Raw genomic sequence first — 60,134 nt, forward strand, 5'->3', positions numbered from 1 at the left:
GTGTCGCAGAGCCCTCTGGAGTGAAGGGACATGCCATTTCAGAGACGTGCCTACTGGGAGATACTCGGAGTACTGGGGGTCTGCCGTCCCCCTCCCCCAGGAGCGTTTGCCAACAGGAACATCCTTGTTTCGGCTGCGTGGATCTTACTGGCCGAGATATGGAAAGAAGATAAAGTTCCTACCAGAGAAGAATGGCAGAAAAAGTTAATGCTGAAATGGCTAAAAATAACTGGAAGAGTCAGAAATCAGGAAGACCAAAATTTTAATAAGGAATGGGGAACATTTATAACTTACCTTAAAGACCACTGTCAACAGTTAAAGTCGTTAGTAGGATTGGAATAGCACTTGTAGTTTAAAGTTGGTTCTGGACATAATGGAAGAAGTAAAGGGTTTGGATTATCATAAAAGATGCGGGAGGAACTGATTAATAATAGAACCCACATAGGGGAGGATGGAATTCCAGGAGATTCCTTGGAATTTTGTTTTCATGATTTATGTTTGATATATCTCTGTAAAATTTTGTTTTTAAAAATTTAATAATAATAATAATAAACATCCTTGTTTCAAAAAGGCTGCACAGATGTGTAGAATGTTGACATTGTTTTAATCTGTATTTAACCTATCATTGGTTTTAATTGGTTTTTTAATGTTTTAAACAGCTGTTTTAACTATTTTTACTGATAAGCTCACTGTTTTATTCTTTTCGTAAGCCGCTTTGAGATTTGTTTGTCATTACAGTCAAGCAGCATAGAAACTTTACAAAGTAAAAATAAATAATCAGTGATAAAAGACCACAGACTCAAAATTGTAATTGAAGCAAATCAATCAATTTATTGGTGTGCAATGCTTCATTTAAGAAGCATTATTGTCTTCATAAAATTTGAAGAAAATAAAGCAACAAAGCAATGTAATATCACACTTTTATAATTTTTTTAAGATTGCATAAGTATAGCATTATACTTGCATTGACAAAGCGATCACAGGTTGTCATTTCTGATGCTAAATGAAGATTTGGCCTCCAGCTCATCAAATCATGAGGCAGAATTTCTAAGCTCCATGGCATATCCTAATTTCTGAATTTCCTAGCACACTTAGCACTTTTGAATAAAAATCATAGTTACCCAGTCATCGCTGTGGGCCAAGATTAGGTACTCTTCAGCTAATTGAAAGGAACTAGGAGTAGCAGAGTGGAATTCCCCATACATATTTTTGTTTCATTACTTACATTGCTTAACCCACATTAAGACCTAGACTATGTTTATCTGAGAGAAAAGCACAACTAGGACTCCTGCTTTTCCAGCACTTCTTTACTCAGGTCACTTGGAAAACATTCCAGCACATTCCATTTTCAATAATGTTATGATTCCACATTTGCCAAGACACCATTGTTTCTTCATCATCATCTTCATTATGTTGATGCTCTGATGTTTTCCAGGACGTTGAGGTCTCATCAGACTGTCAATGAGAGTCATCAAAAAGTTACAAAGTGACATGGAGTTTAATGTCATCCATTTTAGTCCATCTTGGTTGCTCTACTGTACACTGAAGCTGATAGTTCTAGTTATACATTTCCAGTCAAAAGTAATACAGTGGTACCTTAGGTTACATACGCTTCAGGTTACAGACTCCGCTAACCCAGAAATATTACCTAGGGTTAAGAACTTTGCTTCAGGATGAGAACAGAAATCGTGCTCTGGCGTCGCAGCAGCAGCAGCAGGCCCCATTAGCTAAAGTGGTGCTTCAGGCTAAGAACAGTTTCAGGTTAAGAACGGACCTCCAGAAAGAATTAAGTACTTACCCGAGGTACCACTGTATTCTTCCTGTTTTATGGGTTTTAATGCAGGGTAAGCACATATGGGATGGCAGCCTGGCTTTCATTTAGAATCGGTATTGGGGAAATGGGAATTTTGTTCTATCAACAGCTGTATAACAAGTGGGTTAAACTTTTTCTAGTCTTGCCCAGACTACTCTCTCTTATTTTGTGTTACGTCATGCCCCCCCCCCATAGCAGCCATTTTGTGACTAGCGCCCGCAGCACTCCCTCAATGTTCAAAATGTGTCCACCGGTCCAAACAGGTTGGTGACCCCTGCCCGAGACTTTCCATATAGCCAGCATCTGGCCCGGTCAATATTTTTATTTTATTATATTATTTCTGTGCTACCCCTCATCATGTGCATTCAGGAATCGCCACAATAATTTAAAACACTCAGCATAAGTAGCAAACAAAAGAAATGTAAATAAATGCAGGATAGCTTGGGATCGCAGATGGCCATCTAATCAAGCACTAGAAATACTATTAGTAATAGCAGTGGCAATGAAACGGTTAAAATGGAAACCATATAGGGTTCCCAAATGGTCTTTTTCTTTCTTGACTTCCCCTGCAAAATGAATGAATCATGCGCAATCATTTTGTTTGACACTGAGGAAGAAAGGGGAGTTACTGATTTACGATGAACTAAGGATTTTACAATGTTTTTCTATACCCTCCCCTTTCGACCAAGGCTGAACGGACTAAATTCAAACTATATTTGGGCTGGACCATGAGTGGAAGAGAGAGTATTCTGAAGAGATGAAGGACTGCTAATTATAACTGGCAGGAGTTTATTTGTGTGACTTTGCTTTTTAACTGCGGACTGAGGAAAATAATCCCCAGAGTTTTAATGGCGGAGCAGGCATCTTGTTGGGGAGTTATTTATAGCCCAGCAAATCATTGAACAACGGAAGGAATGTTTTCAAAGGAGTGGAATGTGAATGGACAAAGGACGATGGCAATAAACTGTCTCTTAAACACCAGGTCTGGGAACAGAGTGATGGATGGATTACACATGTGAAATGGACTCTTACGTGTTTGGGAAACAACAAAGCTGCTGATTGTAAGGAAACAAGAAGGCCAGCTATGAAAATAGATTAAAACAATTAAAAAGATGAGAAGGTGATTAAAGAAGACGAATTAAGTGCCATCATCAGGAAGCAAATGGACATATGTTTGTAACAGGAGCCGGAAACCTACCGTAATTATTTTTTTAAAAAAAAATGTATTAAATTTAAATAATTTGCATTGATTTGTTAAAAACTGGAAAACTAATACAAATTAATTAAAAAGAAAAAAGAAACGGTTAGCAATGTTGCTGCTAGTTGCTGTGGTGATAGTACTGATATTAAAATACGTGTGGTATGATTTCTCTGCTGCCATGGAAAGACTTACTGATTTAGATACATCTTGGATATACCCAGGGCCCAGCAACACATTGTTTCATAAAAGGTGGTGATGATGGATCCTTTCGAAATCCTGATTTGCACTCAAACAGCATCCAGTAGTCAGACGCTCTCATGGATGTGGATTTAGTTATCCACCTCAGTTTGATATTGTTACGTTCCATGTCAGCATCATCTGCTCGACAAGTTTCTGAAGAAAAGCACAGAAAGAAAGAAAATACCGCATTTTTCGCCCCATAAGACGCACCTGACCATAAGACACACCTAGTTTTTTGAGGGAGAATGCAAGAAAAAAAATTATTTAAAGGGAGCGCTGAGCAGAGCCCGTATGTATCCCAGGCTCTGCTCAGCGCTCCCTTTCAAGAGCCGCGTGGAACGTGTGTGTGCCGCTTGCAGGCTTTTCCCCGAGGAGGGAGAAGGGCAGCCTGTCAGTGTAGGGCTGCTCTTCTCCCTCCTCAGGGAAAAGCTCCAAAGAGCCGCACACATGCTCCGCACGGCTCTTTAAGGGGAACACGGCTCTTGGGGGCTTTTCCGGGAAGTGGGGGGAGCGACTGAGGGGCTAAGCCAGAAGCTAGAACAATTAGAGGGAGAGCAGGGATCCCTCTCGCTGTTCTGGCTTCTGGGATAGCTGTGCAGCATGCATTCGCTCCATAAGACGCATACACATTTCCCCTTACTTTTTAGGAGGGAAAAGGTGCGTCTTATAGAGCAAAAAATACGGTAATCATGTATATAGATGAATTCTTTTTAAACTGGGCTGGGTAGGAATAGCTTTGAGTGCAATGCAGAACTCACTTGAACAGTGGCATCAAGTTAAACTGTACTATCTGCCACTTACTGTAGCTTTTAGGTTACATCCACACATTGCAGAAGAGAGGTCCACTCTTTCCCTCTGCGTCTGACATTGGGAGGGCTAGCCAGAGGATGCCGTGTATCTCTGCCACACTGCCAAATCCATTAGAATGAGTCTAGGCTTGTTAATTTTGTTAATGGACACGGGTGGCACTGTGGGTAAAAGCCTCAGCGCCTAGGGCTTGCCGATCGAAAGGTCGGCGGTTCGAATCCCCACGGCAGGGTGCGCTCCCGTTGCTCGGTCCCAGCGCCTGCCAACCTAGCAGTTCGAAAGCACCCCCGGGTGCAAGTAGATAAATAGGGACCGCTTACTAGCGGGAAGGTAAACGGCGTTTCTGTGTGCGGCTCTGGCTCGCCAGAGCAGCGATGTCACGCTGGCCACGTGACCCAGAAGTGTCTCCGGACAGCGCTGGCCCCCGGCCTTTTGAGTGAGATGGGCGCACAACCCTAGAGTCTGTCAAGACTGGCCCGTACGGGCAGGGGTACCTTTAGGCTTGTTAATAGAACAAGAATGAACGATGATCAATTTTATACTTACGAAGGCATCTGGGCACGCCAACCCATTGACCACGTAAACATCTTGCACGTGGAGTGCCTTCCATTTCGTACATTCTGTAGCACTGATAAAAAACAACTGAACCATGTACAAATTCTCGTCTTTGGGAGGCCAGGGTCATTGCATTATCAACATCAGGCGGAGGACCACAATTTATTGGGGACTCTACAATGAAAATATTGAAGAAGTTGTTATAGCAGATGACACTATGGTAAATGCCAGACTGCAGATACTAATACACTGTACACCTAGAAAGGCAAAGCAAACAGAATGGGGAATTCATCTTAATTTAAAATGAAACAAAATGATGTAAGGCTTCTTCCTATAAACTCTTTGATTGGGTTCTAGAGTAGATACATCATCAATTAGCATCTTACCTGCCGTCATTCATCTCCCCCCAAACATCTATCTTGTTATGAATCCACAAGGTGCCACAGTACTCTTTTTGGTTGGCACATGTCTCTGGAGAAAGGCCATTGGTCAGTGGTAGGGCACATGCGTTGAAAGATCCCAGGTTCAGTCTTAGCATCTAAGGCATTAGAGGAGATCTGTCAATAGGTCTCCTGCTGCTTCTTTTTAATGAAAAAAAGAATTGGAGCTATGTGGAGGATTCAGATTGGTACTGTGATCTGTACTTTCTTTACAATTTGCGTGATGAATGTTGACTCCCTTTCTCTCACACTCATTGGTGCTATGAAAGATGATAAAAATTGTTCAGTTGTGGGTGAACATATCAGACGACACAGTGATTCTTCAAACAGCTCTTGTTTATTCACAGGCCAGAACAGAACTGAACTGAAGGGTTCAGCCAGCCTGCTTATATATAGCTCCACTACAACGCAACAGTAACCACTTTCCGTAATGATCCAATCACTGAACGTCACTTTCAATCCCTTATTTGCATTTGTGGACCTGAGTGAAAACTATCTACAGTATCCCCCTGCTGGCCCAGAGTGAGAGCTTCAGTACATAACAAGAATAGTTTGGGTGGGGGGTAGGCTGTATGCCTGAACCCCCTTCTAATGCCTGGATCCAGCATGGATTCAATTCCTGGAACAGCCAGGCTAGATTCTTGGTGAGGTAATGGCCTTCTAAGTATGGTATTAAGGTAGCAAAGAAAGGAGTTAGAAAGATAAATGCCAGAGTGCAGGATTGAGTTATATGAGCTAGAAGCTAGAAGCCAACAGGCTGCAGGCTTGGCAGTTGGGAGACGGAACCATGCCTGATTTCAATTGAAATCCAAGGCTATGGGAGAAGCAAAACCCTCTTGAGGTGTTACTACTGTGAACCCTTCCATTGTAGACTACGGTTGCATGTATGTATAAATAAACCATATATCATAAAGACACCACAGTCTCTGCTGTCCCTCATTCTGAGGAGACCGGACCCTGGAGATTGGGGTGGTGTGCAGCAATAACAATAGATTGTTCCTAGAAATTATCTGATAAAGACCGAATGTTCGGTGCCATGCAAGAGAAATGATTCTGAGGAGATATGGAGGGTGTTTGTAGAATCGGTACTGTTAAAACAGAAAGGGGTCAAACCATCACAAGAGGTGTTGAAATTTTAGGAGGCTGGATAGTTACCCTGGAATGGCCTAGGTGGTGGGGTGCACATTTTTTAATTCTTATTTATTTATGGTTATTACTTTGTCAAAATAAAATAAAAACATTTTTAAAAAAGAAGTACCTACCACCACCAAACATTTAAATGATTGGTGACAAATTAATGTTCACATTATTAATAGTCACATCCTAAAGCTATTTTGGGGAAAACAGTACACTTTCTTCTATTAAAAAAAGAAAAAGAATGCTCAGTGCCTGTGAAGATACATGACTTGTAAAAGGCACATCACCATTGCCATTTTTATCATCAATAAACTTTTTCATTGGAGGTGTGTTTCTTCCAACACATAATTTTCTAGAACATCTCCAAAGAGATATTTTGTACTGTCTGGAAGAATTGTCCTGCCCCACTTTTTTGCCCTAAGCATCCATTTAGACAAATTAAGGTCATAGTATTACTACAAGTGGAACCTTCATCCTGATGCTCCTACTCAGGATACTCCAGTCCGTGCCCCCTCCTATCTGGTTTTCCATTCCCCATTCCCCAACACTGAGCATGCATTCCATGGTTGCTGAACATGCCCAGTACTTGTTAAAGCTATTTTTGGATTTAATTTCCTGAAGTGTTTTAAAAAATATATACTTCTGCAAACTAAGGGCTTCCCCCCAGCCTGCTATGTCCTTCCTGCGTGTGAAGAAGAAGAAGAAGAAGAAGAAGAAGAAGAAGAAGAAGAAGAAGAAGAAGAAGAAGAAGAAGAAGAGGAGGAGGAGTAGTTTGGATTTGATATCCCGCTTTATCACTACCCAAAGGCATCTCAAAGTGGCTAACAATCTCCTTTCCCTTCCTCCCCCACAAGAAACACTCTGTGAGGTGAGTGGGGCTGAGAGACTTCAAAGAAGTGTGACTAGCCCAAGGTCACCCAGCAGCTGCATGTGGAGGAGCAGAGATACGAACCAGGTTCCCCCAGATTACAAGTCTACTGCTCTTAACCGCTACACCACACTGGCTGGCTGTGAATGATGCTATGTTTTGGACCATCATTCAGAGAACTGAAATCACAATTAGGACACTTGATTATGATTTGCTTTTGCAAAGAGGAGCATAGAATACCACTGGTGCTTGACTCTGGCTCTTCATACTTATTTAGCCCTGCTCTTTTCTAAGTAAGGAAATATATTAACATTTGATGTGCACATGTCAGGGACTGGACATTGGAGGAGGAATGGTGAAGACCTCTTCCCCCTCCTCCTGAACCTTCCAGAGAAGAGGAAGACTGGATAGATTTACAGCAGTGGTTTGCGGGAGGTCACATCTCAGAGGCTGAAGAGGGGAAAAGCTAGGAAGTAATGGGAGAGGAGCAGGAAGAAGCAGCACCAGGGGAGAGACAGCTGACAGACTCAGTGTCATTAGAAAGCATGCCAGACCCCCCCCCCCAGAACCCGGCAGGCACTGAAAGTAGGAGAACAGAGAGTTCAGAGGCAGAAGGCACAGATCAGCCACCGTAGGGATGGTGTATAATGGGAGAGACGGAGGGGGTGGGGTTTCACTCAGAGCAACACCATTACTCCAAGAGGCTGCATTTCTAAGCCTCTCTCTGTGAATATTGAATGCATAGCTGTCAAGCTTCCCTTTTTTTGCGGGAAATTCCCTTATTCCAGCGCTGTTTCCTGCTGCTTCCCGCTGCTATCCCGGATTGTTAGATATCCCGTAGACTGTCCCTGAGACAGGTGAGGCTGCTAATCCCTTATTTTCGAAGCTGCTGATCCCTTATTTTCAAATCTGAAAGTTGACAGCTATGATTGAATAAAAGACATTGGTGAGAGCTTTCCTTGTCTATTCCTGGAAGTCTACCGTGAGGGATCAGATTTCCTGACAGCACGTCAGTGTGGCAGCTCCAAATACAGTGGTACCTCAGGTTACATATGCTTCAGGTTACATACGCTTCAGGTTACAGACCCTGCTAACCCAGAAATATTACTTCGGGTTAAGAACCTTACTTCAGGATGAGAACAGAAATCGTGCAGCGCGGCGCAGTGGCAGCAGGAGACCCCATTAGCTAAAGTGGTGCTTCAGGTTAAGAACAGTTTCAGGTTAAGAACAGACCTCCAGAACGAATTATGTACTTAACCCGAGGTACCACTGTACAGTAAATGAAAAAATTGGTGAGAGCACTGCTTGTGATGTCTTGAGCTTGGGGCCATAGGAGACATTTTCTAGGTACATATCACTTCACTTCCTTAACCCTGGTGACAACCAACAATGCAGATTCTACGCTGAAAAGATTAGGGCCCTAACAGACGTTTGCATTGGTGCCGTTCTCCAGCTTACCAGAATCAGTCAAGGAGTCCACCAGGTGTTCGTAAGGAACTTGTCCCGGAAATACTGCAACTGAAAGAGAAAGAAATGGAATGTGAAAAAGAAGGTAGCAAGCTGTGGACTTGACCACCTTTTGTTGATGGAAGAACTCAGATTAATTCTGCAGTAATGCCAGTAGTAGAGGGACGCGGGTGGCGCTGTGGGTAAAAGCCTCAGCGCCTAGGGCTTGCCGATCGAAAGGTCGGGGGTTCGAATCCCCATGGCGGGGTGCGCTCCCGCTGCTCAGTCCCAGCGCCTGCCAACCTAGCAGTTCGAAAGCACCCCCAGGTGCAAGTAGATAAATAGGGACCGCTTACTAGCGGGAAGCTAAACAGCGTTTCCGTGTGCGGCTCTGGCTCGCCAGAGCAGCGATGTCACGCTGGCCACGTGACCCAGAAGTGTCTTCGGACAGCGCTGGCCCCCAGCCTCTTGAGTGAGATGGGCGCACAACCCCAGAGTCTGTCAAGACTGGCCTGTACGGGCAGGGGTACCTTTACCTTTAATGCCGGTAGTAAAGTATTCAGTTCTGAATTGGTACGCTCTGTCATTTATCAGGAGATTGAAACATTTATCCCTCTCATCTACTCATTCATCCAAAAAACAATATAATATCCAACTCACATTCTGTCGTGTTGAGAAAGATGTGCTTTTCATCAAGAGCTAAATCTGCTACAGTGGTACCTCTAGATATGAACGGGATCCGTTCCGGAGCCCCGTTTGCATCTAGAGGTAAACGTAACTAGCGACGGCACGTCTGCGCACACGCGCATCGGTTTTTGCCGCTTCTGTGCATGCACGTGACGTCATTTTGAGCGTCTGCGCAAGCGGCGAAACCCGGAAGAAACACGCTCCGTTACTTCTGGATTGCCGCGGAGTGCAACTCGAACGCGCTCAACGCGAAGCATATTCAACCCGAGGTATGACTGTATTTCTGGTGGAAAGGAAAAGGGAAGTAGGGATATTATACTCCAAAGCCACCTATAAAAGGTAAAGGTACCCCTGCCCGTACGGGCCAGTCTTGACAGACTCTAGGGTTGTGCGCTCATCTCACTCTAGAGGCCGGGAGCCAGTGCTGTCCACAGACACTTCCGGGTCACGTGGCCAGCATGACGAAGCTGCTCCGGCGACCAGCACCAGAGCAGCACACGGAAACGCTGTTTACCTTCCCGCTATAAAGCAGTACCTATTTATCTACTTGCACTTAAGGGTGCTTTCGAACTGCTAGGTGGGCAGGAGCTGGGACCGAACGACTGGAGCTCACCCCGCCACGGGGATTCGAACCGCCGACCACGCGATCAGCAAGTCCTAGGTGCTGAGGTTTTACCCACAGCGCCACCCGCGTCCCCTATAGCTACTTTTATATATACAAGGGAACAAACAGTGATCCAACAACAACTTGGCTCATAGTGCAGAAGTCTCTTGTCCATTTGGTTCAAGCATTTCATTCAGCAACCTGGTCTTATCAATTACTAAAGTTTTAAATGGAGGACAACCAGGACATCATTTATTTATTTATTTTTTAAAAAAATTATGAGTGCAGCATGTCAATGAATATCTTCCACAAGAAGCAGAGCTGCTTAATAGGTTCAGCAGCAGAACTTGGGGTCTCAAATTTCAGCTGCGCTATGTGCGATGCTAAAATTCAGAGGGGCCCCCCATTCTAAATAATAGTTGTGGCATCCCCTGAGGCTCTGTGCCCAATGTGACCGAACTGGTCTCGCCCCTCCCCCCCTAAAATCTGCCTCGGATGTGTTGCAAATCAGGTGGCTGAGTTCACAAAATTTGTAATCATTCAAAAAACAAAAAAAGGACACTAGGCGACCCATCCTCATAGGTAGGGACGGAAGAGCTCTTTGTTTCCAGACTGTCTCACCAGAGCGGTGCATGCTCTAGTTATCTCCCGCTTGGACTACTGCAATGCGCTCTATGTGGGGCTACCTTTGAACGTGACTTGGAAACTGCAACTAATCCAGAATGTGGCAGCTAGACTGGTGACTGGGAGTGGCCACCGAGACCATATAATACCGATTCTGAAAGACTTACATTGGCCCCCAGTACGTTTCCGAGCACAATTCAAAGTGTTAGTGCTGACCTTTCAAGCCCTAAACGGCCTCGGTCCTGTATACCTGAAGGAGCGTCTCCACCCCCATCGTTTAGAGCCAAGGGCCTTCTGGCAGTTCCCTCACTGTGAGAAGTGACGGTAGTGGCGCCTGCCCTGTGGAATGCCCTCCCATCAGATGTCAAGGAAATAAACAACTATCTGACTTTTAGAAGGCATCTGAAGGCAGTCCTGTTTAGGGAAGTTTTTAATGTTTGATGTTTTATCGTATTTTTTCATATTCTGTTGTGAGCCACCCAGAGTGGCAGGGGAAACCCAACCAGATGGGCAGGGTTTAAATAATAAAGTTGTAGTAGTATTTGTTTCCTCTCAAAACAATGTATGGCAGAGGGGGGAAATGAACACCGCACCAAAATTCAGGCTTGGATAACAACTGCGCAAATGAATGCTGTGGTCCTCTGCAGGCATGCACAGTGGATCTGGGATCTTCTGCATACTCCAAAATCCAATAAGCCCACTATGCTGGGGTTTCAGAAAACTAGCTTTGCCATAGGAAGGTCTTTTGGCCACTTGGCTACAAGACCTTCTTCAAATGTATTTCAGGATTATGGCGGGAGCAACAAGGTAGACCTCACTGGGTGTCTCTCCACCCAGTGAGACAAGAAGAACTGGGACTTCTACACTGAAGTTACCAGATTTTTTCCCCCAATGAATCCGGGGACACTTTTCAACTTCCTACTAAATAGATGGGTTTTGTCAGGGGAGGTTAGCTGTCAATCTCATTTACTCATCAAAGTATTATCTGAGAGTGGCTCACTGATGTTTTTTGTTCAGTTGTGGGTGAACACATCAGACGACACAGCAATTCTTCAAACAGCTCTTGTTTATTCACAGGCCAGAACAAAACTGAACTGAAGGGTTCAGTCAGCCTGCTTATATAAGGCTCCAGTACAACGTAACTGTAACAATTTTCTAAAACTATCCAATCACTGAATGCCACTTTCGATCCCTTATTTGCATAACTATCTACAGTATCCCCCTGCTGGCCCAGGGTGAGAACTTCAGTACATAACATTTTTAAAATATATATTTTTGCCACTAATCTTATAAGCAGTTTCTGTTATACTGTTTGTATTCTATTGTTTTTAGTTACTTTTTTTAAAAAAAATAAAAAATATGCATGTCTCTCTGGGGGGTAGAACTGATTTCAAGTGGAAGATTTAAAAAATGGATGTGGTTTATCATAGCTAAAATGAACTCTCTCCCCCTCACCCCCTTACTTAATGGATAGAGGAATGCTGCAAAGCAGAAACACTGATGGAACCTGCTCCTTCAGCTGATACCGATACATGTCTACACAAGGCAATTTCTTCTGAGTCAGCACAATTTCTGACCTACGCCCCTTAGCTCAAAGAGTTTGCTGTCATCCTGGCTCTTCCACAGTGCTTGCCACTGCACCGTCACTTTGGATTTGAACAGAATGGTAAAAAACCAAGAACCTCACACTAAACCTCTGTCTATGCCAGGTTCTGATGCCATCCAACATGTTCAAAACACCAAACAAAATAACACCACAGTAATCAACCGAGCAGAAGTCTTTAGTTAGGAAAGGGTGAGAGAAATTAATGGGTAAATCTGAACATGTCTAAGCCTAGTGAAGGATGAATAAAAACACAGTGGTACCCCGCAAGACGAACGCCTCGCGAGACGAAAAACTCGCAAAACGAAAGGTTTTTTCGTTTTCGAGTTGCCTCGCAAGACGAATTTCCCTATGGGCTTGCTTCGCAAAACGAAGCTTGCCCCGGGGACAGCGGGTCTTCTCTTTTGAAGCAAGGGGCGGCGGGGAGATCGCTTCTCCCCACCGCCCCTTGCTTCAAAAGAGGTCTGCCCCCGGACCTCTTTTGAAGCAAGGGGCTGCGGGGAGATCGCTTCTCCCGGTGCTCCGAAGCGGGGTGGGGGGGCGGGAACACCTGCCCCAGCCGCCGGGCTTCATAGCGCTGCTGCGAAGCCGGGCGGGGGGCGGGAACACCTGCCCCAGCCACCCTGCTTCGGAACGCTGCTCCGAAGCGGGGGGGGCGGGAACACCTGCCCCAGCCGCCGGGCTTCGTAGCGCTGCTGCGAAGCCGGGCGGGGGGCGGGAACACCTGCCCCAGCCACCCCGCTTCGGAACGCTGCTCCAAAGCGGGGTGGGGGGGCGGGAACACCTGCCCCAGCCGCCGGGCTTTGTAGCGCTGCTGCGAAGCCGGGTGGGGGGCGGGAACACCTGCCCCAGCCGCCGGGCTTTGTAGCGCTGCTGCGAAGCCGGGCGGGGGGGGGCGGGAACACCTTCTGAAGGCGGGCGGGGGGCGAAAGTCTTTGTCCCCCCTGCCTGCCTTCCCAGGGGCTTTTAAATCGCCCTGGACAGCGGAGAAGTCCTCCGCTGTCCCGGGGCGATTTTAAAATGCCGCCCGCCAGCATTTTAAGATCGCCCGGACAGCGGAGAAGTCCTCCGCTGTCCCAGGGTTTTTTTAAATGCTGGGGGTGGGAAGAAAAGCCCTTGTCCCCCCCCCCCAGCCTTCAGAAGAGGTCCGGGGACAGTCTGTCCCCGGACCTGGTCTGAAGGCGGTTTCCCTAGGAACGCATTAATTGATTTTCAATGCATTCCTATGGGAAACCGTGCATCGCAAGACGAAAAAACCGCAAGACGAAGAGACTTGCGGAACGAATTAATTTCGTCTTGCGAGGCACCACTGCATATGCCAGTGCATTCACAGCCTTTATTGTACTGAAATTAGAAGTTGATTAAGCATCATTAAGCAACAAACAAGCATTCATTGGCCAGTAGATAAGAGACGCAACATAAATCTTAAAGAAACTTTAAACTGGTAAGGGATGTAGCAAATCCCAACATTTTCACCAGATATGGTTTAGTTTTATATTTCTCTTGGAAGGGTGGCTATTAATTTATTAATTATGTACAAAATTTCTACATTACCTCTTGGGGGGGGGGACCTACTCCAAGGCCAATATCCCATCCCTCTGCTGCCTGAAAGAATTCTTATTTTGACTTGAATAACTTACACTGCTGGAAAATACAGCATCTCCACAGGAGGAGCAGAACAACGTAACTCAGACCGTTCATGTCCGTATTCCAGGCAGCTTGTATTCCAGTTTGGACTTTTTAGCAAATAGGTCGGGTGGCTGTCCTTGGAAAGGGCTTTCACCTTGTCTAGTTCCATCGAATTAATCATTGACTTGTTGCCACGCGGCAAAGTTCATCAGGCTTCTGCTGCAAAAATAATGGATTGTAAAAGGTAGCATTTGGAGGAAATAACCTGGAGGTGGGAAGGCCCAAAGGCAAAACCAGATGAAGCAACAAAATTATTTTTTTACATTTATACAGTAGGCTAGTTTGCATGTCTGTGGGAGCATGCACAAACACCCCTCTACCTTCTTCCAGATTATCAAGACCATCATCAGATTATCAAGACAGTGGAATTTGCTGCCAAGGAGTGTGGTGGAGTCTCCTTCTTTGGAGGTCTTTAAGCAGAGGCTTGACAACCATATGTCAGGAGTGCTCTGATGGTATTTCCTGCTTGCCAGGGGGTTGGACGCGATGGCCCTTGTGGTCTATTCCAACTCTATGATTCTATGATTCTATGATCATAGGATTTGAGGACAAATCCCAACTAGGCCGTAATTTTTGAGGTATAAAGTGAGGATCATAAAGGAGTGTCGCCTGGGAAGAGTTCTGAGAGCCAGATTGAGGGGTCTGGGGGGAAAGACAATTAGAAAACGGGTGGGTGGGCTTCATGAGCAGAGGCTGCAGCCCCTAGTACAGTCATACCTTGGAAGTCAAGCAGGATCTGTTCCGGAAGTCTGTTCAACTTCCAAAATGTTTGGAAACCAAAGCACGGCTTCTGATTGGCTGCAGAAAGCCAATCAGAAGCCGTGGAAGCCCCGTCAGACATTCGGCTTCCAAAGAAGGTTCGCAAACCGGAACAGTCACTACTTGGTTTGCGGCGTTCGGGAGCCAAAACGTTTGAGAACAAAGCTGTTTGAAAACCAAGGTATGACTGTACTAAATAAATATAATGGCAGACTTCTTGATTCCTGAAGTGAAGGGACCTTTCATACCCTCCAACATTTCTCTGATGAATATAGGGACGTCCTAAGGAAAAGCGGGACATTCTTCTCCCTTGAGGGTATTACCAGCCTTTTCTGCTTTTCCAGTGTTGAAGTATCAGCAATAATGCTAGGAAGGCAAAAGAAGAAATTGACATTTTTACCAAGAGTTCGGGCAACACATGATAGTATCTGACCAACCACCATCATTATTAGACAGGACAAGTGAGACTTGCAGCAAATATAGTGTGAAGTGCTTCTGGATTGTGCCAGGCAGCCCCTTTCTTTTCTTTTTTTCCCCAAGTGAATTTTTATTGTTTTCCTTACATATTCTTTTCCAACAAATTGTAATAGCACCATACATTCCCTTTGACTCTGCCGAGTCGCGACCCCCCTCCCTCCCCACAACTGGTATATTTATCCTCTTTCCATCACACACATCATTCTCATATTAGTATTATTATACATTGGAGGTATTATGTCAATCCCGCTAGTGTCTTGACCTCTTTACAATTCTTCTTTAAATATTCAATAAATTTACTCCAGTTAGTTTGGTATCTTTGATCTCCCTGGTCCCGGATCCTCCCTGACAGTTTGGCAAGTTCTGCATATTCTGTCAACTTCGCCTGCCACTCCTGAATAGTTGGTACTTTCCATCTTTGGGCCAGAAGGGTCCTCGCGGCAGTTGTAGCAAACATGAACAAATTTTGCTCTTCCATTTTAATTTCTGTTCCTATTAAGCCTAATAGACACGCTTCCGCTCTTTTGGGGAAAGTATATCTAAATATTTTTTTGAGTTCATTATAAATTGATTCCCAAAAATTTTTTACCTTATCGCAGGTCCACCACATATGGAAATAGTCCCCATCTGCCTTTTTACATTTCCAACATTTTCTTTCTTTTTTCCTATACATTTTAGCTAATTTTACTGGCGTCAAATGTCATCTATACATCATTTTTAGCAAGTTTTCCTTTAAAGCCATGCATCCTGTAAATCTCAAACCCTCCTTCCATAATAATTTCCATGCATCCAATTCAATGTTATGCCCAATATCAATTGCCCATTTTATCATTGATTCCTTTACTTCTTCGTCTTTTGTATACCATTCTAGCAATAAACTATACATTCTTGATAAAATTTTATCTTTACAGTCTATTAACTCGATTTGGAATTTCGATTTTTTATCTTTGAACCCATTTCTCTTTTTATCTTCCTTTAATAAGTCACTGATCTGGTGGTATTGCAGCCACCCTGTTAACATCTTTTCAATTTGGTCATATGATAGTCCCTTTCTTATTTCTTTCCAGGATACTCCATTCCATTTCAAAAAAGTTTTCTTATCTCAACAGCCAGTTAGCCTTCTGTCACCACTGAGCATTTTCAGTCTTCATTGGGCTTCCATTGAGGTGTTCCCCACACCCATCAAAGATTTTTTGAACGTTTGCAAATCTTGAGCTTTTCCCTGAGCCTGCTGGTCCATAAAGAGCCACAGCCAGTTTGCTATAAGCACACAGGATCTGATATGCCCAGTTATTATGTGGAACATTTTGTAGAAGCTTCATCAATTCATTTAGCTGTTAATTCATTTAGTGAAACAGATACGGAAGATGTGACTGTTCTGTTGGCTACAAGTACTCTACAATCTTTCTAGCACCAGGTTATGATTTATTATTTGCTAAGGGATTGTCACTCTTCTCCTCCAACTGTTGCACCTCAAACTTTTTTAGATTTGAAGGATAATACATTGTTTTCCTATATTGTATTTTTCAATGCCTGGACATTTCACTGGAATCCTTTGACTGAAGGGTGGTCTGGAAGGCTTTTTAATAAATAAATATAAAAGGCTTAGCCTGCTGAAGATTTCAAAAAATCTGTATTAAGAGAAATAATGACCATTTTTGAGTAGTGTTGCTTAAATGTTGATGACACATTCTCCATATGACTTTGAATGACTCCCTGCATGGAACTCTGGCTGGCGCAAGTGTTTGTGGGGAATAAGATGGAAGAGACAGGAAAATGGAGGGAGAGGTAGAGAGATATTTTAAAATGCAAGTAGGGTTTCTTAGTGATTTCTCTATTCTGGTTCTATTACTATAAATCAAGAGTTAGAACTCTAAAGGACCACTCCTTCTCAGTCATGGCTGGGTTATTCTGAAAAGGCTATGCTGAGAGCATTCATTGTTCCTTTTCCTTTCTGGGAATAATTACAAGGCCCTCTCCAAATTTTGGAGGGTGTTTTGACTAGATGGTGTTGCCGAGTCCTACTCCTTGCTGCTCCTGACAACAAATTAAAGTTAGGTCTGGAGGTGTGGGCTGCCCCAAGCTTACTGCAGTGATAGACCATGAAGACACAAGAGCCCAGTTTTTCAACTTCTGTCCTAGGCTGAAAATGCTGTGCAGCCTTATTGCAAGGTGCTGTAGGAACTGCAAAATCCATCCCCTGGTCTCCAAAAAGAAAGCCAAAATCTGCAGCTCTCAGAGGCCAGATGATGAGGGAATTGACAAAACTACATCTGAAAGTTCAGGTGAGGAAATATCCTTAGCTGAGGTGTTTGTTTGTTTGTTTGTTTGTTTGTTTGTTTGTTTGTTTGTTTGTTTGCAAGGCCAGTAAGAATCTCACAAATTCAGTTAGGCTGCCTTCTGATTCAAGAATACTTTAGAGGCATACTTTTCATGGAAGAAGGGAGATAAATATTTTGCTTTCCTCCTGACCTTTCCCAATGTTTAATCAAAAGAGTTCATCCCATGTTTGCTCTGCACTGCGGCAAAAAGATCAAGGAAGGCCACCATGCTGCATTGACAGGTATTTCTGGGTCATTTATTGCTAAATTATATTACTTAAAATGTGTATGATAATTATGATTAGCAGCGGTTGCATCAAAGGTGGAATTTGTATCTTTGCATCAATCTAAATTGATTTTTGTTGAAATGTAAACCACTTAGATTTTTTTAATACAGTTTTTATTTATTCTCATGGTACAGAAGATAAATTTTGAGAAAACAATTGTTACAACAATAAACAAGAAGTAACTTGTCCTGATAAAATTATAGGTGTCTTATGAACGTCTCCAAATGATGTTCTAAGTTGAGGTCAGCAGCTATCTCGATTAGTCTTGTGCAAATATACAGCAGATATACAAAGTTCATACTGGCAAGTAGTTTGCAACATGGAAAAGAGTCCACGAGCCAACCAAACATTTATTCAGCTCTCTTTTACCTAAAAAAAACCAACGAAACCAAAATACCCTGAAGTCACTCAAAATAGAGACATGGTAAACAACAACAGCTATTACCAACAAAACTTGATTTGAGGCATAAAGATGCAACAGGGAGAGCCATTTTGCTCCACTAACCCTTAAGAAAAAAAGGCTAGGGAAAATCTATAAGCAGCAATTCCATCCTCACAGATAGTACTCAAGCTAGGCGCTTGAAATGTCTTGAATGAACCCCCATATTGAATCCTTTCTACAAATGAAGATCTAGCACTTCAAGTACAAGGTTTCTAAGCTAACATACACTTTCCAAATATACTTTTCCAAATATATTTCCTGGTATAATAAGTTTGAAATATGCATGAATGAATTTCTTCAATGCTTCACAGGTAGTTTATCGAACAGTCCTAAGTAGGTGTACTCAAAAGTAAGTTTCACATAGTGGGGGCTTACTCAAAAGGCAGCGTTACACAATTGCGGCATCAATTGCTTACCCCCTAATCCGTACACATTGTGGATACAACAGTTGTCCATTCTGACACCGTGCTCTAAAATCAGATGCTGAACTTGAAGGTGAGCTGAAGTAGTACGCTTTGCACACAAACTCAACAAATTCTCCATGGAGGAAATACGGTCGATTGTCAAAACTCCATCTTAGATCCAAGTGATTCTTTGCCATCTCTTCTGCCGATAAGGTGCACGGCTCTTGGAAAATGAATGCAATGTTAATATTCTCATGGCATGACTTTAATTAGAAATGTTTGCTCTTTTTTCTGATCTATGTACTACAACATTCATTAGAGTCGTCAGTTGTGGTTTTAGTCAACAAGAGGGATGCGGGTGGCACTGTGGTCTAAACCACTGAGCCTCTTGGGCTTGCCAATCAGAAGGTTGGTGGTTCGAATCCCCGTGGAGTGAGCTCCCATTGCTCTGTCCTAGCTCCTGCCAACCTAGCAGTTCGAAATCATGCCACTGCAAGCAGATAAATAGGTACCGCTGTGGCAGGAAGGTAAATGGTGCCAGAAGTGGTTTAGTCCTGCTGGCCACATGACCCAGAAAGCTGTCTGTGGACAAACGCTGGCTCTCTCGGCCTGAAAGCGAGATGAGCACTGCAACCCCATAGTCACCTTTGACTGGACTTAACCATCCAGGGGTCCTTTACCTTTTACCTTTTTAGTCAACGGCAATCAATAATTACTTTCTGCATGCTCTCCTCCCTGAGCTATGAGCCGTCCTCTTCTGTAAAGCCTTACATCAAGTAATGCTGGCTTTTCCCAGCCTTTATTAGTTGAGCAACACCAGACAGAAGCAGCAGGCAATGAATCAAGTTAATAAGGCATTTTCCAAGTTGGGGGGGAAATAGCAACATTGCACAGTACCTATGCAAATTGGTGGGGTAGTCCAATGACCCATGGAACAGGACACTTTCCTCGAACCTTGCAAAAAATGGTATTCATGGCAAATATACTCTACTGATGAACCATGAGCATAGTCCGCTGTCAACAAGCCCATGACGACTCCATTGTTTATGGGAGGTGGAGAGCCACAGCTTTCATCTGGGTCTGCAAAATGAGAGCAATGTGTTTAAACAGAAGAGAGAAAATGACCCTAAGAAAATAGTTTGCAGGACCAACTTGTGGCACCAGCCTTCTCTTCACAAGACAGTTCTGAAGGAACACTCTTGGAGACATCTTGGAGTGTGTGTGTCCGATTGCTGTTCATAGAATCATAGAATCATAGAGGTGGAAGAGACCACAAGGGCCATCGAGTCCACCCCCCTGCCAAGTTCAGTGCTAAACAGCAGATTTTCCCAGCAGATTGTTCAGTGCTGAACAGCAGATTTTCCCAGGCAAAGCAGAAAGAAAATTCCTCTCTTGATCAGGTTTAATAAGAAACGAGGCAGAATCGTATCATAGAATGTTGCTAAACTTTTGTAGTCAAGGGCTGCACTGACCGATTGTCAACCCTTTGGGCTCTGCATGACAAAGTTACAGTGGCCAATTTTTCTTCTAAAAAAACCAAACATGTTTAGGGGCTGAGGAGGCACAAAAACATATTGGCATCTCAGAGGAGAGGTCAGTAAAATAAATAAATACATTTTTTATTTTAAAAAATAACCAATATTTTTAAAGAAAATAAAAAATGGGAAGTGGTGTGTGGTGTGTATGAGAGCAATCCGAATCTCTCTCTTTTTTTAAAAAGGAAATAAAAATAAAAATAAAATAAAAGATCAAAAATTATTTGTGTATGCCACAGTCGCTGCAAGGACTCTACTGGCCCCAAAATGGAAAACACAAGATATACCTACTATGAAGATGACAGACTTTGTGGAACTTGCCAAATTGACAGGAAGGATCCGGGACGAGGATGACCAGAGATACCAAGATAATTGGAGTAAATGTATTGAGTACTTAAAGGAGAACTGTAAAAGTTTAAAAACACTAGCAGGACTGAGGTAACTCCTACAATGTAAAATAGTAAAGATGAAGGGATAAAATATGCGATAAAATAGTGATAGGCGATGCCAATTGAAGGGACGGAGGGAAGTCAAGACTCAGCAGAGTCAAAGGGTATTTACTTTGATAAATATGTGGAATGTTGGATAAAGACTATGTAAAGAAAACAATAAAAATTTATCTGGAAAAAAATATAACACCAAAAATATTTTAAAAAATTAAAATGAGAAAATAATTTTAGTTTCATTAAAAAAAAACACCTAACTAAAATGGACAAATTTGGAGTAGCTTGGAGGGTATGAAAATGTTTTGGCATCCGAATATTACAGCAGAGAACAGATAGGAACAGTCATATAGATAAATAAGATAAGATAGATAAGGTGCACCTTATAGAAATCACTATGTATCATACCAATCTACCACACAGGGGTTTGTTAGGAAAGTAAAACCCAGTTGTGCCATTCTGAGCTTCTCTGAGGAAGAGTGTTGTGCAAATAGGATTCAGATTGATAGAGCACAAAACTGCAGATCAAACATGATGGGTGGAATTCAATGTAGTGTTACCTTTTGAAACACATTTGGGGTATTTTAATTCTCCCCGATTGCACTGCGCCAGCAACTGAGCATCGCCAGTCGACGGTGGCAAAACGTATCCTGGCTTGCACACCAATTCAATAATGTCTCCGTGTAGGAAATATAATTCTTCTTCCAGGTTCCATTTCATTGCTACGTTATGATTTCTGATGTTTTCTTCATTGACCAAACATGGTTCTGCAGGGCAAAGATCAATAATCAAGTGGCTTATACCAGGAGCAAAGAACATAATAACTGGCATCCAATTATTCCCTCACATAAAAGCCTACCTGACCCAGAATGTTGATACTGGGGGTGGGGTGGGGGGAATATATCCTGAGCTGCTAGTCAATATGATCTGCTTTTCTCATACTATTCCACCCTAGAGACACTGACACAATCATGCCTGACTGCACGTCTTGCAATAAATAAAAAGCACAGTAAGACATCAAACGTTAAAAACTTCCCTATACAGAGTTGCCTTCAGATGTCTTCTAAAAGTCAGATAGTTGTTTATTTCCTTGACATCTGAAGGGAGGGCATTCCACAAGGTGGGTGCCACTACCGAAAAGACCCTGGGTTCCCTGTAACCTCGCATTTCACAGTGAGGGAATCGCTGGATCTCAGTATCTGGGCTGAATGATGCTCCTTCAGGTATACAAGGCCAAAGCTGTTTAGGGCTTTAAAAGGTCAGCACCAAGGCTTTGAATTCTGCTTGGAAACGTAAAGGTACCCCTGCCCTACGGGCCAGTCTTGACAGACTCTAGGGTTGCACGCTCATCTCACTCAAGAGGCTGGGGGCCAGCGCCGTCCGAAGACACTTCCGGGTCACGTGGCCAGCGTGACAAAGCTGCATCTGGCGAGCCAGCACCAGCACCGCACACGGAAACGCCGTTTACCTTCCCGCTATAAAGCAGTACCTAATTATCTACTTGCACTTTGACATGCTTTCGAACTGCTAGGTGGGCAGGAGCTGGGACCGAACGACGGGAGCTCACCCCGCCGCGGGGATTCGAACCGCCGACCTTACGATCAGCAAGTCCTAGGCACTGAGGTTTTACCCACAGCGCCACCTGCTTGGAAACGTACTGGGAGCCAATTTACATCTTTGAAGACTGGTGTTTTATGCAGTTCTTTTTTCTGTAGGGATGTAGGGGTATGCATACCCCTAAACATTTTGTGAATCTTTGTATGTTTGTCCATATACTGTATACCGATTTGAACTATAAAATGGTGGTTTTCTTGTGTCAAAATGAGAGTACCGCTACTGTAAACATTTTTTTAAGAAAAAAAAGCACTGATTATATGGTCCCAGCAGCCTCTCCCAGTCACCGCTCTGGCAGCCGCTTTCGGGATTAGTTGTAGTTTCTGAGTCACCTTCAAAGGTAGCCCCACAGAGAGCACCTTGTAGTAATTCCTACATTCTCCTCCAATACTTGCCTAAACAAACTGGGGGGGTTGTCCAGTTTCCTTGGACACAGCGAATTGTGTTAGGTCCTTCTATCAGATGGAAGGGGTTACATCTGTATTCCACTACAGAACCAGTTTTGTAGCTTGCCAGTGAAGGATTGATGTTATTAAAAATAAAACTGTTTTCAACTATGGGTAAGGAACTGCAGCTCCCTTCAGTTTGTAAGCCGTGACGACCTTCTGTGCTTCCTGTCCTGCCAACATCTGAAAAATAAAAAAGGAATGGAAACAGAAGTCTTTTCATTGGCATCCATGCGTTTTATCAAATAATCATACAAATGACATTCTCAATTTCAATTTCCTTCTGCATCTTTGCAGTTTCCACTTTGTCATGTTGAACGAGCATTAAGATTAAGTTGTGTGAGGTTCTGAGAGACAGTGGAGAAATTTCAGAATTCACCCACAACGAACTTCCTGGGTGCTGGTCAAACTCCTTGTCATGGAAAGAGGGCAATTCTGATATTTGTGAATTCCTACATGGCATTGTCTCATCTGCACCTCTTGGCCTAATGTGCTGATTGGCATTTAGCTATCCACCAGATTTTGTACTTTTTTGAATGTTAGAATGTAGCTCCTTTAGTTTTGTTGTTGTTGTTATTATATTTTTTATGTATATATAGTTTAAATTCTATCAATGTTTAATTGTTTTCCCCTATGTTTTTAGCTGTTCTTATTTTTATCTGTAAGCTTCCTTGACTCCCTGTCAGGAAAAAAGGCAGGGCATAAATAAATAAATACATAATAATAACAACAACAATAATAAATTCTGGTTTATCGATAGTTCCGTAGTTCATACAGAAAGACCTGTAGCATTTGATATTCATGAATTACTTTAGCCTTTTGATAAAAATAGGCATTCTCTCAGCTGTTGATGAATGTGAAGGGTATCCAAGATATGCTTATTTAACTGGCTTGAGGGTTTTTTTGTGCCATCTGAAAACAAAACAAAACACTTTCTTATCCACAAATTGGACCTTAGGCTGGTTTGAAAAGAGAGGTGATACTGGTGGTTATTAGCTCCTTTAGTTAAGAATGCATCAAACTGTGTATTTTGAAAATGCATGCTTAAATATGCATTAAAATGTTGGGAAGATTACAGCACAAATGGAACAGAGTTACGGGTAAAAACTTGTGAGAGTGATGGGGACCCAAGCAGGCATGTTTGCCAATCCCTAATAGGACTGTAAAGGTTGCTCCTTCAAGGCAAATGAGGCACAGCTGAATTGTCCTGTTTGCCCTCATCTTGCCCCCATCTGCCTGCCTTCTTCCTCACAACCCCTCATCGGGTGGGTTCCGCTTATAATTGGCTCCAGCTTCACCTGTTGTTGGTCCACTGCATAATTTAGGGCCAAGAGGAGGAGGAAGAGGAGTTTGGACTTGATATCCCGCCTTTCACTCCCCTGAAGGAGTCTCAAAGCGGCTAACAATCTCCTTTCCCATCCTCTCCCACAACAAACACTCTGTGAGGTGAGTGGGTCTGAGAGACTTCAAAGAAGTGTGACTAGCCCAAGGTCACCCAGCAGCTGCATGTGGAGGAGCGGAAATGCGAACCCGGTTCCCCAGATTACGAGTCTACTGCTCTTAACCACTACACCACACTGGCTCTCAAGAGTGTGTGCTAAGGGAGAGGCTCCAATTCTAGGTCCGTTCTCAAAAGCTCTAAATTGACAACCTTCCAAAACATAGGTAAGGTAAAGGTACCCCTGCCCGTACGGGCCAGTCTTGACAGACTCTAGGATTGTGCGCCCATCTCACTTAATAGGCCGGGAGCCAGCGCTGTCCGCAGACACTTCCGGGTCACGTGGCCAGCGTGACAAGCTGCATCTGGCGAGCCAGCGCAGCACACGGAAACGCCGTTTACCTTCCCGCTAGTAAGTGGTCCCTATTTATCTATTTGCACCCGAGGGTGCTTTCGAACTGCTAGGTTGGCAGGCGCTGGGACCGAGCAACGGGAGCGCACCCCGCCGTGGGGATTCGAACCGCCGACCTGACGATCGGCAAGTCCTAGGCGCTGAGGTTTTACCCACAGCGCCACCCACGTCCCTAAAAGTTCAGCCGCCCCCAGCGTCCAATTTCGCAAGACAACTGACCGATGCATTTGGGAGGCGAAGTCCACCTGCCATTCTCACATCGGATTTCTTCATCTCCTGCAGCCTGAAAGGGATGCTCACACTCCAAACGCAATGTGTCTCCGTGGCGGAAGGTTCTTAAACTGGTTAGCACATTGGCATGAGGGGGCTGAGGCGGAGGAGGACACTTGTTTCTTCTTTCTGGTTAAAAATGGGCGGCGGGGAAAGAATCAGGTTAGGTTCTATAACATCATACAATCCTTTAGAAATCCCAGCATTGAATATTTGGAAGAGTAACTCGTCTCGCCAGTAAGAATAGCTACTTATGACTAGCCGGACAGGGGATTTCTCATGCCTCTAAACCACAGCTGTCAACGTTTCCCTTTTTTAAGGGAAATTCCCTTATTCCCAATAGGATTCCTCGAAAGAAAAGGGAAAGGTTGACAGCTATGCTCTGAACATAGATCAGGGTAAAACAGCTTACAAAATCAGGGTTTATTTTTGCAAGTTCCTCTTCTGTTAAATTCAGCAAATCAATAAAAGGCAGCCCTGACTCCTTTTCCTCGAACAGCAAAAATCAAGAAAGGATGCCAAACTGGCTTTCAAATAGCAGAAAATTTAATTCATCAGTTTTCAGAAGAACAAGCAGTTCAAAAACCAAACAACCCTGCTACATAAAGACATGTAAACATTCAAAGTCTTTTCATCAGATGATTCAGCTTATTCTTCCCATTTTTCAACATATATAAAAGAAAAATCATTGGCTGTGGTACTGATACTATGGGGGGACAGAGATTAAAGGGGGGGGGAGCTTGCTTTGCAGAATACAGAAAATCCCTAGCTCCAATGTCATGATGAATTACCTTCACAAACTGGAGGTTCTGGGTACCAGCCAAAGTAATAGCACTGAATTAATTCTGACCCCTTTAATGAATAACCTTCCAAGCAGAAGAACTGAACCACATTTCCTTCTTCGTAGCTTTCCTTGTTGGGATCGACACCTCCGTGTTCGACAGGACTCAGTGCCGAACATCCCAATTCTAAGAAATGCAAGAATGAAAAAGAGCAAGGCTTCCATTTTCCATTTTTGAAAATGCCAGGTCCTTTGCCTGAACTTTTGCTTTAGCCCAAGCAAATGTTGTACAAGGCAAAGCCAAGACAGTCGCAGAAGAAGCATTGGAAATTCAACATACTGGTGCATTTGGGAGTCAGGGACCAGCCTTGAGGTTCACAATGTGCTTCTTCCATTGTGTGGCCTCCTGCCGTACGATATCCGTCATCACATTCATATTTGAGCTTTTCCTTCCGGCTGAACGTTCTCTGGGCTGTGTGGTAGCGGCCGTGCACCAGGTCTGGTGCTGAGCACGTCTCTTAAAAACAAGAAGTGGATTGATGTCTTCAGCATGAAATGGCAGAGCAGCCAGATGGACATTGGGAATAAGAAAGGAAGTGGGGGTGGGGTGAGGAATAGTGAATAATTGCGGGCATACAAAAACAAAACATTTCGTGGATTTATTTTGGGTTCTTCTTTTGAGGCCCTGAATGATCTGGGAGCAAAGTATAACTGGCAGGTGAGTGTGCAGACAAACAAAACAGGTGCAATATGATCAGATCAGCTTGGTCTCAGCTGATCTCAGATTGATTCTCAAGGCCTCCATTTGTGGCTGTAGAGGGCAAGGTGCAAACCTATTTGTATTAGTTCATATTGGTGAACAACATAAATTTAACATCAGCTCAAAGTAAGTGACTCCCAACTGGGTGGAAATGCAGTATAAAAACACATTCCCATTAGCTCCCCAAAACTGTGCAGCTAAATCAAGTAAATTTATTTGTAATTGCCAGATTGCATCATTTAAACCAACCACTCGTATGCATTATGTTCACATTCCCTCCTTGGCTCCTTTGGGAGGACCAGAGAGATATAAATTTAAACTTCCTCCTATGCATGTTTAGCCAAAACTATTGAGTTCAATGGGACTTACTGCCAAGTAAGAAAGGACTCAGCTAGACTGGTAAAGAAAAAGTGATTTATATGTGTGATATAACATTGTACCACTAGACAGTGACGTGGAGTCCCATTTTTCTCTACCTGTTTTCCCTGTATACAGGGTTTTAAACTGAAACGCTTCTTTGATATGACTAGATCCAGCCAAAGTGTACATCGAACTACAGTCTTAAATTGTGACATTTCTGTCAATTTGTGGTATCTTGTGTCCCCTAACCCTTGCTGCAATCACCATATGAAACAAAACAAAACAAAAAGATCCCTTGCTTTATCGGGACAACTCCTTTTGCAAAGCGAATTCATTTAAAAGGGACTTTCGCTTTTATGACCTTATCAATTATATACAGCAGTGAACATGCCCCTGTTTTCTGTGCCATATTTCTAGTGGAGATTGCTATAGACACTCGCTTGGTTTTGCTGACAATGCAGGGAAAAGAGCAGGCTGGCAGCTCCCTCTACTGGCAAGCTAGCCCAGTGGTGCAAAAAAATAATATTACTGATGCTGGAAAACATCCTGGTTGCCATAAATACCCAGTTTGAGACCCCAGCCCCCTACAAACACCACCAATTTAAGAAGCACATTTTACAAAATATTAATTTTACATGTCTTTCCATTTTAGTTGTATTGCACAGGTGCAACAAGGGGGAAGCGAAACCTTTCAGATTCTTCCTTCCATCTAGAAAATGCCACTGCACCAGGCTGCAGTTACTTAGCTCGGATGTGCAAACAGCAGCTATTTTCCCGTCTCTCCTTGAATGGTACTAATTCCAACTAGTCATTTATAAGAACTCTGTAACTAAGAATTAGTGTCTGGGTTTACTTTTTCTTCCCTCCTCCCTTCCAATCTCTTTTCCTTTTGTGCGATGTATTTTTTTATTGCAAGCCTGGTGTCAGGGAACTGCCATCAGAGACCAGAGGAGAGGGAGGTCGCCCCAATGATGCAGGGGAGGGGACCAGCAAGGAGAGACAGAGAGCTTCCGCTGGGGAAGGCAATCAAGGGGACACCAGGAAGAAAGGGGAGGCTGAGAGCACTTCGGAGGGAGGGCTCTGAGACTCTTCAAGTGAGATCAGCGGGGAGAGCACCGGACCCCCGCTTGGCACGCCCACTCTGCGCAGAAGGCTTCCGCGCAGAGAATCTAGGCGGAGACTGGGCGTCAAGGAATTTTTATGTTGGAAGAAGTTTAGAAAATGTCCACTGACGGATTCTGCCAGCGACTGAAGCTGCCGTGCCTAAGGGCTGCTCAGCCAGGGAAAGGCGCAACCACCCCAAGCAGCTTGGAGCAGTTGGTGGTTTACACACAAGAAACCCCAATTCCCATTACACCTGGGCTATCAAACGACTCATCTTTGTAAGCTGTTCTGCTCCCCTCCAAGAAAATTCAAGAGCTAAAGGCTTTTCTTGAGAATTCTGCTTCCAAAGTGTTTTGTTCTAGACTAGAGGTTTGGTGCCCATCCACAAATTCACTTGAAATAGCCATACAAAAACAAGAGTCCTTATCCAAGGTTTTTTAAAAAAATATCTGGTGGATGATCACCAAATACATCAGGTGAGAATATAGCTTTCAACCTTAGGAACAACTCTTCAGGTGGGGTGGGAGGGGAAATATTATCTAAAGCCATACCTGTTGTTTCTGTACACTGTGGTTGAGCTGACCATCCACCTTCAAGACACTGTATAGTTTTATCCCTGGGACCTCCAGGAATCTGATAACCTGAATTACAACTGTATTGCAGTCTCTCCCAGATTTTGTAGGACATTTTCGTATCCGAGAAAACACCATTCTCCAAGGCGGGTTTGGTACATTTCTCTAAACAATCAGGTGTGTTGAATGAAAAGATGGAGAAAGCATTAGGCGATCCCTTCATTAACACATCTAGGTGGCATTTAGGTGGCAGAGAATTTGTACTGATGGAAACGACTAGGAGGCACTCATCTTAACATGCCTATATCTCCATATGCTACAGTACCCAGCAGGACTGGCCCAATACATTTGGGCACCCAAGGTGAACCCCCAAATGGCATCATTCAGAGAAGGGGTGAGGGAAGATCTACATCAGGGACAAGGGAGGAAGAACGATTGACATTGGGATCTGCTTCCTTAGTGAACCCTGCCATCTGAGGCAGTTCCCCCCTCCCCTTAACCTCATGGGTGGGCCAACCCTAGTATCCAGGATGATTGGGTGCCACAAGCAGGGCATCATATAGTATAGGAAACAATAAGATGAAGTGTACTGTAAAGGTAAGGGACCCCTGACCATTAGGTCCAGTCGTGACCGACTCTGGGGTTGCGGTGCTCATCTTGCTTTATTGGCCAAGGGAGCTGGCATACAGCTTCTGGATCATGTGGCCAGCATGACTAAGCTGCTTCTGGCAAATCAGAGCAGCGCACAGAAACGCTGTTTACCTTCCCGCCGGAGCAGTACCCATTTCTCTACTTGCACTTTGACGTGCTTTCGAACTACTAGGTTGGCAGGAGGAGGGACCAAACAACAGGAGCCCACCCCGTCGCGGGGATTCAAACCGCCAACCTTCTGATCGGCAAGCCCTAGGCTCAGTGGTTTAACCCACAGCGCCCCCGCGTCCCTCTGAAGTGTACTGTAGCTCTACTTTAAAATGTAACTCTTTTTCACCTTTGATCACCTCTCTTCTTAGCCTTCATTTCCTCCTCCCCCCTTTGGCAGTAGCTAAGCAGAACAAAGCAAAAGGAGTCTCTTACCAGTTAGAAATGTTAATGATCATAGTGAGAGAACCAAGACCTCCCCCCTTGTCATTCAAGTTACTTCCATGTCTTGCAACCTGCTCTCGCAACCACTGTGCTTTCGGTGCTGCCACCTTATCTGCTCTCCTTGATCTTGGGCTGAGCAGCTGAACACTTTCCAGCAAAAGGGAGTCTGTTCTCTGCCTCCCACGTTCTTCTCCTACCTATTCACCACCCAGTTCTTCCCAACTTCTGTCTTCTGAACTATGTCCCTCTGCAAACCACTCCTCCAAATCTATACTGTGCTCCTGGGAAGATTCAGGATCCTGAGGAGGAGCAGGGGGAGGGGAAGGCTCTCACCATTCCTCCTCAGCACAGTCACTGACACTATATTCAGAAATCCTTTGTGGATGTGGAGCTGAGGATTTGCACTCTGCACTTTTCCATAAGGGGATTTCAATGGAAGCTGCCACTTTGCATGCACGAAATGGCGTGTGCGCATGGAGCAACCTCCCCGCCAAGAACGTAATGATGAAGCAGCACCCAGCAGGAGTGAACTCCCCTCTCACCAGCTGATGAGCGGAGGGTTCAATCCTGCTCTCTGCAGGGATCTGCTTTGTTGGAACATTCCCCACAGAGAACACACAGGTGTGTGCATATCATCGAGTGACATTGAGCAGATTAACAGGTGGGAGTGGCTAGGGGGATATAGCCTTATGGGTCAAAATTGGTCCAAGGGGCATCGGTTCCCCACCTCTGCTACATGCAAAAACAATCTGTTACATTTGGAAAGGCAAATCACATAGACTTACGGTAGCATTTAGGGACTGGGGCCCAGCCTCTCATTGTGCAGTTGATCTTTCCATTTTGACTTCCACTTTCTGTGGTGTAGCCAGGCAAACAGAAATAGGAAAGCTTTTCATCTTGCTTCATTGGAAAGTAATAGTTTTTAAAACTATAGTAATATGGGGCAATATTTCCATTTTTTATGCTCGGTAAGTCACAAAGCCTGCCTAGAAGAAATGTTCAGTGGGAGGTGTTAATTCTTCAGCGTACAAACACACTTTAGGAAACAACCTGGAGTCAAATTCAGTTCAGGTACCCCTAACTGCAGAGGGGAGCGATCTGAAATTCAGAAGGCTGCCACTGAGAAAAGAGCCCTTTTTGGAAGGCACTCTCCAAGGAAGCCCGCTTTATCCAATTGTTTGGCTGAAATGTGCCTATTTCAGTAGTAGAGTGGCTGACGCATTTTATTTAGATTACGCATCCTGCACAGATGTGAGCTTTTTTTAATTACAGTGGTACCGCGGGTTACATACGCTTCAGGTTACAAGCACTTCAGGTTACAGACTCCACTAACCCAGAAATAGTTCCTCGGGTTAAGAACTTTGCTTCAGGATGAGAACAGAAATCTCGCGGCGACAGCGGCGCGGCGGCAGTGGGAGGCCCCATTAGCTAAAGTGGTGCTTCAGATTAAGAACAGTTTCAGGTTAAGAACGGACCTCCGGAACGAATTAAGTATGTAACCAGAGGTACCACTGTATAATAAAATGTTTCTGGTGTTAAAAGTATCAACACCTTCCAGTCACACAGAACGAGGGCTTTTCTTCAGTCAGAACTCACCAGAACTCAATTCCGGCACCTCTCAGATGGGAACCACTGCCATTCTAAGAGATGGTGGTTGGATTTTTTGAAAATCCAACCACATACTCTCAACTGGATCACCTTTCAGCTGCATGCTTATTGACATTCTCATTGCAAAAAGGTTTGACTCAGAACTTTACCTTTGTGTGAAGGGAACGGGGTGTTTCTTTCTATTTGGAATTTGTATTTATTTATTTATTTATTTATTTATTTATTTAGCTAGCTAGCTAGTTAGTTTTAACAAAGTAATAACCATAAATAAATAAGAATAAAAGTGTGCACCCCACCACCAAGACCACTACATTGTAACTATCCAACCTCCCAAATTTTCAACACCTCTTGCGAGTTTGACCCCTTTCCACTTTAACAGTACAAATTCTACAAAAACCCTTCTTATCTCCTCAAAATCAATTCTCCTGCATATTCTCCGTCCTGCCTTAATAGCACATGTTAATGTATCGTTAATAGCTATATCCCACACCTCTTTATACCATTCTTCCATTTAATATTCTGCTTGCCCCTTCTACTGCCTAGCTATAATTTGTGTAGCTGTCAATAAATTTGTGAGCAAGTCCATCATTGCCTCTGCACTTTCCACTCCATCATAAATTGACAATAATGCTACCTCTGGACTGGACTGCAGAAGGCATGCAAAAACATCTCCAGCAAGCCATCTATACGCTTGGTGATTTTCATTCAGTAATGCTCTCCACCAATTCCCCCAGAACATACATTTGACTTCCATAGCAACAGCTAGGCTAGTTGGAAGGGAGTTGTAGCATAAAGCATTTGGAAGGCACCAACTTGGGGAAGACTGCTATACTGGAATGGTGCATGCATATATAAATTGGCCCGCATTATTATACGGATAGATTTTTGTTATTTTAAATTACAAAATAGGGAAGAGAACATACAGATTTTATACTTTTTTAAAGTATACTGAATCAGTTCATTTTGATAATTTGTGGGCATTTATTGAAACATTGCAACTACCTCTACAAAGTGGGAAAGCACTTTTTAGAATATACAAGCCAGGTTTTTGTAGCATCCATAGCAAAAAAGGATTCAGTGTTCTTACCTTCTGCAAGACAGTCTCCCAATATAGCCAATGTAAATGGGAAAATCCAGTTCTTATATCCCATCTCGAGTAGTTCCTGCAAGCTTGTATTATCCCATCTGCTGCTTATTTTTCCCAGGACATTTAGTTACTCATTTATCAGCAAAGCCCCCCTGGTTGTTTCCACAGTGTTAAAGTTTATTCTTTTAACAGAACTGTGTGTACCTATCTCTTCCCTTGGCATCTCAACAATATTCCTGCCTGATAGGCAGGCATGCATCTGGTAGAACTGGCTCAGAAGTTAAAACCTGAAACCATAGGTGGCCAATGTGGACTACAACTCCCATCATGTCTGGCTGGGGTTAATGGGAGTTGGAGTCCAAGAATATCTGGAGTGCCTCAGGTTCATTGTCGCTGCTTTAGCTATGCTATCTCAGAGAGGGGAGCAGAGAATGCAAAAAGAAGCAAAATGATTTGCTGATGGGCAATGAAAGATTGATTTCTACCAGCATAAGGGAGAACTCTTTAGAAGTCATTTATCGGTGGTATTTTACCCCAGTACATCTGGATCATGGGTAAAGTATCAGGATCTCATTTGTGTTGGCACGGAGCAGGGGTCTTATTGGCATATGCGGTAGAGCTGTGCTGAAGTTCAGAAATTTTGGAAACAAGTATACTACACTTGTAGGTAAAAATGATCTTGGATCCTAAACTATGTATTTTGTCTATTTTTGATAAAAGTAATGAGAAAGGTAGCACTTACAACTAATATGGTCAAGCTTGTTTTCCACAGCAGATTGCTCAGAATCACAATGTGGAATACATGTATATGCAGATATCGAATCTATTTTGCTAGGCTTAATGGTTATAGATCCCAAATCTCCAAGAACATCAAAACAAAACAAAAACCATAGCCAACAATGTAAACAGAATGGTTTCCATTTTATTGTACAAAATCTCAGCCTTTTAAAAAAATACATAGTTTAGTTTGTTAATTACAAATCATATCCAAGTAATTAATAAAGACAACACCAATCACAAGCTGACATACAAAAATGTGCAATAAAAGTGAGATAGATTTATATGAAACTCTACATAATATGAAAGCTGATCCTGACAATGCTTTTTAAAATATCATTTAAAGTCATTCTTTAGTAATAAGGAATTCCAAGTGTATCCAACACCATTTGAATTGCTTGCAGAGGATCAACAATCTCTTTTATATTATCTTTCCTTAAAACCCATTCTGGTCTCTGCCTGTAGGTTAAAGGGGAGGAAATTGTACTGAAAAAGCAGGATTTTTTTCTCTCTTTTAAGCACGGAAATTGAAAGGTTAGGATTTCTTACCTTGAAACTATTGTTGTCCTTAGAGGAGTTGCTGGGACAGAGAAATGCCCATTTTTGTATGCGGCCAACTTCTGTTTGGCAAGCATTCTTCGTGCATCCATTTGATGTTTCCGTGCTGTGAGTTTAAACAGGCTCTGAAGGCGAGTAACTACTCGTGAGCTGCCTCGGATCTCCTAAAAATTAAGCCACATTTTACAGTTGAATACAGTGTAATGCTTAGCTCAATGAAACCTGAAATGAATAAACTTTTAGGAAACACATAGAAAAGCACCAGTTTTAATGGAAGTGATTAAGACCCCTCACAATCCAATCCTAGAGTGACACAGTTCCAAAGCTTGCCTGTCAAAGATCCTCCAACAGCACCATTGCTGTTCCCAAATATCAGGTCTCCAGCTTAAACACTCCCCTGCCATTCTCAACAAAGGTAAAATGCATTTGGCACTAACTGGCTGTGTAAAATAGCAGCTTTAACACACTACCGGCCGTGTTTGTATATTAGGAGCCACTGTGGCAAATCTCTCCTGCTCATCCCTCACAAACGGGAAAACAATTTCACAATAGTTAATGATGGGATGGAGTGGAGAGCAACCAAAACTTACAGAAGCTCTTCTTGAGTCCTTTGAAAGAAGAGCAAGCAGGCAGCACGTCTTGGTAAAAATGCTTCCACCTTTCTCTGAAACTTTGTCGCCAGCTCTCTCTCTGTACATCTGAAGTAGGTCCAGTAAAGTATCAACACAATTCTCCACTGTGTAAACAGCTTCAGTTGTCTTTTCATACTTGAAAAGAAAAACAGTTCTGGTTAAGTACTTTCCCTCCAACTTTGAGCAAAGAAGGTCTCATTGTATTTGAGACAGTTTTAACAGACTTCTTACACTGGATATATAGTACAGTGTAAAGAAAATAGCAAAACAACACTGTGACGAATGTTAGTGGATTTGCAGGAAGGAGTGTCCTCACTCCTGCCCCATTCTGAATTGGAGCTCTCAAATCCAAGAGCAGCGATCAAGAGCAGCTCTAAGCCCCAAATTCTGGCAATAAAAAGGAGACTGAGACCATTTAACAAAACTTGAAAATGCAGAAGTACCTTTGACAAATTAAGCAGGACCTGGACAGAATAACGTATGACATCCATGCTAGGGACACTGCGATTGCAACTCCGTATCAAAGTAAAAATAGTGGATACTGCTTCATTCTGGACCATACTTTCACAGCAAACGGGTGACAGTCGGGTAACAACCTCTGGAGAGGGAGAGAGAACGAAATATAGATCAGCCTATTTTCAGGGTGGCGACAGTTGGACAAAATGCAACATGGAAATAGTGGCCAGTTCTCACTGACACACAGTAATTGAGCTAGAGCTATGGTTCTCTATTGGGGGTCTGTGGCACCCATCAACTGTCAGGGGAAGCATGGCACCTAAAAGCACATGTTTCCGGGCACCATGTAGGTCACGTGACTTGCACAAACTCACCCCCAAATTCTGCACTGGGACATGTTGGAGGGTATGGTGGCACCATTCACATAACAAAAACCACCACAGAAATATCAACATTTTCAAAAGTAGGGGGTCCATGGCATTGCTTTTTAAAAACAAGGGGCCTGTGGTACTTAGCTAATGGGGAACCACCGGGGTAGAGAAGTTTCATGCTTCTCAGTGCATGAAGTGGGGTTGGATTGGATTGGATGCCATTCTACTCTGGTCAAACGATCCCATTTTCCACCACACACCAGGAAAACTAGTCCTTCCAATATGAAAGTACAGTGGTACCTCAGTTCTCAAACATAATCCTTTCTGGAAGACCATTTGAGTTCCAAAATTTTCGAAAATTGAGGTGCAAAGGGCTGTCTGCAAATTCAATTGAGAAAATGGAAAAACACACAGCGGAAGCTGTTCGAATTCCGAGGCGTGTTTGAAAACAGAAGCATTTCTTTCCGGGTTTTCGACGTTCAGGTTCTGAAACATTCATCAATGGAGAAATTCGAGAACCGAGGTACCACTGTACTAGGCAGGTAATAATGATGTAATTCCACCACCACCCCATCTTTACTGCTACACCTTTTATGTTGGTAAATTTGTAGAAAGAATGGTATTAATGGTGTATTGGGAATTATTTTTAATCTAAAAAATACAAACCCAAGTCTTTTAAAGCTGCCAGAATGTAAGAAAAGTGTTTATATTTGAGAAGCCGATCAATGGCAAGTGCTGTTCTGTTGCATAGCTTCTTATCTTCGTTGCTTTCTTTATTGGCAATCGACAAGCTATCTCGCAAAGCTCTCGTTTTTGCTGTGTCAGTCTTCTTCCTATATGAATACCCTCTCCACAGTGACTTATGATGGATGGGGGTGCGAGGGGGAAAGTGATTCATGTTGAAGGAAAGGGAGAGGAGAAAGCCTGTTACATTACGGAATATAATTTTATGGTTTTCCAACCAATTCTAGCACAATTAATATTTTGCATTCAGTGGCTTCCAGGCATCATTCAGTGATCAGAAGCAGAATAGAAAAGACGTGTTCATGTCTCAGCTGATTTTATTCTTATCTTTATCTTTTTCCGTGGTTTCTAGAATGTTTGCTTTATGTTTACTGATGGGTTTTGTCAATTAAAGCAGCATATAAGTACAGAAAATATTTAGATTTTTAGATAAAAGGTGGAGAGTAAAAAACTACTCCAATTCCATTCGCCACAGTGAATAAGTGAAAGGAAAGTCCAAATGTAGACGTTAAGAATGGAGCCATGCACCCCATTAGAATCGATAAGCATATCATTCCTGCTGTGGCAATATTCCCATCATCCTTAGCAAACGCAGGAAGCTGCCTTCTATCAAGTCAGGCCATTAGCACATCTTGCTCCTCGGAAGAGAATACCAAAGGCTGGTAGTGACTCCTGTCATATACAGGGGTCATATACAGCCCACCTGAAGATGTCAGGGGCTGACTGTGGGCTTTTTGTATTCAAAGCTCTATCACTAAGCTCTCACACATAAGAATGAAACAAGGCCTTAAATATAACCATATCGCTCAATAAAGCAGAAGCAGTCTCTCTAGGACCTTGGTTTACCTGAAATTTAGTTACTCCATTGATTAGGGCTTTTTGGTTCATGCCTTCCTGAACCGCATTTGCAGCTACATTTCTGCAGCTCTTCCGTCTCCTCACCCTTCTTTGTATTTTAATAATATTCTCACGATCTTGAAGGTATCTCCTCCTCTGCAGTTTTGCTCGATACCACCTCTGCTTAAACACACACAGGACAAAGAGAAAAATATTTTCTTGCTAAGATTACCTACACATTTTTAAAGGAATTAAAGAGATGGTCTTGATGAAACTTGGAACTTCAAGACATGTGTAAGTACAGTGGTACCTCCGGTTAAGAACTTAATTCGTTCTGGAGGTCCGTTCTTAACCTGAAACTGTTCTTAACCTGAGGTACTTTAGCTAATGGGGTCTCCCACTGCCCGGTTTCTGTTCTCATCCTGAAGCAAAGTTCTTAACCCGAGGTACTATTTCTGGGTTAGCAGAGTCTGTAACCTGAAGCATCTGTAACCCGAGGTACCACTGTAACATGAACTAATAAAAAAGACTGAGCATTTTCAAGAACAGAAGAGGCACTTGGTAGAAAGAAGCTCCTAGAGTAATACATTTGTTCTAAAAGCTAACCTGAATGTACAGAACTGAAGAGAGCTGCAAGTGTGCTTGCTTCGAGTGAAAAGCTCTGTAAGCCCTCTGAATTCTAACAGCAGCGAGATGATGATATGCAGCAGCTGCAAAACGAAGGAGAAAACTCTGCCGGCTCTGTGCAAAACCATAAGGGGCAGGGTGGGGGAACGACACACATAAAAACAATTAAAATGTATAAAACGGCATCACAATTGTAACAGCAGTAAAAAATATTTATAAATGTATCACAGTCGGTATAATACTAAAAGTAAAAGTTACTTCTTGGTGAACACTCATTAATAATCTGTACAGCTGGCCTAAAACATTACCATGGAAGAGGTTGGGAGGGGGCGTTCCACAGCCATGGGGAACACCACAAAAAGGTTGTGCCCACCCCATCTCTGCCTGGTAGTCATGCAAGGAAGGCCCCTGTACCAATCTTGAATCCCTGGGTCATATGGGCATAGATAGTTCTGTAAGGACCTTAATCCAAAACTGTAAGGTCATTGCCAGGCAATTTGACTACCAGCAGTAGACATATATCTCAAATATATCTCTCCACCCCCATCATTCAGCCCAGACTCTGAGGGCCTTCTGGGAGTTCCCTCACCGCAAAAAGTGAGGTTACAGGGAACCAGGCAGAGGGCCTTGTCGGTAATGGCGCCCACCCTGTGGAACACCTTCCCATCAGATGTCAAGGAAATAAACAACTATCTGACTTTTAGAAGACATCTGAAGCCAGCCCTGTTTAGGGAAGTTTTTAATGTTTGATGTTCTACTGTGCTTTTAATTCTGTTGAGAGCCGTGCAGAGTGGGGAGAAGTAAATAATAATAATAATAATAATAATAATAATAATAATAATACCCAAGGAACTTGAACAAGAAAGTTGCAAACCAACTTGCTCTAACGAAAACTAGAAGTTCCCTCTGCACCACTACCACTTTTGGTTACGGCTTTCACTTCCGCTTCTGAATCAGTAGAAAAAATTTCACAAGATCTAGACAAATTTAAGCACTTTTTAAAAATACCTTAGATTTTGATAAAAGACAGATTTGGGGCTGTTGCTTCAAGCTATTTTGTATAGAAAAACATACAGTATCTCCTTTTGCTGGTATACTATTTTGTTCCCAATATAAGACAGAAAACCAGCAGAACAGAAAAAAGCACAGAATGAGGTTTAGGATTCAAAGAGGAAAAGAGCATATTCATTATAATAAGAATCTAGCCATATTGCCCACCCTGCTTTTGACTCAGAAGAGTGGTTCTTGTGTACATATATTACAGGAATCAGTAACAAGTAATGTTGAAGTAAGTATACCTAAATACCTGGATACTTTTCAATCTGCAGAGCCTTAGATGTTCAAGGAAACTCCTGACTGTAGCTTGCATAATGATGATGCTCTTCAAAGTTTGCAAATAAGCTACTCTTTGGTGTTTCATAGCCAGGTAAGACCGATAACGCCGCTGTATTAAAAGTGCAGCTTCCCAGTATTTCTGGTATTGTTCTATGGCTTCATTTGTACGGCGATGAGTCTGTACTGCAGTAGCTGCTGTTCTGAGGCGAATAAACTTTCTACGAGCCACAGTCATGCGAATGAAGGACTGAATCTTTCTAGCTGCACGAATTTCCTTTGCCTTTCGGCGTGCTACCCTTCCACGATAGGCAGACTGAATAGTTATCACAGCCCTGCGTATCAACTTGTAGTGTCTGCGCTGGGCATGCATTCGATAGAGAGACTGGATGAGAGTTGCTGCGACGTGCATAGCTTTCACTTCTTGCCCTGTTCTTAACTCTCCGTATGTGGACTGAATCATTACAGAAGAGTTCATAATTGCCAGGTGTGCATTTTGCTGGTGTTTTCCCTTTAGGTAAGACCGGTAGGAATTTTGTATGGTGACGGCAGCACCTCTCAGCTTTTGGTAAGAGACCCTAGCCCTGTGCATTCTAAATGTTGCTTGAATTACCTTTGCTGCTAAGTGTTTGCGCTCAATTTCCTTCCTGATTTTAAATCCTCTGTAGAAAGACTGGACACAGATAACGGCTGCACAAACAGAAACGTATTCCTGAGCCAGCCTCCTTGCCAGAACTGATGCTCTGTACCGCCTCTGAAGGACTACAGCAGCTGCTTTCAAAGCAAGGTATTTTCTACGTTCTCTCTGCATTTTAAAATTCCGCTGAAGCACAATGGCAGCTTGGTGCCTTTGCTGACATCGTCTTGCCTTCATCCAGCGAAAAGCTTTCTGGATGCAAATGGCGGCACTTTTAGCAGAGGAATACTGCTGGGCTGCAGTTTTGCACAGCTTATTGGCCCTGACTTGAACCTGTATAACTTTGGCTGCCCGTTGTAATTTTTTGTAGGAACACTGCTGCCTGTGCCTTCTATAGTTACTCTGTATGACTGTTGCTGCATAATGTTGTTCCCTCAAGATGCATCGCACTTTCGTTCCTCTGTAAGCAGCCTGAAGAACTAAAGCAGAGTGGCGATATTTTAAGTAGAGTCCTCTAGCGTGTTTCATCTCACGGTATGCTCTATAATGCTGCTGTATGGCAACAGAAGCAAGCTTCACAGCTTGGTATCGAGTATAAGCTGTATGTCTTCTAAAGGCTGCTTGGATAACTGTAGCAGCTCCATGCATTTGGCTCACACGTTTCCTGGCCAGCAGGCCTCTGAAGGCAGACTGTATTACGATGGCAGCTTTATAGAGATGGACATACTCTTCACGCTGCTGTTTAGAGAGTACCATTGCTCGGTATTTCCTCTGAATCGTCACAGCAGCTGCCTTAAGAGAAGCAAACCTTTGCCTCTGAAGAAAAGTTCTGAATCGCCTTTGGATGGTGGTGGCAGCCATATGCATCCTTTGCAAATGGAGCCTCGCTTTCATACCTCGGAAGGCAGCCTGTATTTGGATGGCAGAAGTCTTCATCTGCCTGTATTTGCGCATCTGAGCATTGCGACATTTAGAACCACAATACCACTGCTCAATCAGTTTTGCCGCTGCAGTTAGCTTCAGGAAAGATTTTCGCTGCTTGTACATTCGATAAAATGACTGAATAGAAGTTGCAGACTGGTGCAAAGCTTTTAGCTCCTGTCTAACTTTCATCCCCCTGTAGGCAGCCTGAAGTACAAGAGAAGCCTTCCTTAACTTGAGATATTTTTCCCGTTCCATTCTCCCTCTGCAATGAGCTCTGTAGTGCCTCTGAATTACAACTGCTGACAGTTTCATTGCCTGATATCTAACCTTACTCTGATGCATTTTAAACATGGCTTGGATAATAACTGCTGCTTGGTGCATGCGTTGAATTTCACGCCTTGCTCTTACGCTTCTGTAAATTGCTTGCATTTTAACAACTGCAACCTTTAAAGTGAGGTATTCCTGCCTTACACTCCTGGCTAGGACAGCAGCACAATACCACCTTTGAACCTTAACAGCAGCCCCTCTGAAACTTTTAAACTTTGTTTGACTGATGTGCATCCTGAAATAGGACTGTATGACTACTGCAGCGTGGTGCTGTCTTTGGATTGCCTTCCTCACAACCCTCCCTCTCCAAGCTGCCTGGAGTTGTACAATGCTATTGCGAAGCACAACGTATTCCTGCTGTTGCTTTCTGCCCAAAAGTTTGGCTCTGTAATGCTGCTGAAGTGTTTGAGCAGCATTTCTCACCATCCTGAACTTTTTCAGAGCCATGTATCTCCTAAAGGCAGATTGTATTTTAATTGCGGCAGCATGCCAGCTCTTAATGCATTTCTTTACTTGCCAAGAACGCAGAGCTGCCTGCAAGAAAATTACAGCTGTTCTTGTCTTCAAAAACCTTGTTCTGATTTTGGAAGCCCTGTACCATCTCTGAATCACAAGGGTAGCTTGAATCAAAGCTTGGTATTTTCTTCTTGCAGCATAAGCCCTCAAAGCAGACTGGATCTTAACAGCAGCCATTTTCTGACACTTAAACATTTTCCGTACTTTATAGCCCCGGTAAGCTGCTTGCAAACACACAGCAGCCTTTTTTAGCTGCAAGAACTTCTGCCTCAGAAAAATTTGCTTTCTGTATGCACGGTAGTGTACCTGAATGACACCGGCAGCTCTGACTTGTCTACACAATAAACGAGCTTTCATTCCTCTATAAGCAGATTGCAGGAATATAGCTGCCGAACGTTTCTGCAAATATGTTTCCCTGTCAATTTTCCTCATCCTGTAAGCTCTGTAACACTTCTGAATAGCCATCGCACACAGTCTTTTCCGTTTGTAAATGAATTTAGCTTTAAGACATCTGAACAAGGCCTGTATCTTGATAACACTGTGTCTGATATATAAGTAATTGTTTCGATCTCTGGTCATCCTGTACCAGGACTGAATTACAACTGCAGCTCTCTCCTTCTTTGCTAGTTCAGTTGCTTGCAGTCGCTTCTCTATTTCAACTTTTGAATTCATTTTGCAGCCTTTCCATCTTCTAAATGCAGACTGAATCACAAGTGCTGACTGTTTCATCCTTTGATATTTTTGGCGATGGGCTTCTGCTATCAAAAAAGCCCTGAAGTGCCTCTGAATAGTGAGAGCAGCCCAGCACACTTTTTTATAAGCAGCAACAGCAAGGAACGTTCTTATCCTTGCTTGCACAATAATTGTATATTGCCGAAGCTGCAAGTATTTTCTTCTTGCGTTGTATCTTCTCCAGTAAGTCTGGGGTGGAAAAAGTGACAGACAGCTGTAAGAATCAGATTTCACTGCACGTTTACAGTTTTAATACAAGAGAAATGGGCAATTCTTTCTATGCATATGTGGTGGACTCGAACAATAAAATTCAATATTCTTTATATAAAAGTATGGCATATAAAGTGTTCTAACAGTGAACCATATTTTACTTGGTTCTGAAATCATATTCTGGGCAGAAATGAAATAGCACCTGGTAATCTCAATCTGCTAGGAAATGCAGTAATTTTGACATAGTAATTTCACATGAAAAGTCAATCATACCTGAATGACAACAGAAGATACTCTTTCAGCTTCTTCTTGCTTTGCTTTTTTTAATTTCTGAAGTTTCACCTGGGCCGTGTATCTTCTCCAATGTTTCTGAATTACAACTGCACCTTTTGATTTTTCTTCAAAAATCTAGCAAAAGAAAAATTCCACTGCTGATTAAATATGTCCATATAGCATCAATAGATACTGTAGAATCACGTTCTGCGGATAATTTAGGAAACATGCAAAGTAACTCAAAGAAATACCTGTGCTAATCTTGTTTTCAATCTGTGTTCCCTCCACACTGACTGAATCAGTCGAGCTGCTCGAATCTCTTTAGAAAGATTTACAAGTCGCGAACAAAGAAATGATACATAGGCAATAACTACCTAAAGAAAACCAAGAGAGCAGAGAACATACAGAAACTTAGCAAGTTGCGATAAAAGTAAGTTGTGATTGAAGAAGGCAATGGTGAATTGTAAAAACATGGTAAAGACATGGTTGATTACCTTCTCATCAGGAATTGTATTAGACATGTCTGAATGGTGAATCATAGCAGGAACACCACCAAGGTCAGAAATTGCAGCATTAATCAGCTGGAAGTTTCTCTTCTCATTGTCAAGGAGTTCTTTATAAAGCACGGAAGAAGTTATAGCTTTATTTTTAAAAAAAACAGACAAAAAAGATTGAATTTATTAAGTCAAGTAAAGTGGTAATAAGCATCTTCCCTCTGCCTTCAATAATCATTTAATGAACTCACTTTCATCAAAAGCTCCATTGAGTACAGTCAGAGAAGAATCAGACTCAGAGGAAGAATTTAGAGCAATTGTACCACTTTTGGTGCATTCCACTGTTAGAGTTGTGCGCTGGCAGATAGCTTCCAAAGGAACATAACATGGATGATAATGATGAATCAAATAACACAACACTCTTCCATCCGCGAAGGATACTGTAAAGTTTTCAACCTAGTTAAAAACACAAAACCAGTTAAGCAAATATTTTCTGCCAGTGGCTTCTCTATTTGAAGGTTTGTATCAGCATACCATGTGCTAATAAAGCTGAGTTCTAGGCCTCCATTTCTGAAATCTAGCCTACTCAACAATGCATTCCTTTCTTTCGATGGCTTTTCTTTTTGAAAAGCATATCTAGAGGGAAAATACCCTTCCCACACCACAGTATTCAAAGTCTGAAAATTAATAACTTTAATACCCCTTGCTCTTTACAGCCAGATAATTGTGGTAATAATCTTCTTTTACTTGGGGTTCTCTAGGGGTTATTATATTGGAACACTTACTGAAATTACAGTGGCATGAAATCTTCCAAAACAGTACTAAGCTAAAGTATAAATTTGTAGTGTACTAAAGAAAATCAGGTTAGATCTGCTTGTCATGTTTGGTACAACAAACCATAAAAAAGATGTTCTATAAAAACACAGTACTTGGTGATTTACCTTCGGCAGCTTTCAGAATAGTAAGTTCTAAGAGATGTGATTGGGATGAGCCACAGCTCAGTGGCAGTGCATCTGTTTTGCATGCAAAGGTCCCGGGTTCAATCCCCAGCATCTCCAGGTAGGAACAGGAATGTCCCATCTAAAACCCTGGAGATCTGCAGCCATTCAGTGCAAACAATAGTGAGTTAAATGGACTGAGTTAAATGGTCTGACTCAGTACAAGGTCATTTCTTACCATTTTCCAATTCTTTCCAAGAAGCAACTTGGACCATGAAACAAGTAAATTTATCCTTAGTGTTTGTCAGATTAGCTTTGATGCATCAACAAGAAGTTACCATTTGATATGGCCATCGTTGTAGATTTAAACAGTCCATCCAAATGTTTCCTTTAAACCAGTTTGTTGGAAAGGAAAGGGGAACCTATTGATTTTGTCAGTACTGTTTCATAGGAACATATGTAAATGCCAAATGTCAGGTCATTAGGCACCCTCTCCCACAAAAGGATGAAATCCTAGCATCAATGAAGTTTAATAAGAAACAGGCAGGCAAGATTGCGGCAAGTACAGTCCATGCAGGATCATGACCCCATTATGCCATTTTTCAGTCATTTATAATGCACCATAATAAAAACATGCTGAACAGCCAAATAAATAAACATCTCCTTAAATCTCAGTCCCGCTGATTAAAACTGGCTTCCATCAATTAGTTGTGGTCTATCAAATAATACTTTCGTCCCTTGTTTGCTTATTGGGGAGGAAACAGAACAGAGATGATTATTGGGAAAGTTTTTACCTTGACATTGTAAAACCCACAGACGGTATTGACCCAATCCATCAGCATCTTTACATTTTCACTGCAGCTTTCGGATGAATAAAAGTTACTGCTGCCTTTTCTCACTTTTTTGGCAATACGAGATTCTAAAGCAGCAGACTTCACTTTTGTAACGTGCATGTTCTTCAAAAAATCAATTTCTTCTTTCAACTGATCCCTATCAAGGGAAACCTCCACCTAAACAAGAACAAATTAAAAATATTATTTCTAAAAATGAGAGTTTCTGATCTTTAGCGATATGTAAATCACTGTATTTCTCAAAGCATGCTAAACAAATAAGAAATAACAACTATGTTATCAGGACAATGCTAGCAAGGACAAGTCCAAACATGTTTATTCAATAGCAACTCTCATTTAACTTAACAAAGCTTACTCTGCAAGCAGCAAGATGGGTTTTCCAGAAAACTTTGTTTTAGAAAATGAACTTATGAAACATCAGTAACATTTTTCAGTGGAAAGATAAAGCACTGAAAATGTCCTGGGCCACATCGCTGCTCTGAGGTGAATATAGTAATTGCATACTATGGCGGACCATTTGGTGGGCAGGACAATGGCAAACCTGACAAAACACAAACTTTCTCTGGTTTAAAATTTGGAGATGGCTAAATAACATATGAAAGAAAATGTAAACTGTTTATCCACCTGTATAACCAATATAAGATGAACAAGAACTCTTTTGACTCCACAGCACATTTTGTTATGTGATAAAATTCATCAAGACCATTTTCTCATAATTAATTGCAATGATCGTAAATTTGTTGATAGTATTTTTAAAGACATCAGACCTTGATATCTCCCCCTTTTTGATGCACCAGTTCTGTACATTTCATGTAACATTTCACATCACTACCAATTGTAAAAGCATAGCTCATCTAACTGTGTAAGACATAAGCGCCTTTCTCCCACATGTTCAGTGTTCCCCATCTTGCAACTTGTGTAGGGGTTACGTTCCAAGGATTGTGTGCAAAGCTGAAGCTGCATGTAGTTAAAACCCCAGAATCTCCCTAACAGGAGCATCTCTACCTTTCCAAAGCTGGTGTGACTTTGCCCCTCATGCAAGGCTCTCCAACGTCCTTACTGGGCTTTGGGAGATCCTGCAAGATCTCACACAAGAACCTCCCAGAACCCAGGAATCAAGGTGGAGAAGCTTAAAAGCTCTTTCCACACTTTCTGTGATTTCACAATCACAATTTCTGTGATTGCAACAAGCTGGCCGCCAGCATAAAGCTGTGATTGTACAAGTTAAATGTATGGAAGTTGGGAGTCAACTGTAATATGTTCTACAATATGCGGATGATACCCAGCTCTACCTCTTTCAAATCAGAACCAGTGAAGGTGTGTGTGTCTGGAGGCGGTTGGAGGATGGATGGCGACTAACAGACTGAGGTTGAATGCTGACAAGACAGAAGTACTGTTTTGGGGGGACAGGAGGCTGGTGGGTGTGGAGGACTTCCTGGTCCTGAATGGGGTAACTGTGCCCCTGAAGGACCAGGTGCACAGCCTGGGAGTCATTTTGGACTCACAGCTGTCCATGGAGGCACAGGTCAATTCTGTGTCCAGGGAAGCAGTTTACCAGCTCCACCTGGTACGCAGGCTGAGACCCTATCTGCCCGCGGACTGCCTTGGCAGAGTGGTGCATGCTCTGGTTATCTCCCGCTTGGACTACTGCAATGCGCTCTACGTGGGGCTACCTTTGAAGGTGACCCGGAAACTACAACTAATCCAGAATGCAGCAGCTAGACTGGTGACTGGGAGCGGCCACTGAGACCACATAACACTGGTCTTGAAAGGCCTACATTGGCTCCCAGTACGTTTCCGGGCACAATTCCAAGTGTTGGTGCTGACCTTTAAAGTCCTAAACGGCCTTAGTCCAGTATATCTGAAGGAGCGCCTCTACCCCCATCATTCTACCCGGACACTGAGATCCAGCGCCGAGGGCCTTCTGGCGGTTCCCTCACTGCGAGAAGCCAAGTTACAAGGAACCAGGCAGAGGGCCTTCTCGGTAGTGGTGCCCTCCCTGTGGAACGCCCTCCCACCAGATGTCAAAGAGAACAACTACCAGACTTTTAGCAGACATCTGAAGGCAGCCCTCTTTAGGGAAGCTTTTAATGTTTGATGTATTACCGTATTTTAATATTTGGTTGGAAGCCGCCCAGAGTGGCTGGGGAAGCCCAGCCAGATGGATGGGGTATAAATAAATTATTATTATTACTTTACATGCAGTTGGTGAGGTCATCTATAGACCATTTTTTATACAGCACCCCATTTTTTTGAAGATACAATATTGCAAGTCCACAATGCATACTACTCATCTTCAATATATGTTTCAGAGATTAACTGCCAAAAAATCATTATACAATACCTGAAAAGCAAATACTATTTTCCACAGCAGTGCAAGTGTTTTCTCTCTATGCCGGTCCACAATATCCTTAGCGTCAATCGATGTACCTATAAATCAGTCAAATAGGTTACTGATTTGCAGCATCCACACATTTATTTTATAAGGGGACTACTTTCTACTTTGCTGGCACTTACCATGTTCTTCTTCCAACTGTATTCCATGATCTTTTAGTACTTCAAAGGCAATCTTGACATTATGCATCTTTTGAAGTCTACTTATTGCAGGAACTCTTAATTTTTTGGAAAGACTCCAGTTTGACGACAGTAGTTCCAATGCTCTTCTGAAAATACAAAGATACCATGTTAAAAATATAGCCCATTTCCTCAAGTGAAATCCTTCTATAACTTCAGCAACAAAATGCAGTGAAGACTTACACTAGACGAATGCCACATTGCAAATCTGTGGCTAGATTTGTTACAGCAAAGTCAAACTCATCGAGTGGAGTCTGCACGTGATGAACTGGAAAGCCCAGGAAATATAGATGGCGAGAAAGATCACCTTCTCCACTTAGAAAATCTCGGGAAAATGCCAGCAGTATCTCTTTACTAGACTGCAGAAAAGGCAACAAATTACATTCATGCAAGATTATCAGTTCTGTGCGCACATCATGGGGCTCATTTTCAAGTAAACAGCCATAAGATTGTGCTGCAAGGCAAACAGGAACTCTCTTAACTTCCAGTACGTTTAACCCAGTCATAGACTTTAGTCACAAACATTAATAAGACTACTACCTACCACAGCCTATAAAAAGAAATTGCCAAATGCCTATTCCTCAGCTAATAAGCACACAAAATCAAGCTGCATTTGTTAATGGCAACTTAAAATTCCTGTTCCAGCCATAGAAGAAAATTACCACCTTGGGAAACAAATGTAATTCTTAAAATTAGTATCTTGTGGCTTCCACATATATACACTCAAATCTACTAATCTTTTGTTTTTCTTATTTAACACTGTGGTACTACTTCTTTTAATGGAAAATTCAATTTTTAAAAAAGATCTAATTATGCACAAAACAAATATAGAGACTTAAATTGGAATACCTTGAATTCTGCATTTTTACAAAAGAGGCAAGGATCATGATCAATAATTCTAGACAGCTTGGCGCGATCAAGAAAGCAAACCAACAAAAGAAGTTTTTTCAGCGTAAATTTTGACAATGCTTCTTCGTGTCCTGTAAGAAAATATCAGATTGTATATAGAGCTGCATCTTAAAAAAGTATAAAACAGATTATAAAACAGCAAAGAAAAATACCTACCATCTCGATACAAGTGAGGCACACTTGGGTGCCTATATTCAGCTGCAATATCTGGATTCCACAACAAGCGATTAAGTATAAACATTGCCAGGCCCATTACATCGCTGTTGCTCTCTAAGGCAATTAGCTCACCATAGACTACCTTTCATTAATGAGAGAAAGAAAATCCACTTTAAACAAAACAAAAACCTTGCAGCAATAGAATTCAGATCTTCAAAGCAGATTTATTAAAAGAACTATAGCAATATAATATTAATTATATTTCCCTTGACCACGAGTGATGGCAGATGACAGGCAAGCAGGTGCCGGGGGGGGGGTGGCTTCATGGTTCCCCATCCTTCATAGTTGTCAACGTTTCTCTTTTTTAAAGGGAAATGCCCTTATTCCAAATAGGATTCCTTGCAAGGAAAGGGAAAAGTTGACAGCTATGCATCCTTGCCTTTGAGTCATGAAATAAAGATAATATCAAAGTCTTAAGACCAGTTCTACTGATTACCGGCAGTCACTATCACCAAGCTTTGTGTCCCTAAGGCTGATTAATACAGATTCCAGTACAAATCTTAGCAATTCTACAAGAGAATATCTTGCTCAAAGAACACTTTGTAAACATTAAGAAAATACAAACTTACTTCCAGACCTATGCGCAACCATAGTGGGTTATAGCATAAAAGCCAGTTGAGGATTTTCTGTCTTTCACCTGCAATGGACACAGAAGCAAAAGCAGGATAATAAAATTTTTTGAAAATGATGTTACCTAAGAATATACCGTGAAATTGCTATTATCAAGCTGTGGATTGTTGATTATAGAACTGAAGGCCATAAATAGACCTGGCCACGTTCTTGTTTACAATTTCCCACCACAGTTCAATTTTTCTACATATGTGTAGGAATATCTGGAACACAGCTACATTCTTACCAATATCCTTCCAGAGATGTCTGTCCTTCCGAATTAACAAGTGTTTTGATTCAATTTCAATCTCCAGCCTTTTTATTGCTTTAACCATCTCGTTTGATGTAAATAAACGGCAAGCTGAGCGACGAAGTTTGTTCAGCTTGCACCGAGCTGTATAAGCTCTTAGGGATACTTCTTCTTTAGTTGGTGCTCTAGGAACGCTTGGTTTATGAGACTCTGTTCCCAAGATAACGGACACCGCATTGACTGGAGAGAAAACAGTTGCAAGTGTTAAAATCTACTTGGTATTATAACTTTTGTTGTAATATGTTTGTAATTTTTTATTGATTTCATTGAGGAGATAAAGAACTGTACAACTTTTAGAAGACATCTGAAGGCAGCCCTGCATCGATAGGTTTTTAATGCTTGATGTTTTATTATGTTTTAATATACAGTGGTACCTCGGGTTACATACGCTTCAGGTTACATACTCCGCTAACCCAGAAATAGTGCTTCAGGTTAAGAACTTTGCTTCAGAATGAGAACAGAGATCGTGCTCCAGTGGCGCGGCAGCAGCAGGAGGCCCCATTAGCTAAAGTGGTGCTTCAGGTTAAGAACAGTTTCAGGTTAAGTACGGACCTCCGGAACGAATTAAGTACTTAACCCGAGATACCCCTGTAGGCTGTAAGTCGCCCAGAGTGGCTGATGAAACAGAGCCAATAATAATAATAACCTTTTTGTAAACCATTGAGGGTTGTTGGGTTTTGTTTTGTTTTTACAATTGAGCGATGTATAAATTTTATGAAATAATTAAAATATAGCCTCCTTCCACAAAGTGCAGTTTATTTCACTGGCTTGAATCAACTGGATCAAAATACCCATAGAAGCACAATGTTTTGATTGGGTGGGAAAGCTGAATTAATGGATTGTTCTTCCTTGCTGTAGGAAACTGGGCTTACTGGCCTCTTGACCCTCTGCCACCTATGATGTTATGATAATATTTGCAATCTTTGAAGAGAGTTCACACAAACTTTACCCAGTGTGCATCCAGGATTATACAAGCTCAAAGGAAAGGGTGCATTTATAAGTCATAGTAAACCACAGCTAAAGGTCTACACTAAACGTGCAGATCACTCACACTTCGCTACTCCCCACTAAGAAGAAGGACAGGAGCAACATACCAAGATTCTTGGCTAAGGGTTTCACACAAACTAGGGATTATGGCTTGAAGCAGAACTAGCCAGTATTAAGAGCCAAGAATGAACTTCCTTCAGTTGTTGCTAGCAGATGAGAGCAATGACCTTCCGTGCCAACTCTGAAACACTTGCTAAAAACTTCTATTCTGCCAGGTCTATGAAGGCAATTAAAAGGTATCTCACCCACAATTATCTATTGATGTTTGTTTTAAATTTCTTTTTGCTTTTAATTTGTTTTTAAATTTTTATGCTATTGCTTAGTTTTGTTTTTATATTGTTGTAAACCGCTGTGATATATTCATGATACACCGGTATATAAATATTATTTTATAATAAATAAAGCAAGAAATGCTCCAATATGCTAACAATGGAAGTACGCAAAGGGAGTGGCACTTTTTCGACTGCACAATCAATTTTGTAAACTGAGTGAGATGACTGGTGGGCAGAAGAGGCTGCAGATCTGCCACCTGACTTAGAAATTGATGGGTTTAAAGCTTTCCAAAAAACCAACACCGAATAACAGAAGCAGCACTTCACATGTGAGCTTTCAAGTTGAAGTAGCTCTGTGCATATGAATGCAGAATGTCAGCTCAAATGAAATAGCACATCAGATTACATTAATTTATCTGATGTGATAGTCATATACAGTGGTACCCCGCAAGACGAACGCCTTGCAAGACGGAAAACCCGCTAGACGAAAGGGTTTTCCGTTTTGGAGGCGCTTCGCAAGACGAAGTTCCCTATGGGCTTGCTTCGCAAGACGAAAGCCCATAGGGAAATCTCCGGGACAGCGGGGAAGCGCCTCCGCTGTCGCCCGCCAGCATTTTAAAAAGCCCCGGGACAGCGGGGGACTTCTCCGCTGTCCGGGGCGATCTTAAAATGCTGGCGGGCGGGAGCGAAGCCTCCACTGTCGCCCGCCAGCATTTTAAAAAGCCCCGGGACAGCGGGGGACTTCTCCGCTGTCCGGGGCGATCTTAAAATGCTGGCGGGCGGGAGCGAAGCCTCCGCTGTCGCCCGCCAGCATTTTAAAAAGCCCCGGGACAGCGGGGGACTTCGCTGTTCCGGGGCAAATTAAAAGCCCCGGACCATGCCCCGATGCCGGGCGGCGGGGCCGCGAAGCCTGGGCGCGCTGATCTCGGCGCGCCCAGGCTTCGGCATGCCGGCATCTCTACGCAACCAGCGGCAGCGCTGCCGTTGCTTGCGGAGAGGTCCGCGAAGCCTGGGCGCGCTGATCTCGGCGCGCCCAGGCTTCGGCATGCCGGCATCTCTACGCAACCAGCGGCAGCGCTGCCGTTGCTTGCGGAGAGGTCCGCGAAGCCTGGGCGCGCTGATCTCGGCGCGCCCAGGCTTCGGCATGCCGGCATCTCTACGCAAGCAGTGGCAGCGCTGCCGTTGCTTGCGGAGAGGTCCGCGAAGCCTGGGCGCGCTGATCTCGGCGTGCCCAGGCTTCGGCATGCCGGCATCTCTACGCAAGCAGCGGCAGCGCTGCCGTTGCTTGCGGAGAGGTCCGCGAAGCCTGGGCGCGCTGATCTCGGCGCGCCCAGGCTTCGGCATGCCGGCATCTCTACGCAAGCAGCGGCAGCGCTGCCGTTGCTTGCGGAGAGGTCCGCGAAGCCTGGGCGCGCTGATCTCGGCGCGCCCAGGCTTCGGCATGCCGGCATCTCTACGCAAGCAGCGGCAGCGCTGCCGTTGCTTGCGGAGAGGTCCGCGAAGCCTGGGCGGACAGCTTTTGAAGGCAGGGGGGGAGCAAAGACTTTCGCCCCCCGCCAGCCTTCAGAAGAGGTCCTGGGCCTCTTCTGAAGGCAGACGGGGGGCAAAAGTCTTTGCTCCCCCCTGCCTGCCTTCCCGGGAGAGCGGAGAAACCCGGAGGGCTTTTTAATGCAGGCGGGGGGGAGCAAAGACTTTCACCCCCCCCAGCCTTCAGAAGAGGTCGGGGGACAGACTGTCCCCGGACCTGGTCTGAAGGCGGTTTCCCTAGGAACGCATTAATGGATTTTCAATGCATTCCTATGGGAAACCGTGCATCGCAAGACGAAGAGACTTGCGGAACGAATTAATTTCGTCTTGCGAGGCACCACTGTACCAGTTTTAAGTAATTTTGTTATGTTTTATATTCCCAGTGGAAATAGTATTGTTACTCCAATATTTACAAGTTAATAATGACAAGTTAATAAATGAAAAGATTTTAAAGTAAGCAAACTGGATTGCTGAAGTCTAGAGTAATTCTTATATATGTGAAACATTAAGACCCTGCAGATCTCTTTTACCTTGTGAAGTGTCTGTTTTCACAGTGAAGTCATCAGGAGTAAGTACAAAATTCAACCACCAAGTAAAACCTCGTTGCTGTTTCTCTATCCAGCACTCATCGTAAAACATGTTCTTGGCCACAAAAGGCATTGGATGTCTAGGAATGTCTTTGAAAAAAGATTAAAAGTTACATTACATCTCAATTATGGACACCAGGTTGGATCCAGAGATCCACCCATGGAAGAAGGTAGGTAGGAGGTGACTTTCCCAGTGAGGAACCCTGCTCAGTGGGGTAGACTGTGGCGCAGGGCCTAAGACACCTTTTCCAAGGGCAGCACAACAGCAATGAAAACATGTATTAATTTGCAGGCTTTTACTTTTGGAATATGCCTATACTCTGAGCAAAAATATAGCAAATGTGTTGAAACTGCCACTTGCACCAAGAGACTTTTGTTTTCATGGAGAATACAGAGCACAAATAATTTATTTTCACCTGTTTTTAAAGGTTTCACAAATGTCAGCTGAGACTGTGCCACTGGAATAATGTTCTTTGTTTTCCTACCAGTCCTCCATCTTTTAGATAAGGAACCTGAAAATTAGAACAAGAACGAATTGTAATATTGTGAACACAACAGAAAGAGACAACAAGAGGGGGGAAAGAGAATGGCAGAAATATATTACTAGATTCCTCTGGAAGGGAAGAAACCAAAAAAGAAAGCAGTGGAGTTTCCTTGCCTGATTTAGGATTATATTATGAGGCATCCTGTTTATGCTGGCTAAAGGAATGGATAGTATTAAAAAATACTGATGGTTTATTAGACCTTGAAGGTCATGATAACATATTTGGCTGGCACGCATATCTGTGGTATGAGAAGGTTAAAGTTTATAAAGCTTAGTAACGTAGTAAGCAAAGCGTATGGGGAGAATATTAAAAAAATCATTAGAACAAAAAACACCATGGTGGCTTTCACCACTGGAGCCGATGTCTGTAAAAAAAATTGACATAAGAAATGATTGGGTATCTTATAAATAGTTATTAATGGAAATAGATCATGAGTTGAAATTAAAGAGGTTTGAAGAGGATTATTAATTGATTGGTTGCAATACCATCAACTTAATGACATATTTAAGATGTATAAAAAGAAAGGTTTCTTTAATGAAACCTCTAAATTTTAAAAGGAGCTGTTAGAAAACAAGACTAAATTACTTTCAAAAATGTAAGAATTATTTTTAGAATAGTATACAAAAGATGAACAGGTCAAATCAATGATGATACACTGGGTGAGAGATTTTGAATATAACATAAATGGCAGCAAGGGAGAAGTTATGGAATCAGGATTTAAAGTTCACAGCATGCTATACTTTGAAAGAAAATTATATGAAAATTATGTACCGTTGGTATTTAACCTCTAGTAAATTAGCTAAAATGTATAAAGCAAGATCAAATGCATGTTGGAAATGTAAAGAGAAAGGGCACCTTATATGTGGTGGACTTGTAAAGTAGTAAAATAACTTTGGGAGATGATATATAATGAATTGAAAAAAATGTTTAAAATAAACTTTCCTAAGAAATCAGAAGCTTTTCTTTTAGGAATTCTAGGTGCCAAAATTCCAAGGGACTAGAAGAGACTATTTATATATGCGACTACTGCTGCCCAGGCAATATTAGCCCAGAGATGAAAAGAAGGCACAGTCCCTACCAGATAAGAATTACAGATTAAACTGATGGGCTACTCAGAAATGGCAAAATTTAGGAATCAGGAAGACTAAAATTTTAATAAGGAATGGGGAAAATATATAATTTTAAAAATCATTGTAAACAATTAAAATTATTAGTAGGATTGGCATGATAGTAAAGGTAAAGGTACCCCTGCCCGTACGGGCCAGTCTTGACAGACTCTAGGGTTGTGCGCCCATCTCACTTAAGAGGCCGAGGGCCAGCGCTGTCCGAAGACACTTCCGGGTCACGTGGCCAGCGTGACAAGCTGCATCTGGCAAGCCAGCACAGCACACGGAACGCCGTTTACCTTCCCGCTGGTAAGCGGTCCCTATTTATCTACTTGCACCCGAAGGTTGGCAGGCGCTGGGACCGAACAACGGGAGCGCACCCCGTCGCAGGGATTTGAACCGCCGACCTTTCGATTGGCAAGTCCTAGGCGCTGAGGCTTTAACCCACAGCGCCACCTGCGTCCCCATTGGCATGATACTTGTAGTTAAAAGTTGGACTATGGTTTAATTTAAGATTTAATAGAATTGGATTAACAGAGAAGATGCAGGAGAAAAATTTAACATTAGGACTCACAAAAGGGGAGGAAGGAAGTCCAGGGGATTTATTGATATTGTCTTATTTGTTCTCTTTGTGATTATTTGTAAATCTGAAAACCCAAAACTAAATTTATTTTTAAAAAAGGAATTCAGGAGATAGATTCCATCTTTCACTTTGCACCACATTTTGATAGTTTGGGCCCCATTTTCCAATCCTGATCTTCAATAAAATCAGTTTGTTGGAAACAATGTACAGATCTCACTTCATCATATCAAGATTTTTTACTGAAGGGTGGTGTAGAAATATTGTAAATCATCCCACTCTACATTTACATGCAGAAGCTTCTGTTCTAGTCAAAGAGGTGCTGACTCAATGTCAAATGAAAGCAATACGCTTTAGGCCTATCAAATGAATGTAATTTGTTTGAAGAGCTGCTATAAATGGTCACAGTTGGTCTTTATCACCAATCCATGGCAAATATTTTATTTAACATATCCAAATAAACAGAAGAAAAGGTTAAATTACCTGGTTTCTTTTTCTCACTTTGCTTCTGTCCGTTCACACATTTGGGATTCGATGCTTTCAAAGCATCTTCATTTTCCACAAAGGACATCATTTTTTTTCTTGCAAAGTTCTCCACATATTTACCACTTTTGCTATTAGTATCTTCTAAATATTCTCCACTTTTTCTTTTATGACTATGTGACGTTCTTCCTAAGCAGGCTGAAGCTGTTTCAATTTTGTGATCTGTAACTTCACCTGAGAGAGGTTCTATAACTGGAAGTTCTGGCAACATTTTCATTTTTGCTGTTTCAGGAACATTATCCACAGATCGCTGAATTGCATTAGAAAGGCATTTTCTAGATTTTGGTTTTAATAAGTTCCTTCCTTGTCCCTCAGGACAACCTGACTTACTTTTAGTAACTGTGTTGCACAACAGAGGCCTTTTTTTACCATGTTCTTTCTGGAAGCAGCAAATTTGATCTGGGCCATTTTTCTTGCACCCACTTGCATTTCGTTCAAACTTTTCAAACTGAAATGCTGCAATTTTTTTACTGTGTGCATCATTAAGTTGCTTGCTTGAAAAATGAGACTCCACAGGAAAAGTAAAAATTTGCATTCTTTCCTTCTGTTGTGAACAAATTGTGTAAGATCCCAAACTTGAAGAATGGGACACCGATTTATGTACTAGTGAAGTTGGCTGAATAACTATCTGATTCTCTTTTAAAAACTGATCAGGTGAAAGAACTGGCACTCTTGTAGCTATAGCAGGCTCTTCACAAAGTTCATAGCTATCATGTACAAAAGAATCAGGGCTTAAAATTTTCCTGTGATTCAAAGGAAAGCTTTTCAGATTTTCTGGTGTGCAAACTGAATCTGTACTAGAACTTTCCACTTTCACTGAACTAATATGTCCACTTTCCAATTTGGTTTCCACAAGATTGTCACACTTTGGCATAACAGTACAGGTCTGTTTTGTATCCTGCTGTAATTCATTAAATGCTACTGTACCAGTAACAAAATATGGAATTGATCTCCCCATTGAAAGAGGGGGATTAGTGACACGCTGCTTTTCTTGTAGTATGGGATCAGTTGGAGAGTGTAAGAAGCTATTTTCTAAGAGGATTACACTGTTCCCACTAGGTGAAATGCTGCATCCATTCACTTCCAAGTTCTCACAGGCTTGGAGAGGGCTTCTAACTCTTCCAGGTTTTTTGGACATGTGAAAAGTTTCATTTATATTTTTGATTATGGGAAGTTTCTTCTGATATTGTGATTGCCGTGAAGGAGCTCTCTTTTTAACTGTATCCCAAAGACTTTTCTGAAAATGACACCAACACAAATATCCAGTTATTACTGTGCATATATTGAGAGACCTTATCAGCTACGTAGCCCTTCCTCTTCCTCACTGTATAAATAATAATGCTGCTCATAGCCTACTTAATGCTGAGAACTACAGGCGTCCCCCCACTTACGCAATGTTCCAGGGACCTGCACGCATAAGGAAAATTGCATTATGTGAGCAGCACCCTCTAAAAGCCTCTTAATGCTCATTTCTTTACTCCTCTCCAGCTGTCTGTCCAGACAACTCTCTCTTCAACTAGAGTTGAAGCTCTGGGGCTGGCTGATGGATGTGTGGAAAAGCTGCTGCTGCTGCTGCACTATCACGCATGTCAGCTGCTAGTTGGGGAGGCTGAGCAGCCAAAGCAAAGTGCCACTGCACCTCCGGTCCCTTTGGAGCTTCTTCCTCCCTCACTGTAGTCCTCTTCAGCTCCTTGGAAGCCATAAGGACTCTCCGGCTCTCTCCCACCATTTCCTGGTTTGAATCTACTGTGGTACCTCTGTTTACAGACACCATCCATTCCGGATGCCTGGCTGTATCCCAAAAAGTCTGTAACCGGAGGCGTCCTTCTGCGCACGCATGTGAGCCATTGAGCACTTCTCCGCACGCAGCAAAACCCAGGGTATACACTTCCAGGCTTGCCACGTTCGCAACCCGAAGATTACGCATCCAGAGGGATACGTAACCCAAGGTACTGTATTTATTTAATTCCCAGCGCCACGCATGCGTAGTTGCACGCATGTCAATCGCATGTAAGTGGAGGGGCGCCTGTACTATTTTTTCCAGCAAGTATCAGTAGTGACACAACTTTGCAAAGTAAAAGGAAATAAGAAACCATGAAGAGTCCATGTATTGTCATTTTAAAAAAATACTCAGAATTCATACAGGTAGCATCGCTGCATATTTATTCACACTGGGCATTTTTAATGGTGTAAATTTCAGAACACCTGGCAATGCTAGGGATGGTTAAAATCAAACCAAGGAAGGTATACCAAGAATTAAGCAAGGGACAGTGAAAGAGACCTAGGGAGGCTTTGCAAAACCTTGTACTTACAGATCTATTACCTATGGAAACCCCTGACAATACCACATCAGAAAGTTTAGCTTCTGCAACTTCAACATTCACTGCACAAGATATCCTACCAGCAGTTTACAAAGAGGCATTTTCAATATACTACAGCACTTGTATAACTGGATGGTCACTTCGGAAAGTTTTTTTTATGCATATATCCATTCCATACCTTTTTCTTTGTAGACTGCTCGGCAGAACCCAGCAAAACTGCTTGATGTTTAACAACATTATTTACAACAAAAGTTATGAGCTCCCGCACTTTGCCACCTTCCAGTGGTGTCCATGTTACTGAAATTAATATTCTCTCTCCAGACTGCAAAAGAAAAGCATGAAACATAGAAAGATGGTATACTGTATTTCCTTTGACAGGCAACTTGTAGGACTTCTCAATTTACAATCTCTTTGCATTTCTGTGTATGCCACAAATGATGTCTAAATATTTTTGGCTAGATTGCATCCCCTCATCAAATAACTTATGAGCCATATATGAATATGGTTAGTATTTTGCAGGAGTGCAATGCTTCACCTACAAAGATACAAAGGCTACAGTGGGCAGAAAAAGAATAGCATAGAAAAGAACTTGATACAATATTAGCCAGTAACCTATTCACAATACCAGGTTTAGGACCTCACCTTGAATCAGAAAAAGACCAGTTAAACCACAGCACAACTCTTCAGTCAATGCAGAAACGCACAAGAAAAATGGTACACTAGAGATCTCATATCCCCAGGCCTCTCCTTCACAGAACACTTATCTATGTGGACCCCAAACATTAGAAATTGAAAGCTTGAACCACCCATCCCAAATCAGGCAAGGTAGACAGACTTTTTTCCATTTTCCTAATAAGTGGTTTACCTAGTTATGCTATAAAATCCTCTAGCAAACTCTCCTAAAATCTATTGGGCACATTCCTTATGGCTAAAGATACTCTGCAAATATGTAGTCACACTATAAAGATATATGCATTACCCTATTTCATGCAATGATATTCTATTGTACATCATCATTGGTAAGAACTGCTGATAAATCTTCTGTGAATATCCTAGTATTCTCTTTTGATTCAACATACATTTGTCACCTTGAGTAAAGTTTTGTCTGTAGAAACAATTGATTGTTGTTACACACTACTACTACTACTACTACTATTACTACTCTGCAGTGAAAAGTTCCAGGGTGTTACAAATGTATACAGGGCCGGATTTAGGTCTGATGAGGCCCTTAGCTACTCAAGGTAATGGGTCCCTTTATATGTCCAGCTGTCCTTTGTCAACAACAAATTGTTGCTTTTTTGTGTGTTGAATATATGCTATATGGTAATTTATGGACCTAATAGGTATCTAAAGCCATTTGCACATAACAAAATAGGAGCCTATACAACACAAAACACTGTTGCTGTATGTAGGTTTTATTCTATTTTTTATCTTATATTTTGGAAATGTACATTCAGTTTTCTTTTCCTTTAATTTTTTTTAGGGGCCCCCCAAGAGAGTGGAGCCCCAAGCTGTAGCTTGTTTAGCTTATATGTAAATCCGGCACTGAGTGTGTACCTGGACTCACATGTGCACAGTCAGCATTCATACATGTTCGTATACACACAGCTGACAGGTTTAGGATCTCTTCACTTAAAATCATATGCAAAGTTACACACCCACACAAATATATATATGTGTGTGTATTTATATGTATATGTGTATATATGTGTGTGTGTGTGTGTGTATATATATATATATATATATGTTATATGTGTGTGTGTATACATATATATATATGCTTTCGTAGATTTTCACGGGTACAGGAATGCAGGTTTTGGTGTCCTCGGGTATCTTCCCGTGTAAAAGTTGGGGTGCCTAGGCGACGTTTCGACGAGGTCTCACTCGTCATCTTCATACATATATATATATATATATATATATATATATATATATATATATATGCAAGCATATGCAAAGTTACACAAACACACATACATCGTACACACGCAGAGCTCCGTCCCTACTTTAACCCTTCCTTAGCAGGGACAGCGCATCCGACAGGCCAGCAACAGGCCCGAGCAGGGACGCCCCCTCGCCCCCTTCCTTGATCAGTCCCCCCGCCGCCGCTCTCCTCACCTGCAGCAGCCAGTGGCGCGGCTCCTGCACGGCGAAGCCCTTGGCGGCGGGCGGGGGTCTCCCGACGACCACGCGGACGGGCTCGGCGTTCGGGTTCTCGAGCGCCAGGCGTCGGAGGCGCGACGTGCCCACGCGGACGGCGCCGAAGCTGAGCAAGGGCGCCGGCGAGAAGGGGACCAGCGTCAGCGCGGCGTCGGCCTCCTCTTCGCCGCCGTCGTCCCCTTCGCCGGCCATAGCCCAGCGCCGCCGCCGCGGGCCGCCTGGACTCGCCCTCCGGAGCTCCGTCGCTCCCCCGTCCTGCCTCGAGACGGCCATGGCTCCGTCGACCAAGGTGGGTCCCCGCCTCCTCGTCGCCGCCGGTTCCTTTTCCCTCTTAGGAATACGGTCAAGGGCCTCGACAGCAAACCGCCTGTCTCCCTTTCCCCTCCCCCCCCCCCTCGCAACCCGACAATAACAATGATCCTCGGCAGTTAGGAGTCCCAACCGCCAGTCCCGAATTTCAAACCCGGCCGCCCCCACCAATCAGGGCGGCGTCCGCGAGAAACGCAAGGCCAATCGCCGCGCGGAACGCCCCCGCGCCCAATCGCCGCGCGCGCCGTTCGGAAAACGCCAGCCAATGGGTTGGGGCCTTCCCTCCGCCCTCTTTGGCCACCGCGATCGGCGGCGCCCTTCAACCAATGGCGAGCGGGAGTTTTCCTTTAAAACTGACGCATGCGC

The 60,134-nt window shown here is 42.9% G+C and overlaps 2 protein-coding genes and 1 pseudogene across 5 annotated transcripts; all 3 read right to left on the reverse strand.

Moving 5' to 3' along the window:
* Positions 1-805: 805 nt before the first annotated feature.
* LOC114598646 (complement factor H-related protein 2-like) lies at positions 806-13,850 on the reverse strand (annotated as a pseudogene). The gene is made up of 5 exons (XR_013392851.1): positions 13,666-13,850; positions 8,520-8,579; positions 4,608-4,790; positions 3,207-3,407; positions 806-1,455 (listed from the first exon to the last, which is right to left on the reverse strand). The product of XR_013392851.1 is annotated as a complement factor H-related protein 2-like (transcript).
* A 3,804-nt stretch (positions 13,851-17,654) lies between these two features.
* F13B (coagulation factor XIII B chain) lies at positions 17,655-32,039 on the reverse strand. The gene is made up of 11 exons (XM_028732544.2): positions 31,918-32,039; positions 30,008-30,208; positions 28,119-28,304; positions 25,684-25,860; positions 25,354-25,530; positions 24,512-24,691; positions 22,392-22,625; positions 20,943-21,149; positions 19,302-19,484; positions 18,417-18,627; positions 17,655-17,927 (listed from the first exon to the last, which is right to left on the reverse strand). Exons 1-11 carry the CDS (start codon positions 31,979-31,981, stop codon positions 17,924-17,926), a joined length of 1,824 nt encoding a protein of 607 aa, XP_028588377.2. The 5' UTR covers positions 31,982-32,039; the 3' UTR covers positions 17,655-17,923.
* A 780-nt stretch (positions 32,040-32,819) lies between these two features.
* Positions 32,820-59,840, reverse strand: ASPM (assembly factor for spindle microtubules). 3 transcript variants are annotated; one of them, XM_077928348.1, is made up of 25 exons: positions 59,418-59,839; positions 57,478-57,621; positions 54,919-56,215; positions 52,621-52,716; positions 52,148-52,294; positions 48,709-48,951; positions 48,422-48,489; positions 47,793-47,934; positions 47,577-47,707; positions 46,911-47,086; positions 46,671-46,816; positions 46,498-46,583; positions 44,097-44,312; positions 42,688-42,820; positions 42,365-42,510; positions 42,122-42,244; positions 41,871-42,005; positions 38,226-41,576; positions 36,899-37,033; positions 36,302-36,472; positions 35,378-35,570; positions 34,328-34,482; positions 33,843-34,019; positions 33,244-33,416; positions 32,820-33,153 (listed from the first exon to the last, which is right to left on the reverse strand). In XM_077928348.1, the coding sequence occupies exons 1-25, from the start codon at positions 59,730-59,732 to the stop codon at positions 33,048-33,050; spliced, it is 8,205 nt and encodes a 2,734-aa protein (XP_077784474.1). In that variant the 5' UTR covers positions 59,733-59,839; the 3' UTR covers positions 32,820-33,047. The 3 variants fall into 3 exon arrangements, 2 of the variants coding, with proteins under 2 accessions (XP_077784474.1, XP_077784473.1); XM_077928347.1 differs by having other exon boundaries at positions 42,616-42,820; positions 59,418-59,838; XR_013392850.1 differs by lacking the exons at positions 32,820-33,153; positions 33,244-33,416; positions 33,843-34,019; positions 34,328-34,482 and having other exon boundaries at positions 35,439-35,570; positions 38,218-41,576; positions 42,616-42,820; positions 59,418-59,840.
* Between the last annotated feature and the right edge of the window lie 294 nt (positions 59,841-60,134).

Source organism: Podarcis muralis, chromosome 5, assembly GCF_964188315.1.
Source record: "Podarcis muralis chromosome 5, rPodMur119.hap1.1, whole genome shotgun sequence".
Taxonomy (NCBI): domain Eukaryota; kingdom Metazoa; phylum Chordata; class Lepidosauria; order Squamata; family Lacertidae; genus Podarcis; species Podarcis muralis.

Coding starts and splice junctions, on each gene's coding strand:
- F13B (XM_028732544.2), bottom strand. CDS start 31,981: ATGGGATATAAGAACTGGATTTTCCCATTTACATTGGCTATATTGGGA. Junction 30,209..31,917: donor GGGAGACTGTCTTGCAGAAG/GTAAGAACACTG, acceptor CATTTCTTCTAG/GCAGGCTTTGTGACTTACCG. Junction 24,692..25,353: donor AGAACCTCCAGTTTGTGAAG/GTAATTCATCAT, acceptor ATTTTTAACCAG/AAAGAAGAAACAAGTGTCCT.
- ASPM (XM_077928347.1), bottom strand. CDS start 59,732: ATGGCCGTCTCGAGGCAGGACGGGGGAGCGACGGAGCTCCGGAGGGCG. Junction 47,087..47,576: donor GTAAAAATGCAGAATTCAAG/GTATTCCAATTT, acceptor CCTTTTCTGCAG/TCTAGTAAAGAGATACTGCT. Junction 34,483..35,377: donor GGCAGCTTTAAAAGACTTGG/GTTTGTATTTTT, acceptor CTCCCTCTCCAG/AGGTTGTTACCCGACTGTCA.